The 71,444-nt window shown below is 33.6% G+C and overlaps 3 protein-coding genes across 5 annotated transcripts in view; all 3 read right to left on the minus strand.

Moving 5' to 3' along the window:
* The window catches only part of LOC128872191 (sodium- and chloride-dependent GABA transporter 1-like), a 17,984-nt gene extending 3,858 nt beyond the window's left edge, over window positions 1-14,126 (minus strand). The window contains exons 1-8 of the mRNA XM_054114634.1: window positions 13,789-14,126; window positions 7,674-7,979; window positions 6,726-6,860; window positions 6,104-6,232; window positions 5,888-6,002; window positions 3,680-4,051; window positions 1,521-1,737; window positions 786-938 (exon numbers count right to left, since the gene is read on the minus strand). Coding sequence (XP_053970609.1) covers window positions 786-938; window positions 1,521-1,737; window positions 3,680-4,051; window positions 5,888-6,002; window positions 6,104-6,232; window positions 6,726-6,860; window positions 7,674-7,974 — 1,422 coding nt within the window. The 5' untranslated portion in view covers window positions 7,975-7,979; window positions 13,789-14,126. The remainder of the gene's footprint in view (window positions 1-785; window positions 939-1,520; window positions 1,738-3,679; window positions 4,052-5,887; window positions 6,003-6,103; window positions 6,233-6,725; window positions 6,861-7,673; window positions 7,980-13,788) is intronic.
* A 6,958-nt stretch (window positions 14,127-21,084) lies between these two features.
* Window positions 21,085-23,087, minus strand: LOC128872192 (uncharacterized). Its single transcript, XM_054114636.1, has 2 exons — window positions 22,314-23,087; window positions 21,085-21,427 (listed from the first exon to the last, which is right to left on the minus strand). The coding sequence occupies exons 1-2, from the start codon at window positions 22,717-22,719 to the stop codon at window positions 21,420-21,422; spliced, it is 414 nt and encodes a 137-aa protein (XP_053970611.1). The 5' UTR covers window positions 22,720-23,087; the 3' UTR covers window positions 21,085-21,419.
* Window positions 23,088-25,286: 2,199 nt separating this feature from the next.
* LOC128884820 (uncharacterized) lies at window positions 25,287-57,150 on the minus strand. 3 transcript variants are annotated; one of them, XM_054138458.1, is made up of 10 exons: window positions 57,062-57,150; window positions 43,803-44,064; window positions 42,234-42,333; window positions 41,040-41,160; window positions 38,254-38,464; window positions 36,527-36,922; window positions 31,108-31,470; window positions 29,963-30,238; window positions 26,146-26,361; window positions 25,287-25,689 (listed from the first exon to the last, which is right to left on the minus strand). In XM_054138458.1, the coding sequence occupies exons 2-10, from the start codon at window positions 43,924-43,926 to the stop codon at window positions 25,538-25,540; spliced, it is 1,959 nt and encodes a 652-aa protein (XP_053994433.1). In that variant the 5' UTR covers window positions 43,927-44,064; window positions 57,062-57,150; the 3' UTR covers window positions 25,287-25,537. The 3 variants fall into 3 exon arrangements, with proteins under 3 accessions (XP_053994433.1, XP_053994434.1, XP_053994435.1); XM_054138459.1 differs by lacking the exon at window positions 57,062-57,150 and adding an exon at window positions 55,754-55,840; XM_054138460.1 differs by lacking the exon at window positions 57,062-57,150 and adding an exon at window positions 55,553-55,571.
* Window positions 57,151-71,444: the final 14,294 nt, after the last annotated feature.

Below are 71,444 nucleotides of genomic sequence, written 5' to 3' on the forward strand. Positions count from 1 at the left end.
AGACAAAAAACTGAAAGAGGAAAAAGTGATACTGTTTTTTATGTGCAATGTAACCAGGTAGATAAATCTTTCGTATTTATACTCTTTTCTGAGAAATGAAGGTAACTTTCAGTTTTTTAAATGGAGTGATATATTTTTTGTACAAAAATATGGTAGAATATCGAATTCTAAATAAAAAAATATTGATCTTTATTAGCCCTAAACCTCATAGGTAACGAGTAATTTCACTTTATTACTTGAAAATTTTCTTAACGTAATATCAAGATGGACTTTTTTATTTGGAATTTGATACTCTCTTCATTCCACTTCATTTCTCAGAAAATAGTACAAATACGAAAGATCTAGATATATAGCTGGTTACATTATTGCACACAAAAACAGTATAAATTTTTCGTCTTTCATTTTTTTGTCATATGTACCATTTACGAGAAAAACGCTGGTTAGTAATAGCCTGAACACCCTGTATAATTATAACGATATGTATTTATAATAAATATACTTTTTATTTATTTATGTTACATTATATTATATATTATTATGTTTTTTTCTTATTATATTATACTATTTCATATAATATACATAAGAAATGAAAGTTAATTATCATTGTTTATTCGTTACTCGTTAAATGGAAATTAGAATTTAAAATTCGTGAATAGATCCGTGATCATGAAAAAAAATGTGTACATACTTGAGAAGAGAGTATTTCATGTAATCGTTAAGAATGTTAGATGTACTGGAAATAAATTTAAATGAAACTGTTGTTTACTTGATATATTTATACTAACATTGGTCACCATAGGCAGTCCCAGAGCAAACATGAGGAGACAAATAGCGATGGTGAACTTCTTTCTGTGAGGACGAAGACTATCAGCCCAATTGTCGATTACACCCGTGATAAAGGACTCCACGATACAGAATTCACTGTCGATTCCGAGTATCTATTGCAAACACCAAAAGTATGTCATTGTACATATATTTATACAAATTGTTGCTTTAATTTGTACAGTTTATATTTTACTATCAACCTGTACTGTTGATTTCTAGCTACCTTTTATTGTAATTCTTGCTTTAAAAATAATCGAAAGATGATATCTTTTAAAGCATTTCATTTAATCGAATTGCTTAGGAACATCATCTTCCTAACACCTACTTATTTATACTTTTATTTGACACCTTTCCCCAAACATCTACTTATTGTCACCTGTACTATTCATTATCTAGCACATTTTTGTTGAATGCCTAACCATAGATCTGTTGCTAACACAATTTCAATAGAACCTACCTATTCCCTTATAATTCTACCACAAAACATTATTTGAACAACTGCATCATCAACCAAAAATGGTTCCTATGAAACAGAACAGCTCATAGGCCATAATGCACTATCATAAAAATTCATGAATAATTCATGTTATATAAATTCTAAATGATAAATAGAATTATGTCGTTACACATAAACAGACATGGATCGCAGAAGAAGCGGGCAGTACACTCCTCCGTTCGAGTTAATTGTTTCTTACGAGCAGCATAGTGAAGAAAATGGTGGCCCACATCGAGGCCCCAGGAAGCTTCAAGACGACCTCTGGATATGTGAGAAACACCAGACCTGGCCCACTCTTGACCACATCGGACACGTGGTTACCTTGCTCCGAGGCGATGTGACCCAGTATGGAGAACGTCACGCAGCCAGCCAGAAGGCAAGTTAGGGTGTTGACTATACAAGTGATTAGTGCATCTCTGGAAGACAAAGCTCACATTTTCAAAGACTTCGGGCGTTCACGTTGCATTTATAACATTTTAAATGATCTTGAGAAGCACTCTCTCCTCCTGTCTCACTATTTATATTTCTTTCAGCCACGAATTTAATTGTTGACGTTAATTTAAAGCGGAGGGAGAAAAGTTTAGTATCATTTATTTCTTATTACATCTTATTTCAATTGCTGTCGTGGATTATACTATTGAGAGTACAGGGTGCGGCTGAAATAACTCCCATATTTTAAAAAACGATTGAAAAAAAATGGTACGAGATAACACCAGATTCCTTTGATTTCTTAAATCTAGATATAAAAAAGTTTCTTTTACTTTATGTTTTAAAAATTATGTCGTCCAAATGATGGCCTTTACGAACCTGTATGGACCGTAGCTCGGCGGATTTAAGTGCATGTGACTTTTTTCTGTGGATATCTCAAGGCCGAGGTTTTCAAACATCGTCCTTGGTCCTTGAATTAAAGGAAGATATCCAAGAGGAAATTGAAAGAATTTCTCCCGAAATGCTAGCGAGTGATGGAAAACTTTCAAGAACGACTCCAAATGTGTATCGCCCGTAAAGGCCACCATTTGGACGACATAATTTTTAAAACATAAAGTAAAAAAAACTTTTTTATATCTAGATTTAAGAAATAAAAAGTGTCTGGTGGTACCTCGTACCACTTTTTTCAATCGTTTTTTAAAATGTGGGAGTTATTTCTGCCACATCCTGTATATCTAATTGTATTGAACTTCATTTTCAGCAAGATAAAAAGAAAGAAGTCAACAGCTTTTAACAGTTACCTTACTTTGAAGGATATTCTAACCGTTATATTCTGTAGGGGTCATTCAATGCTACCTCGGACACTTTTTGGAGAAACATATCAGATTTTGACGAAATTTGGATATGTTGTAGTCTTTAGTAATATTTGAACGTATTTCAAAGGATTTTGAATAATCTTTAATTAAATCTTTAATTTTTACTTGCATTAATTTCAAAATCATCGAAATGGAAACTACGATTTATTAAATTGTATTTATTTTTATATAAAAATATCGCTAATATCGAAGAAATTAATGTTCAATTCAGCTCAGTACAAGAATGTAAAGATCATTCAAAATTATTAACAAATTGACATGAACTTGCAGAAACCATTCATGGAACGAAAAATTTCATTCATTTGTACCGACAGACATAGTATCCCATTTATCAGATAAAATTTATTCCAATAGTAAAAAATCACAGATTGTTAAAATTATAAAATAAATAATAATATTATCAGTGATTCGTTCAATCAAATGATCGTTATGATATGATAAAATATTTCTCCAATAACCTAATCCTGTCAAATTCCATCCTAGCAAGATGTAAGAATACTTATCACCTTCTAGTGGTTTTCATTGAAAGAGGAAAAATGGGGCTATGAACTCATTTCTTTTCAGATTTTTAAATACATTTAAAATCAAGGCATTTGTTTGAAACAATTTGAAAAAAAAATGGTTCAGAAAACTCTTTTTTGTTGTGAAATAATTTGTATTTGATACTTCCATGTCTTCACTATAAGCACGTAAAAGGTCATTTTCATCCGTTGCCTAGTTCAATAGCTATATTTTTTTGAAGAAAAGGTAGCACAAAACTTTGAACAGCTTTAAAATCGACAATTTTCAAAATATTTCGAAATCCTTTGAGATACGTTCAAATATCACTAAAGACTACAACATATTCAAATTTCGTCAAAATCTGAGATGTACCTCTTAAACAGATTTTGTCGTGCAGTTGTAATTAATTTATTGTAATTTCAGTATCTACAGAAATGTTTTCCAAAGCAAGGCCTGTTAAAATCAATCTTGACTACATAAACAACGATAAGTAATTTTCTGGAAACATTGTACTGGTGAAAAATAAGTCGAGTTTAATACTATGATTGCTCACTTGTAGCAGTTGTGGTGAAACTTGTTGTACGACCCCAAAGCAGGCAAAGCACCGGTGCCGATACTGTAAGCGAAGAAAATTTGCGTGGCACCGTCGATCCATGGTCCAGGCGATAGCAACTCCTCCCATCTTGGGGTGACGTAGTATTTCAAACCGTCGGAGGCGCCATCCAATGTCACCGCTCTTCCCAAAAGAATGAAAAGCACCACGTAGGGGAACAAGGCTGAAAACCAGATGATCTTACCGCTCTGATGAAGACCACGCCTGATGATAAAGTAAACTAGCAGCCAGCCGAGTATCAGGCAGCCCAACAGCTCCCATTGGATCCCGCCGATCGTTTCGATGCCAGACGTGATCCCAAGAACTCGTCGTCTAGAATCAATCATGGTTATGGCTTAACAAATTCGTAGTTTTCATAGATTTTATAGAATTTACAGAATTTATAGAAGTTATTGAATGTATAGAATTGATAGAGTTTATAATGGGTGTCTACGTACAAGTCCGGACATACGCAGGGTGTCAATTCAACAACAAATTTCCAACAAAAAATTACTCTTAGACATTTTGTTTGTGTCGCTTTATTCTCGAGTATTTTAATTTTTTTTCTATGTTTTCGACTTGACGCTCCTTAAACAGCCATAACTCCACTAAATTACAGTGCAAACTTAAAAATCAGTACATCATTCGAAAGAGCGTTAAATTTTCCACCGCCCTGATGCAAAACCCAAATTTATTACGTAGATTTAACAAGTGAAAAATTAGATCAAACTTTACATTGTGACAATTTTAAAAAATTTGACTGTTTCTCTATCCGTATTTCGATTTTAAATACATAGTTGTTTGGCGGGCATTCCTCGGGAAAAACTTCCCCGAAGTCTCAGCTTTTGAATGGTATTGTCAAAAAAAATTCTACGGTGGTATTTTAAGGAGAAAATGACGTTTAAATGCAGAAAAGCGGACGTTTTTAGGTGATAATCGACATTTTTCAACAAAAATCGACTTGTTACTTTAAAATTAACTTGACATCGAGTTTGATGTATTTTTTAGTGTCACTCCCGGGCCTCCCCAATTAAGAAAAAAAAAACGATTTTTTGACACCTCAAGTGGTTTATGAACCATGTATCCACAGAATTATCGTTTTTAGGGACTATTTAGTCAAAATCAACCTCGGTGTACCGATAAATAATATGGAGATTGCAACACGATCGATTTCACAAAGCAAAAAATCGATGTTTTCGGCACAGGAGATCGGATAAAAGAGTCTAAATTTGAAAAAAATAATTTATTGGAAAAAAACAAAACCTTGAGGTGTCAATTTCTCCCTAAAATACCACCGAAAAACGAATACAGGTAAAGTCAAATTTTTAAAAATTGTCACAATGTAAAGTTTGACCTAATTTTTCACTTATTAAACCTACGTAATAAATTTTAGTTTTGCATCAGGGAGATGGAAATTTAACGCTCTTTCGAATGATGTAATGATTTTTAAGTTTGCACTGTAATTTAGTGGAGTTATGGCCGTTTAAAGATTGTCAAGTTGAAAGTTATAATTTAGAACTATCCATTAAACATATTTTGCTGGAATGTCCAATTGGTGAAAACACCAGAACCCAAGTAAAACTTCCTGTAGATATTAAACAATGTTTCAATGAAAGAAAACATGTAAAAGGAATAATAACTTATCTTGAGAAAATCAAAATAATGAAAGAAATGTAGTGTGTTATTAGTCTTAGGTAGTTTAATATCGTTAGACAGAAGAAAACCAAGTGATGTATGTGAAATACAATGTAATAAGACACAAAATATAACAATGTACTGCAATGCGGTCGCTAATGGCTAAAAAGCTGATGCGACATTAAATAAATAAATTAAAAAAAAAAACTTTCTGAAAATTTGAATTAGGAGGTACAGTTGAAGAAGGAGTCAATCTTCCTGTAAAATGATTAATCAGTATAAAATACAATGCTCCATTTTAGAATTAAAATTCAATATATAAATTCGTAGGTTCGACAAAATTACACATCTATAACTGAATATAACTCTTGAGTCTGACCATTGCTCGCGACTTCTACTTGTATTGATGCTTCTGATCGTTGCCAGTAAAGTATTATTTACCATGTCTTCCATATTTACCATATTTCCATATATTCCATATTTACCATATTTCCATATATTCCATATTTACCATATCACAGAACGTTTACTCACTCCCAATATTCTTCAACTGGCGTGGTGGCATTCGTGGTGTTTGAACTGTTAACCCCAGTGATGTGCTCAAGCTTTTCTGAAGCGTCGTAGCAGTGTTCAGTGTTCCACCAATTGCCTGAAAAATTACAACAATGAATGTTAACAAGAAAGAAGTTGGTGGAACATTCTGGTTGGAGAATTCCAAAACGGACTGTAATATTTAATTATTTAACTGACCACAACCACTCCAAGGAACACCAGGTATGTTGACGAAGGTACTAATTAGGTAGAAAAGTGTCCAAGCGATAATTATACAGTAGTAGATGTCAAGGAAGAATACTATCGTCATAGTTGCGTATCCAACTCCTAGGAAATATTGGTAAAATTAAAAGTTAGGTATTAAACAATACACATTCATTGCAATACTTATTGTTATGAATTTATAGGTATATAAATAGTTGAAAACAACTATACTTTGCATGGGGCCTTCACAACAATCGATCGGACTCATGCATCTAATTGAACTAACTTATTAAAAATTGGACTAACTTATTGGCTTGATAATGTATTTTTGTGAATTATTATATTGTAATAATGTCTCGACACATTATTTTTCTTGTATGAACGACATATTAACTTTCGATTCGACCACCAGTTATTTAAATTTCGACAATTGCTTCGCCCACTTATGTCTTTCTCTACATATTTACAATCGTATTAAAATGCCTTTTGGTTTTTAAAAGTAATGAATAATAGATAATAAATAGTTTTTTAAATTATTCTTGTTAATCTTGATCAAGATAATTATAAATTCATCGCGACATTCTTTTTTAAATGATTCAAATGAAAATTAAATTACCTTGCAACAAAGGACACAGTTGTCCCACCAGGGTCATCCCCCCAGCCCCAAGGTATTGGCCAATGGCTACTTCTTGAAAGAATATTGGAATCCCACAGAACACCATAGCAATTCCATACGTGATGAGAAACGCACCTGTAACAGATTATTTCAATACAGACACTAACGTATTCTGATCAAGTATGCATCGTGCAAACAGTTTTAATTAGTCAGCAGAGAGCACGACACGGAGCGAATGCATAATTATCGACGCAACCTCGCATATTCAACGTCAAAAATTAATTGTCCTTGTTGATTAGGAACATTGTCATGAACACCGCATGATCCTCGATACGTTTACGACCACGAGTAGCTCCATTTTCGAGTAATTATCCACGAACAGCAAATAATACTTCGATAATTGCCACGGAATCCCAAAAATTTGAGAAAGGACGAACGACTGATGCATTCAAATCGCCTTAGTCGAGGATGAAGGTAACTCAGGAATTTTGTATGTGTAATAAAATGTAGAATTAGGAATTTAAAATTGTGAATGTGAAATTCCAAATATCGTGTATCTTTGAATTTCATGGAGCATGTACTTTAGAATTCAAATGTCTTGTATCTTGGAATTCTAAGTGTCTATGTAGTACATCAAAATTCCAAGTGTCTCGTACTTAACAAATTCAAGTGTCATGTACCTTGGAATTCCAAGGATCTTCTATTCTAGATATCAAATGCCTTATATCTTAGAATTTCAAATGTCGTGAACTTTAGAATTCAAATGTCTTATATCCTGGAATTTTAAGTGTCTATGTAGTACATCAAAATTCCAAGGTCGTGTACTTTAGAATTCCAAGTGTCTCGTACTTAACAAATTCAAGTGTCGTGTACCTTGGAATTCCAATTGTCATATACCTAAGTATTCCAAACCACAGTCTATCAATCTAAGGCAATTGAGGAACTTACCTCCGCCATTTTTGTAACACAAATACGGAAAACGCCAAACGTTTCCCAGACCCACAGACACGCTAATGCAGGAGAACAGGAAGTCGAGTTTGTTATCCCAACCTCCACGTTCAGTGTCCTCCACTCTACTCCCAACTTCGGTTGCTCTGCCCTGAGGCGACGAGACAGTCGTCTTGGGAACTGCTCGAGATGATTCGCGCTTCTTTTCTGATGCGGATGACTTGACCTTGAACTCTATGAAGGTCTCTTCCGGGTCGACGTGATCCTTCTCCTCCCCCCAATAGTACATCTTCTCAGCCATGGCTCCTGAAATCACCAAGCAGCGTTCAAAAAATTGATACTTCTAGGGTTACGTAAGCTTACAAAATAAATTGAAGCCACACTATATTTTCATAGGGGAGGGTGGAGGAGTAGTATGGAGCCACAGTACAATCGTGTATAATTTGTTTAATCTATTGGACTCTAGTGTCTAATGGAATCTAGTAGAGTCTAGTGTCTATTGAACATTCTCAAAAAGATATTAGGATTTGTTTACGATAAAGCTGTTATATTTTCTTTAAAAATATTGTATACTAGTGGAGAAGGCAGTTTGTAAATAAATTAAGAAGAAGTAATAATTGAATAAATGTTAAAAGATAATTCGTCATTATTGGTAGTGTTCGTATCTGTTAAGACCACCGTTCATTTTCAGTCGACACAACTTTCACTTGCATTGTTTAGCCATAAGACTCCGTCGCGATTTTATAACGGTCGCATTCGAAGCGCTCTAGACCCCTGCGTAGCACCGAAAAACCCTTAAGGACGCTCGGCGCACTTTGGAATTTTGCTTTATTGTTTACACGTGCAAAACACGTTGAGCTTTCGCTTCGAAATATCGTTAAAAGTTGACAGTCACTCTGACTTCCCTCACCAAATTCCTCTTTGTTAATTTTAACCTATCAGCGCGTTTTTCACCCCGGCAAGACGACCACGTCAAGGCGTCTTCAGAATCAACTTGTAGATTGTTAGTCTAGAACTCTTGAGTGACACACTCGAACCTTAGAGATGCTCGTAGTCATTTAGACGTAGCAGTACCAAGTCGCATATTGTACTTCGCGACAAACTAATTATAGTAAATTTTGTGCACCACAATTTGTCTATTTTTCATTTGTAAGGCAATTAACCAATTCAAACTTTCGCGCCGCGAGCGTAATCAGCGCGCGCATATACTATCGCCCTCTGGCTAAGACAAGAGGAAGAGAACAATAGCGATTACAGAGTTACAGACGGATTACGATTACGATTACGAACACAATTACGATTACGATTATAAATGTCCGTGTAGCGTTTATTTTATGACGAATATATCAGCATTGTTCAACCGAACGAATTAAAGAATTTATTAAATACCCCGGAGCTTACACATTTCCCTCTAACGAGGGTGGTCCTTCGACAAACTCGTCGGCACACACGTGCAAACGCCAACAAAACTCGAACGGCATCCCGGCAACCGCGAGTAGTTAACAGTATCATAATTTGACAAATAAGAATTCCCGTGACCTTAGATGTTTAGTATACGCTTGGAATTGAAGGTGAATCGATTATGATTACGTTACAAGATCGGTTATGCAAAAGCATCCTGCTCGTGCAGGATAGGAGTCATCGAGGACAAACACGCGATAAGCCAGGAGCATGTAACAATCGTTGCGTAACGTGATGTATCATAACTGCCTGCTGTTCTTTTTAATTAATAAGATAAATTGTTTTAGAGCTTTTACGTGGATTATGTTTCATACATTATCTATTTATTTTAAAATCAAATTCTGTAATGATAATCATGATAGACAATGAATGACATGAAAACTGTTGTGGTCCAGAGAGACCATCGATCAAATTTTTGAAGTGTCATAAAAATTCTAATTACTATTCTATATATGGAGTAGCTGCTGGAAACTAGATAGAGGATGATCCAATGACGTCTACTTATTTTTTTTAATTTCCAGAGCGCTAATAACGTCTACTCAATTATTTCATTTCTGTAAAAGGGAAATAAAGTACGTTTATTTCCATTGCAGTGACCTGAACAAAGTGCAGTGAAAAATGTATCGTGACATCTTCACATACATACATACACAATAATAAACATCGATTCTATTCTCGCGAATCGCGCCACGAATGCTCATTAACTTCAATTTCTACGAAACGATACGGCGACGTAATATTCCACTTTGTTCATTCGTTGAAGAATCAAAATCGATTTCAACAGTGTGCAACGTGGCCGACGAATCATCATTGGAAATTTCATGACACATGTATCGTATTGTGCGGTGTTTGTACATTAACGAGGTAGCAAACGAGCGTTTTCAATTTCGAGAAAGACACGAGTTCGAGAAAATGAATTTCAGATGAAAATCTATAGTCACCTGGCGTAAATGAAATGTATTCGTCATAAGTAGACAGTGGATCTTTATACAAAATAAAATCTTCGCGAACGTGCCTACAAATATTTAACTTGAATAGGAATTTATTTTATTCTGCAAATATTATAACATGAACTTTACTTTCAATCTTTTTTATATTCTTGCATATTGTTTGCGTTTTGTGTTGATTTCCTATAAAGATCCACAGTCTAGTCATAAGAATGTTTCTCGATGACCTAGTTTGTCGTCGCCTTCGGAATATTGTTAGTTTTAATGATTGTGGAATTATTTTATTAAATATCTATCATGATTTCTATCATAGAATTTGATTTTCGAAGCATTCATTTTTTATCATGATTTATATCACAGAATTTGATTTTATAAGTATTAATTTTTTATCATAATTTGTATTACAATTTTATTTTGAATATATTCATTTTTTACGACGATTTCTATCACAAAATTTTAATTTCAATACATTCCTTTTTTTATGTCAAAGTATAGTAGTAGTATTGAATAGAGAAATATTGATTTAAACCCTTTTTATTGTTAGAATTAAACCACTGCAGGATTAAGCAATTATAATATTCAATACAAAAATATTTAATTAAACATCGTTTTGTTAAAATGAAATTACAAAATCCAGGAATTGTAACATCCAATACAGGAATATTCAGTTAAATATTCTTTTGTTAAAATTAATCTGCAAAATCGAGAAATTGTAATATTCGCTTGAGGAATATCGATTTATTCATTTTTGGTTCAATTAAACGTCTGCAAAATCAAGGAATTGCAATATTGAATAGAAAATATTGATTTTGAAAAGTTTCCATTGACAATACATGCGAGTAATACATTTGACTAACGATAACCGAATCACGCGCGACACGCGATCGTCTACCATAAATCGGCGCGCCACGTTTACAGATTACTTTTCCAATAAATTTTTCAATTCGCTTCCTCGTTACTGTCACACGTTTCATCGTGACCTCGATTCTCGTTAAATCGGATGCTTCGGGCTTCAATCGCTAAGCTCATGCTTGTACACGGAAAGAAATTGAATAAATTAACAAGGGTGATGCAATGCTGAAATAAATTTACTCGAGAGCTTACATCTATTAGAAGATGAGCAAGAGTCTTACCTAGACGAAAACTGTTCATCCCTTACTTGTTAAATAAAAATTTGAATTCAAATTGCAAGCTAACATTTTTTCATAATGGAGAAATTGAAATTTAACTGTTCATTGAAGTCACGGATATCTTGCAAAGGATTTGACTTTACTCGTTATCTATTATTCAAGTAAAATTTTGTCTTGGTCTTTAAACATTAATCTCTAAACTAATTAATTTTAATTAAGATTCACGAGTTTCACATATTGTGAAGTCACACAGTTTATGAATTTCATGTATTATAAATTCCACATACGAATTTAATCTATATACAATATATACATATATAAAAATGGATGTATATATATTTATATGTGATTTATAAACATCAAAACTGTTTGACCGATCAACATGCAACTTAGCACATATATTTATTTTTTCACGGAGAAGGTTTTTATGCTACTTAATTTGTTGTAACTAGAAAATTTCAGTTCGGAATCTCAATATTTGTATATGAAGAATCAGAAATATCGATTCAAACATCTCTGTTACAGAAAGCAAAAGACAGTCACTGACTGGTTCACGAAGGTTCACGTGGTTGAAATGTCAGTTGAACGCAAACGACATAAAATACATTCATATTGTTAAACTGTCAAATTCTTCAAATACAAATATTGAGATTTCGATCTGAAACCTTCTTTTTGTCAAAATAAAAAATTTGAAGAACTAGAATACAATACATAGAAGAATAAGATACATGATTCATCCTGTATACGAGACTACCCTTATTTAAAACAACAAATGCTTCCATTACCAAATTTAAATTCAAGAAAATTATATTTTTATTCAGCGGTTTAGGCGTGTAAAAGGGTAATAGATAGACAGAGTTACTTTCGCATTTATAATATCAGTATGGGCTCACCACCACTCAAATTATTGAAAATAAGAAAATATGTCTTTAATCACAAATGCCCTGATATTACCGGCAGGAAGAATCAGGTTGTTATTACGCGACTTAGAATCGACCACACAAATATGATCTATGCCTACAAAATTACTAAAAATCCACCTACGATCTGTAATCCTGCAATGTTAAAGTATCTATTGCACATGTATTACTTGACTGGCCAATGTTTCAATCTAAACGACTAGAATTCAAACTTTCGACACATTTCAGTGACTGCCTTAACAGTCTTAGAAATATCACTGCGACTCTTTCATTTTTTAAAAGTGTAGACTTATATAACAAAGTTTAACTATTATATATGTACGATTAATTTGTAATTAATTTGTAACTATGTGTTATACTATGGTCGCTAATGACCTTGCTGTTCACGCGACCATTATAAATAAATAATTTAAAAAGTATTAGTATGGATTTGAAGTTATTCAAACGACTACAGTTTCCTGTGCGTCTTGCTTTCGCGATGACAATTAACAAAGCTCAAGGACAGTCACTGCGCGTTGCCGGATTAAGTTTAGAAAATCCATGTTTTTCGCATGGTGAACTACTAACGACTATTATACATCATAAATATCTTGTATTAGGTATTTAGAGAAATGAATGAATTTAATATATTGGTTAAAAGAAAACACAAATAAAATGCACTCTCCTTTAATTTAACCTTTCATCTAATCTTTTCGCATTTCACTTTTAGCCAGAGATGCAATGGACCAATGACATTGACCCACAGTCACGTGGCTTGGTTTAACGGGGTCTCTCATTGCCTGGAGTGAAAACACAAGTCCCGACAAATGGTTACGAAACCAATGGGTCACGGTCAGATCTCGATTACATTTCGAGTAATTAAAAAATTATCAAATGACAATTACCGACAATTTCACTAACAATAAGTATAAATACTACATTCCTATAGTAAATACATATAATACAAGTACTACTAATATTAATCAATCCTGTTTACACTTTCACTGATGAAACGAGTAAATACACTCGAATATGTACATTGCCCGAGTACACGCTATGTCGAATATGTACATTGCCCAAATACACGCTCTGCCTGATACATATACACGTTGCGCGCGCTACGGATGCTGAACCCAAAATCAATAACAAGGTTTCTGTCACGTTACAGCATGCACGTGGACTGGTGCTTAATCGCGATATCTACGTAGCAAAGTTACAAACCTGTCGAAACTTATGAACCAATAACGGTGTCCACAATTAATTGAAGACTTATTTAAAACAGTTTATCAAAACAATTTGTCAGTTAACCAGTTAAAATTCTCTAAGACCCGTACTTAATCGCGAGAATTACGTAGCAAAACAAACCTGTCAAAACCTATGAATTAATCATTAACAGTGTCCGCTATTAACTAAAAATCTATTCAAAAGAATTTATCAAAAGAATTTCTGACATCATCCATCGGCATTTGTTGCATCAGTCAAAGTTCTAAAAGTATGACGCAAAATATATTAAAACCTTACTTAATCGAGATAACTACGTGGCAGTAAAAACCTATGAACCAACCATAAACAGTGTCCACCATTACCAAAACATTCATTCAAGAAAGTTTGTAAAAACAATCCCTCGCATCGGCATTTGTTGCAGTATTCTCTACGATATCAACTATATTACCCTTACCTGAGAAGCAGAGACCGCTAAAACTGATGTCGATTCTTCGTGTTCTTCTGGGAATGATCGTGTTTGATCTTTACATCCTCAGGAATCCTCAGCGTCAAGGGTCAACGAACGCGTTGGAAAACAATCCGTTCACGCACGTCTCGAGTGTCCAAGATCACCGACCCCTCTGTCCTTTCAAAATATCAATTGTTCCAACCCTTTTTTGATTCGCAAACGACTACACAAGTCGCGATAGCACCAACGAACCAAAACAAACCATCCAACGGGTGAGTTGTTTGAGCGAGTGTGTGTTGCCGAGAGTGTATCTCGCGTAGACCTACCCCACAAGGGATGTAGTTACAGAATAATACTCCACTGGAAAATGGGAAGTGCTACCCCTTTCGAACGCATGCGCATTGGGGAGCAACCCTCTCCACCGGGGGTCCTGTCTAACTCGCCCCGAGGGGGGGTCGAAGAAACCTCGGGACTCTCGCTTGGTGAATAATCAAAGGAGGTGACGTGGAATTTGTTCGTTAAATGACACTCCCTCCCCGTGAAGCGACGTTTAGCGACCCTGAGATTATGTGTAGGTGCCTGCATGAAAAATTATGCTTGACGTTCCCATTTCTGATCGCTGGTAAATAATTGGAAAATCATTGTGAAAAGGATTTTTGAATTTCAAGTACCCTGTATTTTGGAATTCCGAATGGTGTGTGCCTTATCCTGCATCGTGGAATTCTAGGTTTCGTATTCTTTGAATGTGTGGCTTGGAATTCAAATGTCTTGTACTTCGAAATTCTAAGTATCGTACGCGTTAGAATTCCAACTGCCCTGTACCTCAAAATTCCAAGTGATATGTGATTTGTAGACTGCGGATCTTTATGCAAATGCATATTTTTATAGAAAATAGGTAGACGAATGGGACCTGGACAGAAACTTATGTCATGATTAGATGATTCCAAAAATATATTTTTTATTTTGCATATTTTGCATATAGCATATGTTGCATATTTTTGGACTTGGTTGGAACCTGCGTTTTTTTATGCAACGCATTTAGAAGGAATGAAAGACGTCATAGAATCGTTGGATGAAAAGGAGGCTTGGTCAATTAAATCGACTAAAGAAGCATTACGACGCGAGTATTTTCAACTAAATTTGACATTTATTTAGAGCCATTTCCAATGTTACCTGAGGCCATAAAGAAATTGGAAACAATAGGATTACCTCAAACAGAATCTATAGATTCGGTAACTACAGTTACAGAAAATTTAAAAATTATACCCGGTGATTATGGAGAAAAAGTTATAGATAAAATGGAATCAGTATTAAAACGAAACGTACACTTTAATATATTACTCAAAATAAGCAAGATTTTAAAGGGTGAACACGTTGGAGAACCACGAGAGATTCTGGCACATCATTGGAGTAAATTTAAATATGCCTCTACAACATCATGTGATGTAGAACCCTCTTTTTCGGCGTATAAATTAATTTTAACAGATAAGAGGCATCAATTTACAATCGAAATGATTGAAAAAACTATTGTTGTATATTTTAATTTAAATTATAATGAATAAAACAATACAAAATAGTTATTAAATAATTATGTAGTAATAATAAGTAGTTATTATATAATTATTTTATAGATCCATACATACATTCCCTATACTTATATTTAGCATATACTTTGCATACATCTTGCATGTATCTTGCATATATTTTGCATATATTTTGCATATTTCGACATATTATAAATGCATAAAGATTCGCAGTTTAGTGATTTGGAATTCAAATGTTTTGTATTTTGAATTGTACCTGAATATATTCAGTAGTTCCAACCGTCTTGTACCTCAAAATTCTAAATGACGTGTGACTTGAAATTCTGGATATGCCTTGGACCTTGAAAATCTAAGTGTCATAAAACTTACTACACTGTATTTCAAGGTCCAGATTGAGAAATCAAGAAAACAATTAGAATGCTACTTGTTTTATAATTATTGAGTATTTATAAATCATTATGAAGACAATATAATTTTACAATCATTCATAACTTGTATTGAAATTTTGTAAATTTCTTGTATTTGTCATGTATAAAAATTACATTAATACAAATCTTACTTAAGTATTTACGATTACACAGGAATCAGCAACACAATAATCTCTACAATTTTCTATACATATAAGCTCGCGTATAAAACAAGAAATTTACGTCGCATTTTTCTTGAGAAATTCAAAGTAAAATGTGATTACTGTTGACATCGAGTAACACGCAATGAAAATTTGCAGTGTTCTTTATCTCTGATGGCTGGAAGAAACTGCCAACAGTAAACATATTATATTTCCTAATTTTTCAGGAAAATCGTACAGAACACGGTATACATATATGTAGTTAGCTTGTGACGTACAATCAGTTGTACAAGTGTATGTGTACGCATCAATTATAGTATGGGGAAACAATAATATATTTTATTGGATCAATAAAATTTTAACATACATAATATTAATGTATAAGATCAATATATATAGAAGATGTAGATTGTGTTCTCCTTTACATTGGTAATGGACAAGTCAGGTACATAGTTATTATTAAGATTCACATTAAGCTTCTTTTTTAACTGTCTTTTACACCATACGATGAGAATTATTGTGATATATGTGTATGTTGAAAAATACACAGACTCTTCTTTTACCATTACCAATTAAAAATTTGATATGCTAGTATTGAATTGTTTACAAAATTGAGCATCAACTATTACCATTAGTACAATATAATTTTTATAGATTTTAATTTGCACATTTCTGGACACTGTACATCTTCCATATGAATGTATTTTAAATTAACAATCCATGCTCACACATGTAAAATGTAAAATACATTATGATAAATTCTCATTGCTCCCCTTTTCAATTCAAAAATTTCAAAAAATGTTCAAAAAATACATTTTTTTCTAAATGCATGCTTGAGTACCCTCCTAGATACATTAATTTACAAGGTGTACACAGACTTCCGCAACCGTCCCACTTAAAAAGACCTAAACTCCTCCCTAACGTCCTTGACATCCCAACCCACTGACTGCACGCTACCCGAGCGCGGTACCCCCGTATACACTCGAACTTTCTCGATGCTACGAGCTTTCTAAAGACCCTTAAACCTGTTTATAAATTAAAATACGTCGTCCTGGGTATAGAATGGCACGCGTACGCGAATTCTAAACTGTGACTTGCCCTGACGTCGTCCACAGGACATTTCTTCTTATCGAGACGACTCAAACCTTGGAAACAGGGTGCTCCGCACGCGATACCGCCATTAATATTGCCAGGTGCACGCGTAGATTGCTTATTAGTCATTAGCACAGATTACTACGATGCCGCGGTAAAAATAAAATTCGATTTGGTCGTCCTTTTCCTCTACGATGAACCCAGAATTCCAAAATCTGTAAATGTTGTTAAAGTTGTAAGAGCTGTAATGTATTGTAATGTGAATGTTGGATGAATGTTTATATTTAAACCACTAGGTATGTTTGTATATTTTATAATTGTCAGTTATGTTTATCAATTTGTGTTAGTAATTTATTGATTAGTCATTCAATTTGTATTGCGATATGATTTTGACTTATATACAGGGTGTCTACGTATAAGTTCGAGACATACGCAGAGTGTAAATTGTACAACAAATTTCCAACAAAAAATTACTCTTAGACATTTTCTTTGTGTCGCCTTATTCTCGAGTATTTTAATTTTTTCCTTGTTTTCGACTTGACGCTCTTTAAACGGCCATAACTCCACTAAATTACAGTGCAAACTTAAAAATCAGTACATCATTCGAAAGAGCGTTAAATTTTCCACAGCCCTGATGCAAAACCCAAATTTATTACGTAGATTTAACAAGTGAAAAATTAGATCAAACTTTACATTGTGACAATTTTAAAAAATTTGACTTTTTCTCTATCCGTTTTTCGGTTTTAAATACATAGTTGTTTGGCGGTCGCACCTCGGGAAAAACTTCCTCAAAGTCTCAGCTGTTGAATGGTATAGTCAAAAATAACTCTACGGTGGTATTTTAAGGAGAAAATGACGTTTGAATGCAGAAAAGCGGACGTTTTTAGGTGATAATCGACATTTTTCAACAAAAATCGACTGGTCACTTTAAAATTATCTTGACATCGGGTTTGATGTATTTTTTTGCTGACACTCCCGAGTCTCCCCAATTAGGAAAAAAACTGTTTTTTTTTTCATATCAAGGTTTTGTCTTTTTCCAATAAATTATTTTTTTCAAATTTAGACTCCTTTATCCGATCTCCTGTGCCGAAAACATAGATCTTTTGCTTCGTGAAATCGATCGTGTTGCAATCTCCATATCATTTATCGGTACACCGAGGTAGATTTTGATTAAATAGTCTCTAAAAATGAAAATTCTATGGATACATGTTCAAAATCAATTATTATTGACCTCGCACTCAGGCTTTACACGCGGCTTGGAGAGGCTTGAGGTGTCAAAAAATCGTTTTTTTTCTTAATTGGGGAGACCCGGGAGTGACACTAAAAAATACATCAAACTCGATGTCAAGTTAATTTTAAAGTGACAAGTCGATTTTCGTTGAAAAATATCGATTTTCGCCTAAAAACTTACACTTTTCTGCATTTAAACATCATTTTCTCCCTAAAATACCACCGTAGAATTTTTTTTGACAATACCATTCAAAAGCTGAGACTTCGAGGAAGTTTTTCCCGAGGAGTGCCCGCCAAACAACTATGTATTTAAAACCGAATAACGGATAGAGGAAAAGTCAAATTTTTTAAAATTGTCACAATGTGAAGTTTGACTTAACTTTGACTTGTTAAACCTACGTAATAAATTTTGGTTTTGCATCAGGGAGATGGAAATTTAACGCTCTTTCGAATGGTGTACTGATTTTTAAGTTTGCACTGTAATTTAGTGGAGTTATGGTCGTTTAAAGAGCGTCAAATCAAAAACACAGAAAAAAAATTAAAAGTGAAAATACTCGAGAATAAGGCGACACAAAGAAAATGTCTAAGAGTAATTTTTTGTTGTAGAATTGATACCCTGCGTATGTCCGGACTTATACGTAGACACCCTGTATTGTGTGTTGTCTTGGAATTTTGACAGTTTTCGCCGAACCTCTAAATAAATATCCTTACAGAGCGGAGCTCTGTATCGTAGAAGATGGATCGCATTTCGAACATATTATATAACCTGATTTATTTTATAAGATATAATTTTTCTTTAACCTTTTGCACTCCGATATACCCCATGAGGGGATCGTAAGTCTAATAAATTTTGTTAGTGACACCACTGCAAACATAAAGGATTTAGTGGATTGGGAGTTACCGCTTCACGATAGCTATAAGAATTTATAATCAAATCTGCTAATACCAAAAAAGGCACGTTTCCAAATTTTCATTCCAAAATATTACATATTTTATGTAATACGATTCCTGTTCGCACATTTTGCAATGAGATTGTGCAGAGTGCAAAGGGTTAAAATTACGTTTTCATAAAATTTTCGAGTTCAAGATCATTTTAAGGTCATACTAACGCCGTTGAATTCGTCCCGACATCAGCAACGACTCTATGACGTACAAAACATATGATGCAATTTAAAAAAGTCAAGGTGACCTTTACATTTTTATGTAAAAAATAGTTATTCAGATTTAAAGATATGCGAACATCTAGCTCACCAAGAACTGATAAATTTTTGTTTAAAACATTCATAAATTGCACTACCGGAAATACCTAAAAAATGGTGGCATAACTTAACGGGTAGACCCTTTATACAGGGTGACCCCGAATTAGTGTAAGAATCGGATATAGGATCTAGCTGAGACGATTTTGAACCATAATTTCTTTTGCAAACATGTCGGATGGTGTTTCGTTTTTGAATTATTAACGAAAAACAAAGCACCATCCGAGATTTTTGCAACGGTTATTGCAATTGTGGTTCAGAATCGTCTCAGCTACCCCCCATTTCCAGTTCTTACACTAATTCTGGAACACTCTGTATAATACATATGCTTTGATCCTGGTAGTTTAAGTGTTGAATCGAAACAATAATTATTGTGTATTAATAAAATTTACCTAATGTTCACGATCCGAAGTGTCCATCCCCATCATAGAATACAACCTCCAACATAGAAACCGTCATCCAAGTACTTGTTCTCTCAAGCAACCACCACGAATGGCCTTTGATCAGTCATCCCCGGTTCTAGAAAAATTCTACCCATGTTTGCGTTAGCATCCACTGGATTTGTCGCTGGAGTTGCTAGGTATCACTGTGTGACATCCGCGTCTGTGCCGCAGCTGCTTTGGCGACAGCTTGTCAGAGTCCTCTATGTCGTTGACGACGGCGATCGTGTGCATCGACTTCATCGATGCCTTCCTCTGGGGCTCCTTGTATCCCGAGAAGTTCGGCTTGGGCGTCCAGTTCGTTCCATAGGATATGGGGTGTATCTCCCGTCGCGACAGGTTGATCACGTCGCTGGAAACCTCTGAGCGACACTCGTCGCAGACCGAGCTGGCCTCGCTTTCTTCCACTGGAACTGTACTCTTTGGTGTTGCTTCTTGTGTCAGAGGCTGTTGCAGGGAGAACGCTAGAATTCTAAATTTTGAGATAAGAGGAGTAGGTCTGGGTTAGATCTTTAGATCGAAATATTTTACATCAAATAAGTCCAGCCTGAGCTCATTGAGATTGGAGTTCAGAGGAATTTATTATTGCGTCGATCGGAAGGTACTTTCGTATTTTGTCTACCAAAATGATTAATTGTACTTTTAACCAGCCACATTTACTCTAAACCGTATTATCATTACTAGGAAACTTGTTAGGCAAACAAAGCATAGAAGTACTAAGCGGCAGAATTTATAAATTTAGATTTAGCTTTAGTTGTTTTGTTTCAGAGGCATATAATATGGGTTAAATTTTTGTTTTCTTTACTTTTTTATGATTTGTAAATGATATGATGTTAACAAAGTTCTTCCTTATGTCAAAATTACTAAAAATACATTATCTATCTATCTATCTATCTATCTATCTATGTAATATTCTTTACTCCATCTAAGGATTTTATTTTATTTTATTTTATTTTATTTTATTTTATTTTATTTTATTTTATTTTATTTTATTTTATTTTATTTTATTTTATTTTATTTTATTTTATTTTATTTTATTTTATTTTATTTTATTTTATTTTATTTTATTTTATTTTATTTTATTTTATTTTATTTTATTTTATTTTATTTTATTTTATTTTATTTTATTTTATTTTATTTTATTTTATTTTATTTTATTTTATTTTATTTTATTTTATTTTATTTTATTTTATTTTATTGAAAAATTATCAATTAATCAAAAGCAATGTTTCCTTCAATAATAATGAGTGTCAATGATAGTAACCTCTTCAAATATAATATCGAGGAACATTTGGCTAACACGAAGGTGTCCCTCAGTTCACCTGCAGAATCCACAATAAAATTCCACATTAGACTCGCAGATATTGCGCAACCAAGAGTCATCACTGCTATTGACATAGATATGATCCAACTGATAAACCCAGCTGACATCACCGGAGGTTCAAATGGTGGAGGATAATAGGAGGACCAAACTTGTTGCCACCATTGATAGGAGATATCTCTATACTCAGACCCCTGTGGGCAAGACGAAATTTAATTTGAGTAATCAGAGGTCGAGAAATTAAGTGTTTAAATTAAGTATTTAAATGAAAAGGTTGGAAGATGAAAATGTTACATTTGTTGGAAATTTTGAGCAGGGTCTGTTTATTGTAATAGTAACGAAAAACGATGTTTAAGTGTGTCATAGTTTCAGTTGTTTTTTATTTAATGCAATTAGAACCTCATTTAGAGATGATTTACTTACATGTTTACTTATTCTATATAGGGAATATTTTTGATTTACTTTTATATATTTTTATGAAAAGATACATGGTTTGTGAGTTGCAATCAATCAAGAAAATTGAGGTTTGTTGGAAATAATAATAAGATTATATGGAAACTGTTTAATCTGTGAAATATTTTTAACAGTGAGCATGTGCAATACCAAGCCAAACAAAAAACTTTAAACACTGTATGTCTATATTGTGCCTTTTTAAAAAAATAAGACCATCATTTATTAAGTTATTATTTATTCCTGGATAATAAACCATCCAGAACCTTTGCTCTATAGAAATCAAACTATTAAGAATAAATAAAAAGAGATCGAACATAGAAGCTCGTCTAAAACAACGACTATTGTCAACCTATACTTTAACCTTATTCTGAATTTATCTTACAAAAACCACGAAACAAATTAATAAATTGAACAAGTATTGGGCTATCCAAATATATCTAGAATTAGAATTCAATTTCAGAATCGTTTATTTTATCCAAAACATCATTCATGAGGCATCTCGAGTTTCCTTAACCTCCAATTCGAACTAAGCATTTCTCTACACATCCCTACCACTGCAAACCCTCAAATTTCACTCAAAAGACCACGTCGAGATATTCCAAATCACTCATCGAAGATTCTACTCACGTAACTCCAGTACGTCCAAACGCAGCAATAGAGGAGCCTTTGAAGGATCAGCCAGCCCCACATACCCGTGATGCCGACCACCCAGCTGACCATGACCTTCAACCACGAACGTACGATGCATTACCTCAAATACTATCTCGGTCGGTTTCGATCGCGATACCTGTAGAGCCTTGTACAGGGTCGTCGAGCCTACCGCTTTGGACACACTGTTCATGGAGGGGGGATTCCTCCAGAGGACGCACGCCATCGCCATCAGAATCAGGAAGGAGGGCAGGGTGTGTATGAAGTCAGGTCCCACGGCGATCTTGGCGTACTCGCGGAAGACTTTGTGCTGGAGGAAGAGTATCTCGTGGGGGACGAAGAACAGAGTCAGCGTTTGGGAGTAAAGGGCGGTCAGACAGGCCATCACTGCCGAGGCTGAACACCAGCCTTCTGGAGGTAACTTATTCACGGCAGCATCGATTTTCGCCCAATGATGGTTATGGTTGCTGGCGGCATGACGTTGGCGACGAAATGAATCACGGTGCCAACGTTGCTTTGTTTCCCTTTTTTTTTTTTTAAATTATTGGGTGCACTCAGAGAGACATCCCTCACTGAACCGCTCAGTAAGCCGCTCCGTCGCTTAACAATTTTTCGCTCCCAAATATGGTGACAGTTCTCTGCATCAATTGGTTGCTAACGGGGAATGAGCGGTGACCTTTCTGAAAGTACCTATTTTTACGTCTGCCTAGCTAGCCCCCCCCCCCCCCCAATTTAAATAATATTTAAGGAAAAAATTGCATAATAATGCACTATTTATGCGCTATTCAAATCCGTAAGAAAAAAATTTTGCGCTCGCTCCGTTTAATGCAAAATCATTTATTTAAATGTGATACCTGAGTAGGCTGCCAGTAAGCCCCTCCCCCCACATATTAATGATAAGCAATATTGACAGAAAAACATGCAGGATTAATGCGCTATCGTATAAGAGCAATTTCGATTTTTGCGCTTCATCCCCTAAGGGACTTCCCTCTTGGTGCAAATGCAAGTTATGTCTCGTAACTTGCTAATATTACTACCTAAACGGTTTATTATAAAAGATAACAGTGCTTTCATGTACTATATGATATACATTAATGTACAAATAATATATGCTAATAATAGTATGTACACACACGCGCACACATCGCGCGCACACATATACACTAGATGGATTGAGCAAACGTCGATGACTTGCAAAATTGAAATAAAGAAGCGCAAAAATTAAAATCATCCATAATTGAATAATGTCATTTTATTAATGTTAACAAGTCAGGAGACAAAATTTAGATTTGCACCAGAAAGAAAATCCTTTAAGGGATGGAGCGCAAAAATTGGAGTTACTTCAATATAATAGCACAGAAATCGAGTATTAATCGTGTACAGATGAATAATGAAATTTTAGTAATATTAGCAAGTTACGAGACAAAACTTGCATTTGCACCAAGAGGGAGGTCCCTTAGGGAATGAAGCGCAAAAATCGAAATTGCTCTTATACGATAACGCATTAATTCTACATGTTTTTCTGTCAATATTGCTTATCATCAATATGTGGAAGGGCTTATTGGGAGCCTACTCAGCCCCCCCATTTAAATCAATTTTTTTGCATTAAACGGAGCGAGTGCGAAATTTTTTTCTTACGGTTTTGAAGAGCGCATAAATAGTGCATTATTATGCAATTTTTTCCTTAAATTTTATTTAAGTGGGGGTAGGGGGCGGGGGATAGCTAATGAGATGTCCTATTTTTGATTGATTCAGGCACGAGACAGGAACTCTCGCTTCGGCGGGGGTTCGGGAAGCGGGGCCCCCGCCCCGCGCCGTACCCGTGTCATCACAGACAAACAGAAACACTCACACATATACATACATATTGCATTGCAACTGATCCAAATGAAGTTCATCGTGTAGTGTTTTCTATATTAACACGTTTTAAAAAATGCATCCAAGTTCAAGGTCATCATTTTAAACACTTACTGTAGCAATAAGTACGCGAATAAGAAAATTAATGGAATATTTGAAAAGTCCGCTGAAGCAATTTATTTTCTATTACAGTCAGCCTGTATAACCTTGAATGACTTTCAATTATAGGTCATTGTATTAATTTTGAAACGCTCTATCAGAATGTGCATTAGAAACTACATGTATTATTCTATTTAGAAAAACAGAGTTAGCCTACATATCTCCTCTACGCTTCCACTGATAAATAAGTTAAGAGCACCACGTTACGTGCCCTTCGAAATCAAATAACTTTTGTTCGACACTTTTTTTTCTATCGCTAAAAGTAAACGAATTATTCAGGTGACCTGTTTTAAATGTCTCATCTTGTATATCTCTACCAATTTCGATGATGTAACAAATATTTGATATCCAATTTAAATGATATGAAGAGGCCAATACACTAGAATACATTCTTTTTAATGTCTCCTTTTTAGGGGGCAATTTTTTAAGGTCATCGATATTCTTTTTGCATATAAGTGGATACTTTTTATGTTGAAGATAGAAAAAGTAGGTATACTATTATCTCGAAATATTTTTTGTATGATCGAAATTGGAAGAGATATTTAGGCATTTCGTAGCCCATATTGAAATACGTTCAAATATGTTTAATAGCTTGAGCTTGAAGTGGAATTTTATTCAAAAAATTGAGCCAACAATGATTAAAACGAGTAGAAATATATACTAAATGTACACTATCATACAAGAACATTCAAGGTTGAAGATTCCAAGAAAACACTGTGGGAATTAATGAAACCAATGTAAGCAAACAATAAATAATCTTGACAGCATTAATTAATTGAACATATAGAACTTTACTCGAAAAATTGTGCCCACAGTGATTATGACGAGTGGAAATATACACTAAATACATAGTATGATACATGGACATTCAAGGTTAAAAATTTAAGAAACGCCGCACCGTAGGAAATAATAGAACTAATATAAATAAACAACAGATAATCTTGATAGCATTTATTGATTGAACATACAAAGCATTGCCAAGGCTTGTACACTTCCCCGCTTCTATTATACTTGAATGAATTCTTCAAACAGGACCTGGGGATGCCTTGGACGATCGATGAAGAAGAATTACGACATACTAAATACAAATAAAAGATGAAATGATGCGTTTGCCAATGGTTAGACACATTCAGTCTCTATAAATCTATTTACAATTATATACACTTGAATCTTAAGTAATTAGCAGTCTATATAAGAAAATAGTCGGGTCCAACGAAGGAGCCACATCTTGGGAATTCCTCTGGTGCTGAAGCCATATCAGTCGTCTCCCCAACTTGAAGAATCACGTCCAAACCGCGAGTCCAATCAGCGGCGTGCTCGTCTCGCAGCATCCAATAGCCTGAAATTATTCATTTACGATTAGGGTTAGAGAATATCAAGGACTCGGATCGTAACCCTCTACTATGGTGAATTTTATTGTGGTTTTTAAAATAGAAATTATTTCTTATTATTTCTTCTTATTGTATATCCGTGAATTATTTAAAGGTTCGCTTCAAAAGTAGTCATCATATATTGTAAAAATATATTTAAGAGGAAATTGTAATTATGTTAATTCATTTTAATTTGCGAAGTTTTTAGAAATTATTATCCAATAATTAGAATTAAAATATATAATAATATAGAAAATCTGCAGAGTCATGAGATTAAAAGAATTCTTAATAAAAAAAAATTCAAAGCTTCTAAAGCTTCCTCAATGAAATGCACAAAAACTTCCCTTTGACCGAAGTTTATTCATCCATTGAAATTTACATTTTGCAAGTAACTTAATATTGAATTCTTTCTAGCTGAGTCTTACCTGGATTGTCAGCCTTAAATCTAATGGCAACGGCGCCGAATTTCGGCACAACGACGGTGTCCTTGGCCACAGTACATTCAAGGTTCCGTGTGAACAATTGCCCCTTGTTGTCAAGGTTCTTCAGTTCTTGTAGAGACACGCTGCGGCCAAATTTCCTCGCCCCCACCACATAGAAGCTGTAACCGTGCAGATGGTAAACCAGATCATCGATGCCACCTTCATGAAACAAAAAAAACACATGTTACCTTTAATTAGAACCAGCAAGAAAGCGTTCTTTCATTTAAGTGTGTTTCAAAGAGTTTGAAAGTGTTTAACTCTTTGGGGCACGGAAGGATTAAAAGTGCCCCACCTTTTTGATGGACTGTAATGCATGGTGGGACATTTTTAATCCCACCTCGAAATTTTGCAATAGCTGCATGTGTATAGGTTTATATTTTGTCTTATTTACGTAAAGCAGTTGGTAATATATTCATCCAATGTTACAAATGTATGCACTTATGGTGGCAACTTTCAACATGCTAATACCGGTTCAACAATTGTTGTAAGCGGAAGGTTTATTGCGATAATATTTCTTTCCTGGTTTTATGTGAAAAATCGTAGAGGTAAGTCAATTTATATAAAAGTTAGTTCTATATAAACAAGTGAAGTGTTTTATAATAAAAACTAAAGATTAAATTTGTTTGCAGATGATGAAAGTATGGTGGGATTTTATTCGTCCCACCATGCAACTTGGGGAGTAATACAAAAAACATATTTTTATTTATTGTTTATGTTTTAATATTCTTAAAACTATAAATGTGATTGGAATATAGTGTAGGTAATTTTTGACCCTTCAGCTTCAAAATGAACAAATCCAAAGAACAAATCCATAACAATTTTGTTTGATTTAAAACGCAATAAAATTCCTGTGCAGCATGAGTCTATTTTATGACCTAAATTCCTGTGCCGCAAAGAGTTAAAAGTGTTTGAACGATTTTAAAGCTCGAAAACTCATTTTCCCCCGAGCATTTTAGTTTATTGCTATCCATAAAGAACAAAATTAAACGTTCCGAAGCAGAATTGAACACATGTCACCTGCTTCTATACATTCCAAATCGAACGCTTGACATTTAATTTCCTGAGTGCGCGCGAAATGGTCATGATAAAGTTTTGACAAGGTTCTGAACGGAATTTGAAAGAGAAATTTGCGCGAAACGTGTGATAAATATTCGACGACTATATTAAATAAAGAGGCAGACTTGTGCGAGCTCAGAGTGACAGTTCTCCGAGATGGAATAAGACCGCGATCAATATTCTCAGCCTCTCGAGTAATAGAAATATGGATCAAGGTTCTTAATTCAAGGCCACGGTGGAAAAAGTTTACTCGATCGTTTCTTTTTTTTCCAAAACATTTCAGGAAGACGATCAATTTAATTTTTCCACCGTGTTATTTTAAACAGTATTTAATAATCCACTTGTTTGTTTTATTATGTTTGTAATTTTTTTTTCCACCTACATTATGCTTTATTTTATTTAACTATTTAATAATTTGCATTTCATTTTGTATTACATAATTAACTAAAACAAAGCATCATGAGGATGGAGAAAAATATTACATTGATTAAAATCGTTATTAAAATTGAAGATATTGATGAAATTTTTATAGAAACACAAATGAAGAAGACTATTGCAAACATAATTACGAAATAAACAGCAAACGCAAGGATGTATTTATGGCTAAAACAAAAGATAGTAAATCGATAAAATAATAGACTGACAAGTCATCGTCCATCTCTGGTCGTGCACGAAGCAAATGACATGTACGATTGAATCATCAGTCATGCTGTGCGTTCACTTTGCCAAGCGCTGGCGAACCACGAACGGTTGTTGCAAATTGCGCGAGCTTGTTTATCACCGTGGTAATTGGAAATCTAGTTTCTCGTTTCGCTTCATCACGAACGAAGCCGTAGGAACGTGACACATATGAGGTATCTCGAAGATGACACGTGACAATCGTGAGCAAACCTGATTCATGAAGACGTTTTTACGCGAAACTACGTAGCTTGCTGTTCGATAAAAGGGGATGCGTAGATTAATAGGTATGTGTTTTTAACTCCCAACTTTGTTCCGTTTTCTTATTATGAACAATTTTAATGCAAAAAATAGTGCTTTTTGTCGTCTTTTGCTTAGAAATTTTAAACTAATGCAACAATATCAATGCTCCAAGCAGATAAAATCTAGATGATGAAAATACCTACAGAATGAGACCTCGAACGGATAACGCGAAACAAAGAAAAATCAGGAAAATCGGAAAATTCAGCGAACGCTGGCCTTTTGAGGATAAATAGCGATTAATGTGTTCTTTATGTGTGCAAAAACAGAGGTTGTCAGATAATTAGTTTTCTCACAATTGCCATCTGAATTTTTCAGTACGCCTTTTTTCCGTAAGACTGACTTTTATTTTAAAAAAAGATACGAATAGTTGTCATCTACTACAAAACTTATATTCTGATTTTTCGATAAAATGTATGAGAAAAACCCTTCTAAAACTGACCAAAAACGGCTGAAGGTTCAATCGCGGCCGAGCGGTGAAGGACACAGCGGCAGCCGAGAAAAAATGTATATGTATGTATAGTTTCGTGAAGTTGGCACCCCTAATTGCAAATTTTGATAAAAATCAAATTGCATTCGTTTGTCCACGATTTGTCCACGTTTGTCCAACAAAAATTTTCATTTGTCCACCGCAATATAAATATTGTAGTAATAATGTTAGCGCAGCGCGTACCTATTACTATACTATACATATATACCTATACATACCTACCTGTACATGTATATTTATCCCCAAAAGACCAGCGCTTCAGCTCAAAAAATGGCGGAGTTATGAATTTTGAATTTCCGATTTTCCTGATTTTTGTTTGTTTATCATTATCCGATCGAGACGTTCGAGGTTTCATTCTGTAGGTATTTTCATCATTTACATTTTATCTGCTTGGAGCATTAATATTGCTGCATTAGTTTAAAATTTCTAAGCAAAAGACGACAAAAAGCACTACTTTTTGCATTAAAATTGTTCATAATAAGAAAACGGAACAGAGTTGGGAGTTAAAACATATACCTATTAATCTACGCATCCTCTTTTATGTACTTGCACAATCAATTTGCTGTTAGCATCTTTGTCACAAAAACTCTGATTTAATTCTCTACCGATTGGCCTACACTCTGACATTATCGATTTGAAACTCTTTTGTTTTAATTCTGGTGATTTCAACTATTCAGAATTGTAAAAATTGCATGATTGTGAAATATTCTATTGTAGAAGCTAAGAATATGATTGTCGATAGAAAAAATGAAGAATATATTAAACAGATTGCTGCTTTAGTTGAATACTTGATTACTCTGTGATTATTTGATGATTACTTGTGATATTATTTTGGAATGTTTTCTCACATTGAATTTCTTTTTAATATTATCTTGAATTCAATACCTAATTATAACACCTATATTTATAATATAATTTGTCTATAAATGATTAATATTACATACATATATATTATAATACGGACTAATAATATGTATATACATATATTGAATACATAAATTGTTAAACGTTTGCACAGCAACACTTATTTAATAATTTAATTAATATATTCCTAACAAAAATTGTTTACTTTAAATATTTATTTACTGTAGATTGTAACATATTCGTCTCCTCTGATTTAAAGATTTTCCAAAAATATATTTACCAACATTACCAGTAATGAATTCAGTATTATGTATTAAAATTTCTAATTTTCCACCAGCCACTAATTAAAATGTTCCGAAATACATTCATTACCTTGATCTAGAAGAATAATCTCAACGGTTGCTCCGAGCGGTATATATCTCACATGAACGCACTCGCATATATCAGTCGAGGTAGCGACGCTGTGACGGCAGCGTCGCGACGACGATGGCTCAGTTTCGTTGTTCTCGTTATGAGGATCGTCTTCGGAGGCAGACGAACACAGACTTTCTTCAGTAACGTCAGCACCCTGAGACAACAGAGGCGACGATGGATACGTAAAAGTCGCGTTGTTCACATTTAAAATCCTCGTTCCTACTCCGCCGTTAGCTGAAATAGAAAAGGATAATATTTCACTAAACAATATACATTTGACAAAAATATTCAGAGGCGTTGATTATAGATGTTCCACTGGTCAGATTCAATGAAGCTTCGTGTGAGACATTCTTAGAAATGTAGACTCGAGATCAGGGTGTTGTGTGCTGGTTCATTGAAAATCAAATTTGGAATTGAAAATTGAAAATCAAAGCTCAGAATTGATAGATGAAAATTCAAAGCTGAGGATTGATAGCTCCAAATTGATAGTTGAAAACTCACAACTGAGAATTGATAGCTCCGAATTGATAGTTGAAAACTCACAACTGAGAATTGATCATTGTTAAATGAAAATTCCAAAATTGAACTTTGAAAACTTATAATTGGAAGCTCTAAATTCAAAATTGATGGTTGAAAGCTGAGAATTAAAAATTGTTGAAAATTAAAAACTGAGAATTAAAGTACAATAGTGACTGTAGAATCACAGGTGATCCCAAGAAACTCCCCATTCCTCCCCACTTCAATTCCACTATCAAATAAATTCAAACACTAGAGCAAAGACTTATAATTAGACTGCGGATTTTATGCATTTATAATATAAACTGTTATAATAAACACATGCTAAACATAACCAAAAGGCATATCCATTTATGCAAAACGAAATAACAGTACTGTTATAATAATTGTAATATGTATTCAACATACATTATATGTATACAATTTATGTTTGTTTTCTATATGATTGTACGTCATAAATGCATAAAATCCGTAGTCTACTTATAATACAATACAATAAATATTCAAACAGTATTATATTTAACACAGCTCTCATATTTTTCGACGAATTCGATGATTTCATGCAGTTCAACTTATCGATCACCCACCTACGACGTCGTTCGCCTGGAGCTTAAAATTAATAGGTAAACGTATCGTGACGTCAGTGGTTGGTTCCGAAAGAGAATTGGGTATTTTCTTCAACGCCCTCATTTCCGTGACGCACAAACTATCGGGATTGCCGCATTTTTCCGCAGGATTGGTCGTCATAGCGAGACGATTCGACATCTCCTCTTCCTTCGCTTGATCGATGACGTCCGGCGTAGATAACGGATCTTCCGTTTGACTTCCCTTGTATTTAAGGATCGCTGCTCCGTTTATAGGACTTGTCCCACACTCCTTCGACGTGTGCACCTTCATCCAATAGGAAGCCACGGGTCTGTTCGCCTTCAGAATGAAGTCAGCCCTCTCACCTGCGACGAAAATACCGAAGATGTTAAAGATTCATTTTATTAGAAAACATATTCATTCTGACATTTTAATTAAATTCTTCGTTAAGAGGCTTGGAATGTCAAAAAATGAAAAAAAAATCGCTTTCTAAAAAATCTTGTTTTTATTCAAATTTAAACGATTCTAAAGAGTTCTGTGTAAACAGAAATGAATTTGAAGCACTGGAAGTGGTAAAAAAGTTTTTTTCTAATTTCGCTTTTTCTCACAAAACAAGTTCCACGTCACGAAAAAAGTAATACAACTGACAACTTTCTCAGAGAGAAAACAATGACAGTTAAGTCTGCGGAAGATCGGAGCCGAGGTTATCTTGATTACAGCCATAGACTATTGCTTTCTAGGGTAAAGAAGATAGTAAATTATCAAAAACGTTGTGTTTTTATCGATTTTGTTTTAAAAAATACGATTAGATAACATTTACATCGACAATCGAGCGAGAAATACAAATTTGTAGTTTTTTGTGTATCCTGAAAACCTAGGTTTTTGGTACAAAGGTACACATTTCTCAGAAACGGTAAGGCCGATATGAACCAAATTTTACACATTTGTTTTTTGATAGATGAGCTTAATTTACACCGAGATTTTTTTTGAAATTCCAAATGGATAATTTTTAAGAACTGTTCAAATATGAAAAAAAATGTATGGGTTTGCACGGTGGTAACTTTGTTTGGAATCAAAACATTGAAAACATCAGCGGTGTAAATTAGGCTCAACTGTCAAAAAACAAGTGTGCAAAATTTGGTTCATATCGGCCTAACCGTTTCTGAGAAATGTGTACCTTTGTAATAAAAACCTAGGTTTTCAAGAGACGCAAAAAACTAAAAATTTGTATTTCCCGCTCGATTATCGATGTAAATGTTATATAATCATATATTTTTAACAAAATCGATAAAAACACAGTGTTTTGAGAATTTACTATCTTCTTTACCCTAGAAAACAATACTCTATGGCTGTAACCAAGGTACCGGTACTCTCCGGTCTCCCGCAAATTTTTCCTTATATTCTTTTTACAATTATGTCGCTATTTTTTTTACCTTTTTCGTGTAATCGAATTTTGTTTACCGCTTCCAGTGCTCCAAATTGAATTCTGTTTGCACAGAACTGTTCAGAATCGCTTAAATGCTTAAATTACTCTTTTTCATTTTTTAATCTTCCAAGCCCCTTAAATATTTTGTTCAATTTTTCTTTGATTAAATTATCAAGCAATACTAAGCACAACTGATTGTGTCAGAAATATTCAATCATTTAACATGTAACAAAAATGTCTATGCATTGGTAAATACTTTACTTGAAGTATCTGGCACTGAACAATTCTTTAATGAAAAATGAGAGTTGCAAAAAGCGAATAAGTTTCAGATGTGCTAATAACGTCGTTGTTTCGATAAACGTGCTCTTTAATTTAATATGGTCCCAGAAGTCTCGAAATAATGATTGCATATTGGAAGAGAAAGAGAGAAAGGAAAGATGAATCGATAGGAACGATTATGGTATCTTCGTTAATCTGCGTGTATAAGGATATAATGGATTATTCGCGAGCGATTTCTAATTTATGGAGGCATTTGTTAATTTTTAGAGTCGCTGACTCGGAGAATTTCCGGATGGAAAATACCAGGGCTTGACCGTGGCTCTAAGTTAGAAGTCGTTCAAGAGTAGCAACCATTGACTACGTCTTACCAACATAATAACAATACACACTTCCAACTTATCAAAATAAATAGTACGAGGGTCATTCAAATAGAAACCGGAATTTTTGTGCACAACTTTATTGGTGCTAGATACAAATATAAATGGAGTGCCTTATTTTTCTACGTAATTTTCTTCGACAGAAATAGATTTTCTTCATCAGATAGGGATGAAGGTCCTCTTAAAAAAAAAATTGTTGACTGCTCCAATAACCAATTGTACAAGTATAGATGAAACGCTGCAGCTCGCTGTATCGTTTTTAAACCTTTCCCTTCTTAATGCCTCATTCAGTGGACTCAGGTCTGGATTATAAGGTGGTTATTCGAGAGGTATTCAGTGTATTTTAGTGAGTTTATCGTGAGTTAAAGCTGGTATATGAAAAAGGACACCACGAATCAATTGCTGGCGTCGTTTGTTGCGATAAACAGTCTTGACATCATCCACGAGCGGGAAGTAGTTGTCACTGTCCTTCGACGATGTACAGTGAGTAACTTTAATATTCGAACACTATGAGATTTTTACTTTGTTTCATCATAACTTTGTTTCTAATCAAACAAATAAACAACATAATTGTGAGTAATACTTTTATTCCTTTTGGGCGTGGTTGTTAAAGGAAGAACAGATTTAACGGTTTTACGTGGTTTATTTGTATGGTTGTTGACGGGTCGACTCGCAGAACGTTACTGCTATATCATATTCGGCATACCGTAGACACACGAGTGTCGCGAGCAAAAAAACGTAGAAGCCCGTGTCGTCGCGCTCTCGCACTTTCAGCGCGCAAATCAAATTATTACCGACTACATAATCAAGTATTATATTAACGTATATGTGTAGTAAACAGTAGTATAAGTTTTATTTACATAACTTACTGTAGTTGATAGATAATACGATTTAAGCAAAACATTGTCTGATTTTCGCGTTACTTTAATATTCGGACACTTGGTAGTGTAGCACCTTTTCTGAGTGTTTACGCAGAGTTACTTCGAGTTTAGAAGGAGTGTTTCTTTATAAACACAGTCGACTGTTCGGATGATACTAACAAGCCTTATTTCATCAGTTATTCTTCGATAATCGTTACGTGCACGTGTATAGTGCCACGCAAAAGCAATATCACGTATAATATACGACAACCTGTGATTTTTTTACAATGCAAAGGGGAAATCATGTAGACAAATTGCTGCCATACTCAACATGAGTAAGAGTACAGTAGCAGGTATCATCAAACGGTTTAAATACGAGGATCGTATAGACTCTATATCCCAAAAGGGCCAACCGAAGAAGTTGGATGCACGTGATAAGAGGAAATTAATAAGAAAGATAAAGAAGGCTCCTTCACTCAGTGCACCAAAATTAGAAACTGAGCTCTTAAACGAGACACCGAAGAAGGTACATCCCCAAACAATCCGCAGAGCCTTAAAAGTGGTTACAATGGAAGAGTAGCTAGGAAGAAACCGTATGTGAATGAATAGAATCGAAAGAAAAGATTAAATTTTGCTAAAGAATTTGTTTTCAAGGAAGGAACATGGTGGAACGATGTTATTTTTACTGGCGAAAGTAAATTTAACATTTTTGGATCACATGGACGAAGGATGGTGTGGCGTAAGAAAAATGAAGAATTTAAATTTAAAAATCTAAGGCCGACTGTAAAGCATGGAGGAGGCAGTGTGCTTGTCTGGGGCTGTATATCCACATTTGGGCTGGGTGAATTACTTTTTATTGACAATATTATGAGCAAAAATGTTTATTTGAAAATATTAAAAAATAATTTACACAAAAGTGCTACACAAATGGGAATTTTAAACACATTTAAGTTTTTCCAGGACAATGACCCGAAACATAAGGCACGCATCGTGCAAGAATATTTACTGTACAAAATTGTCCAAGAGTTTTACAACCATCACCTCAATCACCTGACCTCAATCCTATCGAAAATGTGTGGAACGGACTAGAGCGACGTATCAGGACAACAACATCTTCAAAAGAAATTTTGAAACATCGGTTAAAAGAAGAATGAGACAAAATAACTATTGAATGTTTAAAAAAAATCACTAGCAATATGCCACAAAGGTTTAAAAGAAGCAATACAACAGAATAGCTACGCAACAAGATATTAAAACACATATTATTATAAAAATTAGCCTCAATATAAATAGTTTCTAAAAGTATCCGAATATTAAAGTAACGCGAAAATCAGACAATGTTTTGTTTAAATCGTGTTATTTAAAAACTACAGTAGGTTATGTAAATAAAACTTATACTATTGTTTACTAAACATATACGTTAATATAATACTTGATTATGTTTTATGCTTGTTTTGTTAGAAACGAAGTTATGATGTAATAAAGTAAAAATCTCATAGTGTCCAAATATTAAAGTTACTCACTGTAGGTAGTCATTCAGCAATACACGTTTCGAGTCCCAAAACACAGTTGCCAGAACTTTTCTGACTGACAGTCGAGTCTTGGTCTTGACCAGTGCCCCTTCTTCAATCTTCCACCACCCCATACTCATTCTATTGTTTTCTGAAGTATAGTTACGGATCCATATTTCATTACAGATCGCGATATGGCTCAAAAATATCTTCCCTTCTCCTCCAAAGCGATTCACAGGTCTAATTATACGTGCACAATTGATCATTGAGGCATCGAAATTCTATTTTCTATGATGGCATCAGGAAGGTTCTTATGTTATGGAGAAAATGTATTTCTGTTGAAAGAACCTACGTACAAAAATAAGCTAAGCCATTTGCATTTTTATCTATCCTCAATAAGGCTGTGTACAAAAAATTCGGTTTATATAATGACCCTCGTAATTGCAATTGTAATCACAAAGGTCACTCTATTTTAAATGCACTCTTTTGAAACTTAATCTCAAATAATTTCACTGAAATTCTTAAAACATTCAACCTTTTCAGAAGTCGTGTCAAGAAAAGGAACTGTGTCAAATGTAAATTGTACCTCAACCCAGAACTAATAAAAAAATTATTCTATCCACCTTCAACGTTGTGTAATAAATTGTGTATCAGTTAACAATTTTTCCAAGGTCGTGTTCTTTTTGAAGAACTCATTTACTTCAGTTCAAGACATGCACAATGACCAATTTATTTTCTTTCTTTCCCTGTCTTGAATATAAATTATTATATAAATATAAATGAATATAATAATTAAATATACAGGGTGGTCCACGCAATTGTTTCAAGTCATAACTCCGTTATTATTGCATTTACGAAAAGTATGTATAAATATGTTTTCTTTCTCGTAATTCGACGAGTCTGATGGCATTGTAACAAAATACCTATGCAAATGATAAAAAACGTCTTTATCAGCCTACTATACATACCTCTGGCCAGAGTGATCGACGCTACCTGTCGCGGCTCTACCGGATGCCCATCCAGGGCTATCAGTAGCAGAGGATGGGCATCCACGGAGATGGTTATTGGACAGGACCCAGCGCCTCCAGCATTGGCTAATCGAAACCTGTGACGACGACCAGGAACAACCGTGAACGTTGTATAGGGAACTTTCGGCCCATTGGGCTGTCGCCCTCTTCCGTTGATGAGGAGGATTGCAGGCTTCGAGTGTCCTTCAGTGAACGTGATCTCGGGTATGTGCTGCCAGTGGGTCACCAAGACCATGTGGTTCACATCGTCGATGTCATACAGACGACGATGGGCGTCCTTGATGTCTGCTTGCTTTACGATTAATGCTCCAAAGATCCCATTGGCCACGTCAGCACCTGGAAATTTAAATTCACTTTACACCTGGATGTGAAGAGGGTCGTGGAGGACTTTTATTCCATTTTATTTAAATGTAGCTTTGCGTTGTATGAATGCGTTGTATGATTTGTTTGACTTTTCATTCATCTCTAAAGTTGAAATACATATGAAATTGTGTAGTCATTGAGCACTATTAAATATTGTAAATGTAATTGAGAACTGAAAATTGGAAATTAGGGATTAAGAGGTTAGTCGCAGTCAGGAAAATGAAAAAGGACACTTGTTTGTGTATTCCTTTTTGGGTATTAAATAATACTTTCTATTAATGAAATTTAAATATATTATAAAGTATGTCTTAGAGAACAATAAAGAATTGTTGTTCTAAAAAAAGGTTAATTCATTTCGTTATAACAGCCGATGGCGTGAGCGATCACTTGAAAATGTTGATTTGCGGTAAGCAAGATTTCTCTAAACTGGTTTACCTGAAAACAAAAATAAAGGTAGATTTAGAAAATATATTAGACTAACGGGTTCCTGATCGAAGGATTTTTTATTTTCTTATATACTTTTCTTTTTACTCACTATTTAATCAATTAATTTTATAGCTAAAATTAAACTTTAACTACAAATGTAAGCCATTTTGTTTTAAATTAATTTTTTCCAAAATCCTTTGATCGGAGACCCGTTAGACTAATATATTTTTTTTTTAAATCTCATTTTATTTTTGTTTTCACGTATACCAGTTTCACGAAATCTTCCTCACCGCGAACCAACATTTTCAAGTGACCGCCCACGCCATCGGCTGTTATAACGAAATTAATTAACCTTTTTTTAAAGCAAACTTTTTCACAGTTCTTTAAGACGTACTTTGTAATATATTTAATTTCATTAATCAAAATTATTATTTAATATCTAAAAAAGACAAGAAAGTGTCCTTTTTTATCTTCCTGACTGTGACTAACATAACTAAATAGCTAACCCTTACAGCCTTAGAATTGATAATTGAAAATTAAAATTGAAAATTCAGAGCTTAGAATTGAAAGCTCAGACTCGAAAATTGATAATCGAACATTGAAAACTGAAAATTCAAAGCTGAGAATTGAAAGCTCAGACTTGAAGATTGATCATTGAAAGTTAAAAATTGTGCTTATACTTAGTGAATAGAGAATCCATTTGATTGAAAAATTAGTTAAGTAACAATTTTCCTGACTTCTCTAGACAGGAATATTTCTTGATCTTTGTTGACGGAGTCAACTATTGATTGCACTTAGTTAAAGTTAATTGGTCTCGACCCTCAAAGTTCAAATATAATTGGACGTTCTCTTACGAGCCACTGTACAGTTATAATTACCAGCATGAGCATGCCAAAGGTGAGTTCCAGGCGCAGAAGCACGGAACTTGTACTGAAAAGTGGTGTAACTCGGTATAGGACATTGAGTGACCAATGGCGCGCCGTCCATATACGGCGATTCAATCTGAGTTTGTCCACGCCAATGTACCGCGGCTGCTTTACCCGGAAGTCGATTAATGACATCCACTACCAAGATGTCGTTTTCACAAACCTGGAAAGTGAAAAAACTTGTCCTCAGACGATGAAGTATCGTGGACACATCATGCTCACTAGCTACAACTTGTTTGGAAACATCTCCTATATACGACCTAGCCTTTTCTAATCTCGCTTAGTCACAAGACATTAACAACCTCATAGGTACGCTTATGATACGGAGGATTCATTCATGGCTATTTGATTTTTTAAATGATTATACTTAATGCTGACAAATGCAATTTATTTTTGAAAATTACATTGACAATTAAGGGAAAAATATACGTATGCGAATAACAAAAATTTATGAATGAATATTAATATTTAATATTAGAAAAATAATAAAGATGGTATTTTAAATAAAAAATATCTACCTATGTTTAAATACATTTTATTTTTAACCGACTTCGAAAAGGAGGAGGTTACTCAATTCGATATGTATATATGTATATATATATATATTTTTTTTTTAAATGTTCGTTGACCGATTACGTCGAGACGGCTTGACCAATCGAAATGAAACCTCTTACATCTGATAGAGTATGCTTCCCAGGTGGTCCCATTATCAAGACATTTTGCGATTTCTCATTTTTTCCCTATTTTTTTGCAAAAATCCGAAAAAATTTCTGTTGCTTCTTACTCCAAAACGGATGGACTATTCGAATTGAAACTTCTTGCATCTGGTAGAGCATCACTACCACTTGGTCCAATAATAATAATATTTGACCTTGGTTTATTTTTTATCACTTTATATCACTTTTATCGCAAAAAAGATTTCTTCAAGTATGTTCGGCATGAAATCGATTAAATCGATGAAATTGATGAAACCTCTTATATTTTGCTGCCGCACGTGTTTTTGCGATGATAACATTTGCAAAAATTTATGAATTTTTTTATTGTTTATAACTGTTGTTATTGCAAAATTCCTATTTTTGTATATAACTCGGCAGGTAGTTAACCGACCAAAGTTTTTCTTTAGCGAAAATGTTGTCCGAGACTTATTGTTAGTTGAGGAGATATTAATAGAAAACCCCGACCAATCAGAGCACGAGTATGCCGGTGGTGCGCCTGCGGCTGTCTAGCGCGTAGCCTACGCTACCGCGGGCGCTCCACCGGCATACTCGCTTTCTGATTGGTCGGGATTTTCTGTTAAAATCTTCAACTAAGTCTCGGATAACATTTTCGCTAAAGAAAAAGTTGGTTCAAATCACATCCAGAACCTCCCCTTTCAAGGACCTCTAACATTTTTGGGACACCCTGTATAGTGCTCATAATTATTGTTATTGCATGAAACCTATTAGTTATAAATTGCGACTAAAAAGCGTGAAATAAAATCATTTTTAGGTGAAAAATATTAAAATTGCACTAAAAAGTATGAAATAATTTCTAGTTAATTTATATGAATACTGACCAGTTCTAGATATACTTCCTTAAAAGTATGAAATAATTTCTATCTCCTTTATATTACGTAGAGTTAAATAACCTTTTCATAGTCGGCGGAAAATTAAAAATTACCAAACTCGATTTAACTTTCTGTCGATGGGACAAAACATATGCCTTAAACTGTTATTATACATTTACACTATTCAATATCGCCACCAAATACTATCCCAAACCTACTCAGACAGTATTTTTATAAAGAGAGTATATACATTAGAAGTAATCAATATTTCCACTCCCAGCCCCCGCAAAAAAGAATGCCCCAAATCTAGTCAGACAGTATTTTCGTGTAGATAGTATACAGGGTGGTCCACGCAATTGTTTCATGTCATACCTCCGTTATTATTGCATTTACGAAAAGATGCCAAACGAGAAAAATAAATGGTTCGAAGTGAACTTCATCTATAGGACTTTAAATTTTGTTTAGATGCAGCAGTGGATATGCAATTAACAATTGCATCATTTCTTTAAATAGAAATGCATATTGTGTTTTACACAGATCGATTCTTCTGTTCATTCTACGTAAAAAATGATTAGGGTACCATAGCAACAAAATTATTAGATCTCGAGATATTTTCAAAACAAGTCTTTATTGAAGAAGATGCTCAAAACGCTTAATGACTAGTAAGGTAAACACGCTTGTGAAGGTAAACGCCCTTTCGACATTGGTATCATAACAGAAACTGATTTGTACGAGTAAACATTTCATCACATATACCACGTATAGTATACATGTATAAATTAACAGCATTCAATTATAATATTACCGTCCTCACTAAAAACTCAATCAAGCAGGATTTAAAAATTGTTAATTTTGCACCGGCTACGAAAAGGTTATTTCACATTATCTAATATAAAGGAAATAGAAATTATTTCGTACTTTTAAGCAATTATAACTAGAAAATATTTCATTCTTTTTAGTGCAGTTTTAATATTTTTTTCGAAGTCGGTTATATTTTTTATCTAAAAATTATTTTATTGAAAATACAATTAAAATAATATGTGAATGTAATCAAATTCATTTAGAAGCATAATGAAATGTCAAGTATTGTACACATAAAAATGAAGAAAATTTTATTAGATCAACCCATCTTGAATATTTCTATTGTGCATTCGTTCAATTCTCTCATTTAATTCTCTTATTCTCTAATTACCTGAATAATAGGGCCAGGTAATTGCCTATTGGCCGTCAGTATGCCGCGTTTCTGTCCATCGGCGGACACGCAATGATTGGCCAGACACGCCGTCTCGTTCTTCAGACAATCGCCACAAGATCTGAGTAAAAATGAGACAAGGAATACATTAGAACGTATCGCGATTCGAAGTGTGAACATTCGACCTAATGAAGTTGCGGCTCGTTGAGTAGTCTTCCGCGTTTCGGCTCGTTGTGCAATTGCATAACGGTTGTTGCAACGGGTGCTCTCGACTGATGATTCCAACAGAAATTACTGAATATCTGACATGGTTATGCGATCGATCAACAGAACCCCTAGTTTTGCAAGTCACGGCGAAGAAAACGTTTCTCTTCTCGTTACGTAATACTTATTATTACTCAATTCGAGAGATTGACCTTTTACGCGTGTAAAATTCAATTCGAAGGAAAACGTGCTACTGTTTGTGAAAATTATACGGCAATGCGATGTGAAAGCAATAAACGTGTTGGGAAAAAAATTCCCTTGGACGAATTGATCGTCATTGCGTAATTATTATTATTTATTACGTTTGCGACGTTAGCCTTTCATATGCGGAAAAGAGAGTTTAATGTGAAATTTACAGCTGATGTTGGCAAATAACAGTATAGTGTAAAAGTGTCAGGAAGAACTAAAGAGACTTCGCGATAAATTGCTTGAAAACTATTAAGACATTAAACATGTCGAAATTTGTAATACTTCAAAAACAGAATTTTATATGAAACGCTACAACTGCAATTTCTTTGGTTTTCACTTTTATTGGAATTTTTATTGCATGATTTCTAATAACTCTTCTAAATTCCTGTAAATTTATTAAATTTATTAAATTTATTAAGTGTAGTCATTATTTATTTTATTCAATTTCTAAAATTTCCTCAATGTAAACTTGTAAACTATTAAGAAATCAAACATGCTAACGAAACTTACTTGAAAAACACAATTTAGTATTAAAGTTACAATTTCAATTTCTCTGGTTTTCATTTTCATTGGAATTTTTATGGCATAGACACATACCTAAATTCCAATTACTTTCAAAAATTCCTGCATAAATGTACACTCACATCAAAATTAGTACACTAAATTAAATTGAGATTGAATTCAAACTTTTAAGATTACAATTTTAATCAATATCAGTCCATATTAATTAGTTTGCCTTACTTGCTAAGAGATTGGAAGACCTCCAGGGTGAGTTTCACACGGCAAATCATGGGCCAGTCCAAATGATGACATGGTCGATCGCAAGACAGGAATATTTGCTCTATAAAAAAGCGGAACAGAAAAGGAAATCAATTAAATGAGGTCGATAGTGGTATCCAATTATTAGATAAGCATTGAACAAGATATTATCTGAAAAAAGAATCGAAATTCGACAAGTTCTCGTCTTTAACATTTTTCTATTCGTTTTGTATCAATAATTTTACTTGTTGCTCGTACAGTGTTTAATGAACCGTGCTTGCGAGAAAGCTACTTTTAGTCGGAATTAGCGGAAGGATGTAGAAAGTTGAAGCAAAAACTCTTCTTCGATAACATTGATTTAACCTTGTATTTACAAGTGAAACATACGAAGCATCTCTGTAATAAACATTTCTGTAGAAATACCAATCGTACGTGAAAATAAACAAAACGATGACACACGGATTGGCAGATTAATGGCGAGTAATTGATTCCTAACTAGAACAGGCTAATGTAAATGCAATTTTCACTTGCAACCGCGTGATGGTATATTAAACTTCCCGCGGAGTTTTGTTTTCTAAATTTCTCTAGTAACTTATCGACAGGAACGGCTTTCAGCTTTCGATTCTTTTTTCTCTCACTCCTGCACTGTACTGAATTTGGATATGTTGCCTCCTAATTAGAACTCCTAAAAAACAGTACTTCGTTACTTGATCAAGATTAGATTATTCTTTCACTCTTAGTACAAATTTTGTATGGAATAAAGGACAATTGGCATTGCTAAATAATAACAACAATAATCCTAATTAGTATATTAGTATATAATTGATTTTCCAAAAAGAACTTTAGGATAAACAAAACTTCTACAATATGCAATGTAATTGTTTCAACTATCGTTAATATTTATTCAACCAAATATTATCTTTATTCTTGGAATTTTTAATAGAACCACTGTAGTGAAAACTTGTCGTAAAGATCACTCATGGGACAATCTCCATAGCTCCGTGCAACAGAGATGGGCATAATTTGAATCGAACAATAGATAATTAACAAAACTAATCTATAATTTATTCGAAAGGTTTCATTAAATTAGCACTCAAATTTTTATTTTTTTATTCAGAAATACTTAACTGTATAATGAAAATTCGAATGTCCATGCGTCGACCACCGCATACAAAATTGTTTCTCCATGATTATTTATTCGAATTTCGTATCCGAATACAAATTTTGCCCATCTCTAGGAATATTTCAGTAATCACGATTTGCATAAATGTTTTTAATCCTTAAAGGTGATAGTCAAGCCTCAAAATCTTCGAAAAACCGTTCTCGAAATTTCTATATAGTTCAACAGCTGCAATTTTCATAAATCAATATTACATAATATCAACATACATAAGTGCACACAGATTTACTCAATTCAATGTAATTCACTTAATTATTATTTTTCAGACAAAATTAAACAAAAAATTAGCCAAACATCGAGCAATAATTTATTTGTTAGATTTTTAGAATTCTAAGGCTTGAATCCCTTTAAATGTCGCGCGCTGAACTTACTGGGTCTGTAATTGTTAACATGCAAAAAAGTCGCCGCAGCAGCGATCATAAAGACGACTATGAGAAATCGTAGACCGTAGGTGGCCGGCGTCATCGTACAATTTTCACGCTTAGAAGACTGCATCGCCTACCCAGCTTGTTATGCAACGATAACAGAAGGTGGCAGCATTCTTGGTACGACTGCTCGCAAGCAGTCCTCGGAAAATCTTAAGAGCAACGTTCTCCGTTGCCCAGACTTCCGAGAATTACAATTCAGTTCCCCCTGTTCCATGAACGAAACATAGTAATTGTATTTTCAGGGGGTTAGTCTATACGAGCAAATATGTGAAACATTTCAACCCTTTTGGTTGGGTCCCCTTCGTATACGAAAAGGTTTTCTAGAAAAAGTAGTTAGTACTATGCAAAGTGTTGGAATTAATGCGGCATCTTTACTCAGGTTCGATTTTTCGCTCAAAAAGAAATCTAAACGTTCTTTAGTTTAGTAGTTCAGTATCTCCATATTGATATTCCGTTAAGAAAATTTTCAAGTAATAAAGTGAAATTACTCGTTACCTATTAGGTTTAGGGCTAATAAAGATCAATACTTTTTTATTTAGAATTCGATATTCTACCATATTTTTGTACAAAAAATATATCACTCCATTTAAAAAACTGAAGGCCACCTTCATTTCTCAGAAAAGAGTATAAATACTAAAGGTTTATCTACCTGGTTACATTGCACATAAAAAAAAGTATCACTCTTTCCTCTTTCAGTTTTTTGTCATATGTACCATTTACGAGAAAAACCCTGGCTAGTAATAGCCTGAACACCCTGTATACAATTAATTTCTCGTACAGTACTAAATGTATTTCTCTAGATAATCCCCAAGTATATGACCAGATTCCTAAGGGTTGAAAACGTTCTATATATTTGCTTGTATCGCCCGACAATTGAAATTATTCAATTAACCAGTATGAAACCACATGATTGTGAAACGCAACTACACGTTACGATGAGAAGAGTGCACGAAAAATCGTGCGACAGAAGCCATGATTGAGATGTCGAGGACGCGCGAGTCCAAATATATTATAATAATAAAAATTAGTATTCAATCGAACTCAGTATTTATCCTAGAAGTCCTAAAGTTGACAAGTTGGATAATATTCAAAAGGTCTTAGCTAGTTGTTGTGCCTTTTCGAGATTCTAAGTCTTCCCCCTCCCCTCATAGTTTAGAAATGATGTGTGACATAAGTGTTGATCCAAATCGAAAACCAAGAAAGTAACTCGATGAAAAGTCTATTTCTTAACGTTTCCGTCTTCAGGGTTCTCGTTAGGATGTCAACGCGTATAACAGATGTCAATAATTAAAAGAAATGAAAAGATTATTACTGTTTACACGCGTATTTCTTCAGAATTCTATAATAGAGAACTCTAAGAGCACAATCATGCTTTCAGCAAATTACAGGTTTTGCAAGTACCCAGGTTTGCTGTTTATTTATGTAAAGCTCTTGTACATTGAAATTCTAGACCCGGAACAAGTTATGTAATTCATTAGAGACACGATTCAGTTCTGTAATAGAATATTACAGACTTAGACGTGTCACCAGTAACGATACTTATCAAAATCACTTCTTTCAACGCTTGATCTACTCGTTAAAACAGTAATGTAATAGTTACAGTAACAGTACGTTGTTCATATTGAATAATGAATCATTAGATCGGTCGAGTTTTTTGTCATTTATTTTTTTATTATATTTATGTATTTATTAGATCACGTATTGCAATAAGTATTTAATGCATAAATATTAAATATGAATACAATATAATTTAATATAAAAATGGATATCATAAGTAGATGTTCTCTTATTGTTCTGTGATTTATATTTACTTAAACATCACTAAAATGTAATTGTAAAATGCATAGAGTGATTGTACAACCTACTGCAGAATATGGACGCGTAGGATGACAGTGAACTATTATGTAACAATCGTTACATAACGTATCGTATTATAAATTGTTTATGGTTCCTATCAGACACGTACAAGTTGCCAAGTGTGAAGAAAATAGAAATATAAAATCAATGTGGACCCGTCTTCAAAGAAATAATTAATACATTTATCGAAATAGAGAAATGCAATGAAAAAGAAATATATTTGCCTTAAAAAAAGATGAAAGGTTCGAGGAAGATATATAAACATATTCCTTAACAAATACCAAAGTTTCAACTTGATTCTAGTTTTCGTTCAGAATTTTGTTAATGTGCTTCCAGTCGAAATACTCTTTAAAATTCAATGAATAATCCTATTCGCTTAATTAATTTTATAATTCTCTAATTGCCTCTAACTAATAAAATCTGTTTAAAAATATACATAGTATATACAATAATGTGCTTGCAGTCAGAATAGACTTTAAATTTCAATCAATTTCAATAAATAATTTTGTTTAAAACAAAATATATATACACTATTAAAGTCGATGAAAAAACTTGTATTACTGTGAAGTTATTTATAGAATGCTACGTATTCGAGGTTTGTTGACATTATTTATTATTGCTCGACGGTGGGCTTGAATGAAAGTAATCTTTTATTGCACAGCTACCGAAAACATCATGTTAATGGTACCTAAACACTCGACTACAAACAGAATCCAAATTAGTTAGGCATTCATCGACCGAAATACTTTCTTAAATTTATATTGCCTTCGGTTTCAAGCATCTGCACCTCTGACGTCGGCATTGGTGAAAGTTAGTCCCGAAAAAAAGCGAAAGGAATTGCAGAGGTGAAGAGGAAAGTCGCGGCTCATCGATTTAAACTACCTATATGTGAAAAATGGTATAAATATCAATTTTTGAGCCATTGTTTTCTTTCTAAACAATTTAAAGATACATTCTAGTATAAGGGTCTTGAAAAAGAGGCTTCTTTGGAAATTAAAAAAAGAAAGACCATCAGTTATGTAATAATAAGTGATTTTTTATTTAACAATGCATATCTTGGAAAGTAAAAAGAAAATTTGTTTTTATGTCTCTTCTATCTATCTGTTTGAATGATTAAAAAGCAATGATATTTGAAACGTTGGCATATATTTTTTTTAAATATTGCAGAAAAACATGTTCTTTTTGTTAGAAAATGTTAAATGTAAAATGTGTTTATTAATCATAGACACTGTTTATTCTAGTAGCCACGATGACTATATGAATAGACGCTAAGAAAAAATTTGGTTTACTTTTTAAGATATCTATATATATTATTAAATACAAAATCATTTATTATTACTACACTGCTTACCTTTATGTAAAATGAAATCTTTGCAGACGTACCTACAAAAATTGGACCTAAATAGGAATTTATTTTACTCTGCAAATATTATAATATAAAATTTACTTTAAATATTTTTTTTATATTATTGCATTCTGTGTGCATTTTATAGTTTTTTGCAGATTCAAATTTCCTGTAAATGCATACAAATCCACAGTCTAATTATTACACTATAAATTTTCTTTTTTTAATTACTATAGAAGCCTACCTGAAATGTATGCTTAAAAAGCGAAGAAAAACTCATTTAAAGCATGAAACGAATCCTGAAGTACCCTTCTCTATCGAGTGGACAATGACAGCATTCATGATGCAACGTCTTAACGTAACGTTGGTAATTGTGACTGTAACCACTAAACCACATCCACACAGGCCAGTGACACTGACCAGGAAGTTTATTCATGCGATAATGAAATCGCATCGATGCTCTTACGTGAATTGAAAGAGTGCGTGTACAAGTCTTGCAAGAATACAATTTAAATATCAATAACATGGTTGCCTTTCGTGTTTGACAGATAAAAATCAGTTTTGTTGGTGAAAATGAATATGCTGTAGTACTTATAGGAATTGCACCACTCCGCTTATTAATACAAATGAGTTTTTAAAGTGAATAGAAACGTAATGAAAATTCTTTGAAATAATACAATTAAAAATTGTTGATCAACAGAAATATAGAAACTATAAATAGGGTCATGAATACTGAATAAAATATACTTAAGTATGTAAATTTTAAATAGAATTGAAATTGATTTGTGGAATATTATACTTTCATTGATAAACATTTTTCGTAATGAGAATTCTCTTAATTTCTTGTTTTCGAGAAAATAGAGTTTGAAAATTCTATCCAGTATGCGTGTATCGGACTGTCTCCTCAAAGCATTATTCGCTACAAGTTTCCTTTTGCTTACATATTGTAATGTTGACTTGTCTAATGTTTACATTTTTTCTTCAAACATACGACTTTCTTCTACTTTTAGTCTGTTTCAATCAGTCAAGCTGTGAAAATGTCTGCTTATAGTTAACTATACTAGGGTTAGCAACGGCGGAAATGCAACAGCAGCAGCTGAATATTGTAGGCAACAACTTCTAACTCCCAGAAATAAGTGAGAATTCTCTTCAGCTTAAGGAAAAAATAATAAATGCTTTTAATCAAATAAAGTGTCGAAGTTCATTGGGCTCAATTCATAACTCACTAATAAGACGAGCAATGATATGTACTCGTCAACAAGAACAGCACTTTGAACAGTTTATTCAATAATGCTATTTAACTAACGTTAAAAATGTCAATAAAATTAATAAGTCCATACATTGCCATTTCTTATTTGTAATACATATCTAAACCACGTGTACTGGATGGAATTTTCAAACTCGATTTTCTCGAAAACGAAGCATCAAACGAAAAAATGTTATCCCTTTTTTCGATTTAATTTTACATGTAGTATCACCCCCTGCTCAGTTGTACCACCCGTCCAGCCACACCCTGTATATAGTATCTCATCATCAATTGAATAATCTACATTATGCAATTGTGCAGCAATGTGCAAATTACCGAATGGATTCAACATTTTCTATCCTTCTTTGAAGTAATCTGATTATAATCATCGTCCAGTCAAGTCAGTGATTAACGACCATGGCTACTGAGTAATTAGTATATAGTAACACATTAATCATCAAAGCAAATGTAATCGCCAGTCTTGAGCAACTCGCTGAAAGTTAACCTTGAAATAAGTACTCTTTTATTTACGATTGAATCAAGAAGTTACATAACCTAACCTAACCCAGATACGGTTAAACCATTAATCAACTCATCGCAAATTAATTACGCTATTGATTATGATTGAATAAATTATCTGATAGCAAAGAAGTCAAAGAGGGTAACAAAATTTAATATTATTTTTCATCAAATAACCAGAAATCACTGATTTATAATTGATTGACTGACGAGTATTATTATGATTACTAAACTGCGGATATTTTTGCATTTATAGGAAATCGAAATGTTCAAGAACCTACAAAATGCAAACAATATGCAAGAATATAAAAAAGATTGAAAGTAAAGTTCGTATTATAATATTTGCAGAATAAAATAAATTCCTATTTAGGTTCAATTTTTGTATGGACGTTCGCGAAGATTTTATTTTGCATAAAGATCCGCAGTCTAATGATTAGTTTTATTGATCAATTGCGAATTTCTTTCTTAAAATTTCTACATTCTTAAAACTTATTTCAATAAATATAGGTCTGCAAAGTAATCATATTCGAGATGTACACTTTCTTAGTCGATAAAATAATAATTGACATGATTATATATTACAATGATTGATAAATTAATATGTAATAAATAATTAATAATTACCAAACACAAGCATAGAATATTTTACGAAACATTCACTTACTTGAAAAATATAACAACATTAATTCCACAATTGTAAACAATATCAATGTTATGTCGAAAATAGATTCTTTTATAAACACAAGGAAGCTCCTGATAAAAAACAACCTGTACGAGGAAGAGAGGTATCTTAGCAACTAACATAATTACCTTTAAAATCTCAGAATTAGATAGATTTTATCAAATTTTTGTGTAACTTCCGTAACACAAGATTTACGGAGATTTGTTATTAATAGACTGCGAATTTTAACCAATTATAGGAAATTTGAATGTGCAAGAAACTACAAACAGTATGTAATATTATAAAAAAATATTGAAAGTAAAGTTCATATTATAATATTTGGAAAGTAAAAGAAATTCCTATTTAAGTTCAATCTTTATAAGCACGTCTGCAAGGATGTTATTTTGCATAAAAATCTGCAGTTTACTTACCAAATTTCTATTAGTGAAGTAATGCTTTAATAAGCGTAGTCGATTTACTAAAATTAATTAGAAGACTTAGGCAAAAATGAATTTAGATATATTCCTGTCTCTTTATATGGATAAAAGTGTAAATGTTTCTGTAGAACCTTGAAAATTTTAGAATATGTCAAAATAACCGTGTTCTGTAAATCTAACGTTAACACAGAAAAATTTACTCTTTTCCTCAGTGCCTCTAATAAATTATTCAAACGGCTACAGACACAACTGTGAATTAGTATTATTTAATATCACGTGTGAAAGTACCACTAATGATAATCGAAACGATAGATTCAAACGACCATTTTCTAATGAAGAGACATCACCGTGGTCCAAGCTATTAGTCAACCTGAACACCATAGTTTCTTCTACCTGCGATGATTCGCGTTTAGAATTCCTTAGAACTAATGATAATTTGTAGCCTTACGCCTATTCAAATGTAGAAATGAGAAACACGCGATGCTTATGTCGTTTTTACTATGTGTCAATCATGCACCACAACTAGACACGCGAACTAAAAAATTTACCTCGAATACGATTAGCATGCAAACGTATGAATGGTTATTCAAATTGGTTGCTTTTTGGCTCCTTTGATGGATTTCGTGCTTTTCTTCGGGTTGAATGAAAAGATAACGAAACGGAAAGACGTAGACTCGTTGGGTCGTTGGAAATTATATGGACAGTTTATTTAAAAAACTGACTCTTTAAAAGGTAGCATATACAGGGTGTCTACGTGTAAGTTCGGACATACGGAGGGTGTCAATTCTACAACAAATTTCCAACAAAAAATTACTCTTAGACATTTTCTTTGTGTCGCCTTATTCTCGAGAATTTTCACTTTTAATATGTTTTTTGCGTTTTCGACTTGACACTCTTCAAACGGCTATAAGTCCACCAAAGTACAGTGCAAACTTAAAACTAAGTATACCATTCGAAAGAGCGGTAAATTTTTCATCAGTCTGGTGCAAAACCCAAATATATTATGTAAATTTAACAAGTGAAAAATTAGGTCAAACTTTACATTGTGCAAATTTTTAAAAATTTGACTTTATCTGTATTCGTTTTTCGGTTTCAACGACATAGTCGTTTGGCGGGTACTCTTCGGGAAGAACTCCCTCGAAGTCTCAGGTTTTAAACCGTATTGTCAAAAAAAATTGTACGATGGTATTTTAGGGAGAAAATGACGTTTAAATGCAGAAAAGCGTGTTTTTCGATAAAAATCGATATTTTTCAACAGAAATCGTCTTGTTACTTTAAAATTAGCTTGGCATCGGATTTGATGTATTTTTGATAAATATTACTACCTTGTAAAGAGACATGTTTATAAATGAATTGCTCATGTAACTTCTATAAAATCAAGAGCTGTGTACATTTTTATTGTATATATGGATATTATAAGTTGATATCAATTTTTATATATGCCTGTACACATACGTAAGTTCACAATTTCTTGTAATAATAAAAAGAATCTCGAAGTGGATAGAGGCATGGTGAATTATTTTACTAATTGGAATGTAGGCAACTTTAACTAATTTAATCTTAATGTAGTCTGCTCTTATTTAGTTTAAGCTTCGTTTGTGTTTTCAAGAGAGTAATAGAATAAATTCATCACGTTGTAAGCAACCAATCATATTAGTTCTATTTTGAATATATATTAATATACATCATATACATACATCAATAATCCTTAAACAAATAATTTAAAGAAAACTATCAACTTCTTTTCTTAAACGTTAGTGGAAAAGCTATTTGAACAAATTGCATTCCTTTCACTAATATTGGTTATCTAGTTAAACTTATTTAATTACGAATACTTCGATTGTATTTCTTATTAACAACCATATACTTTTAGAGAAATTCCAAATAGAATGTACTTCAAACCTGTCCTAACATGTCTCCATCTACTTAAAGCTTCTAAACAATTATCCAGCACAGAATAATTATATCTGAATCTTCCAAATCTTTCAAAGAAACTATTCCATATCCATAATTAAAAATTCTATATTCCTCTATCTCCTATTCCCCCTTCTAAAATTGTCAATGATTCCACAAAAGCAAAACTCATTCCAATCGCAGCAGGACGTGTACTATCTATTCGCCACGCTTTCACGTCATCAATCTGCCCACGATTAATAGGCCACATGACTAAACTGAAAATTGACCAGATTGTTTCTCATCAAACAAGAACTCGAATTTTTCCCCTGATATCCGTCACGTCATTTCGATTTCGTTGCTTCGTGATATTAATGATTCCCGCATGACGAACATGACATTCCGTTCGAAGAAAAAAGAAAAAAGGACATTTGGCCTCAAAAAGAAACTGGTTTCCCTTCGAACTGTCGCGATGACGCAAGTACGCGAGTTTTCATCGACGCTCTTTTCGAGTTATGGCGGTAGAAAGAAAGCAAGGTTGAGGAATGGCTCCGTGGGATCCACGGAGGCCACTTATTGTTAGTCTCGCTCTTCTGCTCCCGATTTTGAACGTGGTCGTTATCGTTATGTAAAATTTTGCGCAATCCTCGCATCATGTATTCCCTGCTGACATGGTTGGGAACCTAACGCTGCGTGCCTAACGCTGAATTACGACCTGGGGTCACGGTATATCCAACGTAGCGCTTCTAATTACTGCAGAGTGGTAACTTGATTATTACACTGTTCACACGTTCGCGCCATGATCGCGAGAGCTATGACATTTTAATTCGTCGAGGGAAACCGGTGTCACGAACCATAAGCACGCGAAGCGATCCGCAATCGGAGTTGTTGCGAGCAAACCGTGAAATCGGATCGTAGCGACGGGGAAAGGGACTTCGATGCTTGGACGAACGTGACATTTTGATTAACCGACGTTTCTTCTCGAGAAAAAGACGCGAAGGACGAGCAATGGATGCAATTGCCTATGGAGACGACCTATATAATTGGAGAGAGAGCCTTTCGAAAGGAGGTTCTCAACGGTGGAGATTTTGTGAGGCAGCGTTTCCCAACCTTTTTTTAGTTATTAGAATAGTTTTTGTTTGAGGACAGATAGTGTGTGTGATATACATGAGTTAGGGATACTTCAGTGGTGGATTGGAGATATGGGGAGGTTGGATAGAGTTGGGGAAAAGTGTGTGCTTACTTTGACTTTGTTTCTAAGTTATAACCACTTGTGTACTGGGCTAATTATGGACCAGAAAGTGAAATGATTCGACTAGGTTGAATTGTTATATGTCATACTTTAGTAATAATGATACAGTGTTATTACTTCAAAAATATTGAAGCAATGTTATTACTTTAGTAATATAGAGACAACGTTAATACTTCAGTAATAATGATAATATATAATAATGTGTTATTACTAGCCTGCGAAAGTTTATGCACGAAAAATATGCAAAATATGTACGAAAAATTTGAATAAAATGTAGTATAATAAGTAATATATTGGTATGTTACAGAATTTTCGTAATGTACACATATATAAAATACTTTTCATAATTATTCTGGTATATTATAATTCGCGTGACAATAAATTTAATGGTGTTAGTTGGTGGCGTTTGCCTATCAAAATTAATTTATAGGCGGAGAACGATCGCTCTACGTCACACGAAGTAATCGGTGCGTATTTAGAACAACATTGTTCCGGCACACTTATTGGTCCTTGGATAATGTCGAAAATCCTACATTCTTTTCTAAAGTTCTTTTACATTTCTTTCTAATCTTTTCACCACAATCACCAGGAATACTTTTTAAATGTATTATACTATTCACATGTTCCTCTGCTTCACATGAATTACCAGTTTCTTCGATTTTCCTCTTATGTGTGCCGGTATTTATGTGTTGGTCTAAATGCGATTTCCTTTCACACATCACATTTTTATTCCAAATTTTGCAATAAATGCTTCTGTCATCGCTATCATTATTGTCGCTATCATTAATAACAAAATTGGAATCGTTTTTGATCCAACTTAGCATTAATGCTTTTCTATTTTTTCTAACTTTGGGCATTTGTAGAGAATTAAGAGTCACCTAAATATATTCACTTTTTCATAGAGTTCACATTAACCGCGATAATTAAACTGAAGTATTCGAATTCGAAATACAAACTGTCACACCTAATGGTTGATTAGTAACACAAGGTTACAGAAATATGGTATCATATGGCCTGTATTTGTGTAAACACTACACAATTATGATACGAAAGTATAATGATAGACGAAACTAATTTGTCGAGATAGATATTTCACATAAGCACGATAAAGTATCTTGTATAAGTATCAATTCCTTTTTCAAAAATTGTAACTTACACATTTAGTGTTGACGGACCTTGTTATTTTCCTTACTTGTATTATATTGTATCCTTATGGTATTACTAACGTATTATATACTAGTATATATACTGGTATTCAATTATATTATTCTTGTAAAGTAAAATAAACCCAGAAGGGTTTAAATGCTTAAAATAAATAAAAAAAAAGCCCGATAAATAACATCTACTATGCAATATATTATTGCATATGTTTTTAAAAATAAATATGCAAAATATGCAAAATATGCAAAATATGCAAAATAAAAAATGTATTTTAATAGTACTCTAATTTCAAAACAAATTTCTGTCTAGTCCCATTCTTTTAACTATTTCCTTTAAAAATATGCATTCGCATAAACTTCCGCAGTCTAGTTATTACTGTAATATTATTAAGAAACTGTTATTACTTCAGTAATATCGAACCTTCCCTCACGCCAGATAACCTACCCAACAAAGTTTGCTTTCATACTTGCTTTCTGCCGATATCTGCTCCCGTTGATCTACGATTTCTAATCGCGTTTTCATCAGTGAAAACAGGTCCAATTGCATCGGCAATAATTATCCCTGCTCACGGTTTCATACTGAACACGTATTCATGACTCGACCAAACCAAGTGGAGGTTCTTCGAACCAGTGACAAGTATTACAAAAAATTGCATGCTTCATATCTAGCGAGCATACTTGCATTCGATGCACTTTCCGAGCACTTTCTACGAGGATACAAAAATTACTGTAACTTGGAAACAAGGTTTATTTACTCGAAGCACACCTTTTTCATTATAAGTGGCTGTAGCATCCGCGTACACACTGCGTATACGCAGCTACAGTACGGGTTTAGCAACCGTGAGGTACCCGAACTATAGCGGGCTAGCAGGTTCTGACAGATATGAGAGTTAAGGGATACTGCAAACAGTCTTAAAACAATGTAGGAGTCATGTAAAACAAAGTCATGGTCAGAAGAATGGAAATAAGTAAGAAGTATATATTAGTGTAATAAGCACGTCAGTATAGTTAATTACTCTAAATAAATACAAGACACAAGATATATTCTAGATATGTTTGAATTGTAAAATATAGAAAGAGAGCTATCCAACGTGGTTCACCTTGAATAGACTGTAATTTATGTGATGCATGAGGAAACGTTACATGGAAGAATTACATGATTTCCAGGTAGGTCATTACGCGTATGACTTCTCTTAGATCTGTACGAAAGTGCTTAAGAGATTCGAAGGTCAACTTCAGTTTTTCGAGCGAACTCATCGCATTTTTATGTCACATTTTAGTAGGCTAATTTTAAAATATGAAAGTAAAATTGTTAGAATATACCTATTAGAATTTGATCTTGAATACTAGATCGTTGATCCTCGTCTGAACTAATTATTTTTAATTATATCTTAATACTTTTGTTTTTAGATTGCATTACTCTATCGAATTCTCTTACACAAACTTGATCACTTCTTTACAAAAATCGTAATTGATCTTTAAATCTCTCAAACGTTTCCACTTAGAAAAACAAATCATACATACCCACTGAATCCCTAATCTAATTTTTTATTCGTATTAAAAGCAAAATTATAATCAAAGTGTACGTATAGAAATTATCATCAGGTAAATCTTTGCAAACATTTTCTGTGATACTTCGACCAATTTATGTTTCGATCTTCTTCAGAAACAGACTATAATGTTAGTTAGACTGACGCTGATAGTATAGAAACATATAACATGAATAAAATCGAAATAATGAAACATGTACTCGAAAGAAATCTTAAAGGGAGAGGAGAATTTATGTATAAAGATTTACTGAATGTATAGAGGATATAGAATATCTACTCTGTGGTTATGTAGATACATATCTATTTGAAAGTTGAACGACAGCTTACAATACATTTAAATATATGAAAGTATTATTGTGTTATTACTGATACAGATAGTTTCTTATAGAATCTTAACAGTGGATGTCAAGCTTTTCAATATTCTACGTCTCTGAAACCAACTTTTTTAAATAGTACCCTTTTACAGTTTATAATTCCTATATTGATAACATCGAAATTATCTTTTGTTATTTATCAGTGTATAATATTTCTACTGCATTGGCATTCTTTTCATTTAAAATTCCTGTAATTGTATTTAAACACTTATAAAGTAACTTTATTAAAAATAATGTAGTTGAAAGGTATTACTATTGCAAGTGATATTGTTATAAAGTCCTGCTACTGTGAATAATTTTAATTAAAAAATAATATTACTATAAATATATATTATTTATATATTATAATTGTAATGGTATGAATAAAAAATATTATTATTATAAATATATATTATTGTACAGTTAATAAATTCTCCTATATTCTTGTAAGTATCTCGATAATAATCAGTCAGTTATGCCAACATATGTAGTATCACATCTGTCACAGTTATTCAAATAACATCATAACACTGTTTCCAAAGGAAGCCAAAATAAATTGGTCTGATCAATCAAAGAAACTGCTTGAAAAGTATAATATATATTTTCACCCAAAATACGAACTCAATGATAAAATCAGTCTTAAAACTTAAAGCTGTATATTCCCCATAGATAAACCTCTATAGCGTCTACTATACAATACCCCTAACTTCAAGGATTCAAATTAATATTTCTGGTATAATTAATTGCTCGTAACGATTAATTTTTTCACACATCACTCGTTCACATAGCACAGTAGCCCGTGTTTGGGAAACGCTGCTCATTTTCAGAGAACACGAAGAAACTGCGAATATTTCAACGGAATATTCCGAAGACAGAGAACGTAAGAAAATGGCAAAGACAGAGGATGCTGGTTATCCCATCGTGATTACCCCAACTTGAACCCAGCACACGAAACTCGAAAACACTGTTTCGCTTTCCCGTGAACAACTGAGCCACGCTTCTGCATTTCGTTGCCAGAAACGTACGTGTAACTCTCTCCCTTTCCCTTTCTCCTTAGCGCGCGTTTCTCACGTCATACGAGCGACCTCGCGATTAATTGGCACCGATCATCGACGGTCATTCGATCACTTTTTACGCGAACGCAATCTGATCATGAACGGAAACGAGTTTCCATTCTCGATTTTTCACCGCAGGAATTTTCCTACGGCGATCAACCCCTCCATTTTGGGAATGTAAATGATTTTGAAACGATTTCTCGTCGGAGGATATGTGCCTTGCTTGTGGGGGACGACAGTTAAGTATTCTCAGTGGATAATGTCTGCAGAGTTTTCTATATGATATTTAATTATATAATTTTGTCTTGCAAGCAAAGAAAATATGAAGGGTTATTAGGATATAGTATTGTAAAAGATGGATGTATATTGTTTTTCTTATTGAGGGAGGATTTTTCAGATATACAGGGTGTCCCAGCCTAAGTGATACGGAGTTCCAACTCCAAAACTATCGGCCGAATGCAAAATTTCAAATATGAAAATTGCATGGTAAAATGAGGCTCACGTTTCAGCGAGAAGGAATTTTTGTTAACTTTGTCAAGTTTTGTTTTTCAAATGGAGCTATATATTTTTTTTTAGACCATGCGATAGTACTTTTCAAGGCGAATTCATTAAGGTTTAATGTATTTACCCGATTTTTATTAGTTTTCAACCTATAACGCTTCAAAGTTTGCTAATTTTCAAGGAAAACACTCGGTTCGGCCCCGGGCGGTCCCATTGATGCAGTATGCACCATGCGGTTCTTGAAATCGATACAGAGGGTCTCCTTTTTTCCTTGAAAATTAGCAAACTTTGAAGCGTTATAGCTTGAAAACTAATAAAAATCGGGTAAATACATTAAGGGGGGAGTCTGGTCCAGCTAATGTATTTTTCTAATGCATATAATTTCCAAATATAATTAATTTTTGTTATTGAAACTTTTTTTACGTATAAAGGCACGTTCAAAGAAGAAAATTTTACAGTGTACATTTAATTTGAATGTATACATATATGTATAGATATAGTAGTCTCTACGTCATCGGCTGTTATGACGATATAAATTAACGTTTCTTAAAACAAAAAATGTTTTTTAGTTCTTTAAAACATGCTTTACAGTATACTTAATTGTTACTTATGCAAATTATTATTTAATAACTAATACAAAATCACAAAAAACTCTCTCAAACACTCTCGCTCTATCTTATTCGCGGCCTTCGTCACGCGGTAGCTTTGTAGATGTGCCTGATTCGGCCAATACCGAAAATGCGTATGAGTAGAGGTGTCGCCGTTAAGCTACAGCCAATTGAGCTGCATCGCCAACTCTTGAACAACGGACAATACATGTCTCGATTCTACAATCACTCTTATTGTTAGTGGCTACAGTCTACAAGTTTCTATACGATATGTAACTATCGAACTATACTCCAATTATTCTAAAAAATTTCTGTATCAAGGACTTGTGTAATTCACTAAGTATTTTATATATTTCTATTAAAATTTCTCGAGAAATGAGTATTATAGACTCAATTAAAAGTATAATTTTTCTGTTCGAGTAATTAATTTTCCGAAAGAATTATACTTGAGTCTATAATTCTCGTTCCTCGTGATATTTTAATATATTGGTATCATATACTCGGTCAATTATCTAATATAGTATATAGTACAGTAAATTAAAATAGCAATGAAGTATGATGTAACCAGTGATGATCCTCCACTAGGCTACCATTTTATGAATAATGGTAAAGGATTCATAGAAACTATAGAAACAAAATAAGGTATACATGAATTGTGTAAAATGACAAATTTACAAAATAATTGGATTGTTATTTTATATTTTGTTTCTATCGATATAACCAAAGTGACTTAATAATTTTTGCCGATAATGTACGTCAAATTGACTATTTTGATCTACACTTATTTTTCACCTCACCTCATACATTTACCTCGAATAAAAACTAGATTCCAATCTACCATAATTAAGCCATTGGTTACAAAATCACGAAAAATTCGTTTCCCGTGAACCACTGTACTTGAAACTTGCACAATATCCGCAACGTGCAAGTTAATGGCGCACAACATAAAAAGAAAATGTAATCCAAAGTAGATTAATGTAATCAGTCTCGAGTAGCGATTTCAAAACACTTCGATTCCCGCACGGATCTATTAAAAGGCCACTCAAGTTTTCCACACTTAAAAAAAATCACAGAAAAACCTGTGTTAGGTAACTATTTTTTAATAATTGCTTCTAACTTGTCACATTCCAAAACATATTAATTTATTTCATAGAATTCTTTCTGAAGAAGGTCTCCGTTTTGACGGAAAATATTTAAGGAAAATAGTAACGAATACTCACAGTTTATCCAGTACTAAATACCTTTCCTCTAGAAATTAAGATTGAGCACGAAAAAAAAAAGAATTGATCGCAAAAGTGGAGTATGCTCAGAACCTTCTAAAGTGAACGTAAGCGTCTAGAACATGCATGGAAATTGACTTCCGTGTTTCTTAAGTTCCATGAATGACCTACTGTTGTTAATTATATGCAAGATTGTAGCTAACTCAAGTGTCGACTCATAAAGTGTTTGTTAACGTAGTGATTAAGTGATTGCTTCAACAAGTTTCCTTATTGCAATATTAGCTGCTCCTTATTACAGCACCACATCTGCATGATGTAAATTCTTCCTAACTAAATCTTTTTAAATTCTAAGTTATAAATCCTCCCAAAAATAAATGTGTTCTATGACTAACATCGGCAAAGGTCTCGAAACTATTCAAAACCAAGCTACCTCGATAGAGTATTGTGTGTCCATAATATTAATTCTTGGTAACTGAATCTTTTTAAATTCTAAAATGTAAATACGCCCAAAAATAAATGTGTTGCATCACTAACATCGACAAAGGTCTCAAAACTACTCAAAACCAAGCTACTTTGATAGAATATTGCGTCTCCATAGTATTAATTCTTGCTAACTGTATCTTTTTAAATTCTAAAATGTAATCCCTCTTAAAAATAAATATATTCCATCACTAACATCGACAAAGGCTTCAAAACTACTTAAAACCAAACTACTTTGATAAAGTATTGCGTCTCCACAATATTAGTTCTTGGTAACTGTATCTTTTTAAATTTTAAGTTGTAAATCCTCCCAACAATATATATGTTCCGTCACTGACATCGACAAAGATTTCAAAACTGTTCAAAATCAATCTACTTTGTTAGAGCACCACATCTTCCTGATATTAATTCTTGGTAACTGTATCTTTTTAATTTCTAAGTTGTAAATCCTTCCAAAAATAAATGTTTTCTACCATTAACTTCGACAAAATTCTCTAAACTACTCAAAATCACGCTAATCTACTTGAGCACCACATCAACACATAATTATTATCCTTGTTCACCCTTTCTTTTTAAGTTCTAGCCACATAAACCTTCTCACAAATATACGAGCTCATAATACACATCTTTACGTCTTCTAAATAAAAATAAACGTGTGCCATCACTAATATCATCAAAATCACGCGTCGTAAAGAGACAATCAACCGATTAACACAAATAAATGTGACAGATGAAAACAAGAATAATTTTCTCGGAAGCAAATGAGGATGACAGTTGAGAATGATTCTCGATGATAGCAAGAAGTAAATATAATATGCCACTGCACCGACGTGATCAATGCACGAACACCCGAGGTCAGAGTGAAGATCACTGTCGCAGTTCCCGTAAACGACTGACGAGCAGTTTTGGCCCAAATTTCGTTGCCAAAACTGGAGGTTAGACCTTTCCCTCTCTATACGACCCTCTCTCTTGCTCTATCCTTCTCTCTTAGCGCAATTTTTACCGGCGACACCCTCTCTGTGAGTACAGGTAAAACAACATTAAAAATATGTGTCAGAGGCAACGGCGAGTGAAAGTTGCCTGGAGGGATTCGTAGACATCGAGTACCTCCCAGCAGATGTGTTAGTGGCCAGGTGGTGCGTGTGTGTCTGCTGCAAATAAATTTTTGATGAATTAATGGAAGGATTTTGTTCGCAGAAGAATTTCTACCTGAAGACACTACAAGAGAATGTTCTTGAGTTCGTTTCCTGGAAGAGACTTTTAAAAATTGATTAATATGCTTTTTAGAGGCACCCAATGTATTAAACAAAAATTATTTTACTGTCTAAATTTTATTCTTGATCCTAATTATCTTTAAAATAATTTTTAAGTACTCTTGTCTTTCATGAATTGGTTTCCATAATTTTCATTTAATACATATTACCATAAAGATCCTTAATGACGAAATTCTAAATCCAAATATAAAAATAAAAATTTACTATACTCCTCGTAGAAATGGTATAACTAAATAAATGAGTTGATATATGGTGCATCATAAAATATAGATAGATGTATACCAGGAATTAACAATTATAAAAATAACTTACTTTACATGAATTTTACTGAGCCCAAAATTAAAATAGTAACTGCTGATATCAACATTCTGTATAATACATGCTCCTATTCTTTAATATTTTAATTATTCTGCTCCCTAAAATTCACCATGCAGATGTTTCATCTTTGTAATTTAACATCTAGCACCTTCCACCCTACCATTGACTAAATACTTCATCTATTATACTCAAGAAAACTTAAAAATTCAACATCAAAAAATGTACTTTTGTTTAATATGCTCCAAAGAACAATCCTCAAATTTCTTCATAAAATTAACAACAATCTCCATCATCCAAAAAATGGGGCCCTACGCAAATGTCAACCTCCCCTAACTATGCCTTATATTGCCGGAAAGGTTGGGAAGCACTGTCCTAGACAACTTCCACGCCCGTGTGCGTTTAAACTCCAAGTTACGTCTGAAGGCCTAGACGGATACTTTCATCTCCTGGCAATTCTGTTCCCCTCTGCTCCGTCTCAGTCTGACCTCACCTTTCCATTGGTCTTTCGACGTTCGCCAGCGTCCACCGTTGTTCGACGATTGGAAAACGGGTGCCATTTCTGGCGGATGTCGAGGTCCGTCACTTTCTACTTGTTGCGGAGATTTTACAAGTTGGCGACTTCGTAATTGGCAATTACAATATTTGCTGTCACGGTTGTCAATGGCTGGATACTCTCTTCCAGGTAGTGTTCTAGTGTAAATAGTCAAACTCACTTTCTATCGATAGGCTGATCCATTGGTTGAGCATTGTAGTCCTTGCGTTGATTAGTGGGGACGATGGCACTCTTTTCTGTTCATTTATTAGGTGTAGAAAGTAGTTCTGGAGCTTTTTATTCGATCATTTATAACTCTAGTCTAAAAGGATATTATTAGTCGTCATTTTGGCACCATAAAGTATCAGTAAATCCTCAATCTGATCACTATTGTAATGTATTTATATACATAACCTAAGTTTCAACCTGGTGGCCTTTACAATGCATCTGTAGGAACTTTAGTAGTTATCAAATTTTTCTTATTATTATATTCATCAAATCTATAAAGAACTTCAAACATGCACATATATTCTAATGGCCATCAAGTTGAGACTCAGATTATCTGTATATATATACATAGATTCATTGTAAAGATGGATTTATAGAGATTGAGTTGGAAGACTTGGAATATTAGTATTATAATGTAACAAAATGACAAGTGAGTATTTCTAATTAACATAGAGTTACGAATATATGAATGTAAATGTCGAATTAATTTCTACATCTAATATATATGTTTCACTCTGTTTACTCTTTAGACTGGTGTCTCATTTAAGTTATTGTATTACTCTGTGAAGTAGAGTCTAAAGTGTGTATTTTACTAGTTAAGGTCGTCGAAAGAAGCTAAACGTCTTCGGACTAGTTAGAACGAAACGGTGATCGTAACTCGAACCATAAAAAGTTAAGGACTCTCCTGGCAGTCTGACTGAAGAAGCTCGTCGATAATGTTCGTTAAACGTCGCTGAAGAGTTATACGCATCTGTCGAAATAAATCACGAGCCCATAAACATAGTCCATGCTAAACACTTTCATTTTAAATGACACTTTCCCAAAGATATTACCTAACTTTTTTTTATCATTTAATTAAAAAAGGAAATTTGTTGCGACAGTTATGGTACTGACTACAACGGAAGCGATCTATTGTGTGATCTGTTTGAGGTGTTCTTAATTCACAGCAAAAACATTTTCCTCGTGTCTGAATTCTTGTTTCTTTGGCAGAACACCTGTCATTTCAAAGTGTTGCATAAAATTATTTAAGATTGAAGATTCTAAGAGAAGTGTCTTATAACACTTCTCACACAAAGCTGGCATTTATAAAAGTTAGAAAAGAAGTGAACGACGCAGAGTGGCATTAATTATTAGGTTGTATTTACACGTTGTTTCACTTGATAAAAAATATTATATTGTATATTTTATTTAATGATATAAGAATATAAGTAAGGAATTGCCACTCATCTAATAGAGAAACCTTTTCTCAAACTTCAGCGCCATTTATAAAAAGCACACTCGATAAGATTCGTTATACAAATTTTTATATCAATTTTTATATCTCTATGTATTGTGAATGTGTTTTAAATATAATTACTTTATTCAGTGATTTTACAATATCTAGTCTAGTTAGGTACAAAAGCATGTCTGCCTCTTATACGTCATCTATCCACACACATAGCATTACACTCTATGTTCTTTACTTTTTTCAAAATAAAATCTTGAAAAAGGCCATCGTCATCTATTCACGAACTTTGATGGGAAGACAACCTTAAGGTTGTCTTGTGTGCTCTCTTGTGCGCTCTTTTCTGCTATTCAAGGGATCTAGCTTACATAATCGATCGATAGCCATCCAGCATGGGGAGAATGTGTGGAATAAGTTACGTTATTAGAAAAATTGAACAAACTATAATCAACGATTTCCTTGTCGGTGGCAAGGTGTCTCATTTCCATTTCGTTAGAAAGCTGATCGATGAAACCCGAAGCGTAAGGCGTCCTCGTTCACACGTATTAAGTTTCAGACCGGGTACTTAGAGTCTCTAATGAATTCCTGTTGAATACAGGCGTTGCAACAAGTTAAATACAGGGAGACGTGATTATGCGTAGATTGAATCGTGTACACGTCGATTGTGGATGCTGTAGCTTTCACCTCCATCTGGAGGGGTGGCGACCATTTCTTTGTTCCTGCAACTCCTTTTATCTATAGGGCCCTTTACTTCAGTGGTACATCTTTGAGTATGCAACTAATAGTACAGGTTCTTATTTCACCATTCACTCTAGTTTAATTCTAAGTTTTATTTTGAAACATGCAAAACTTTAAAATTTACACAACAGTTTGGGTAAAGTAAATAAAGTAAAATGAACTGAAACACTAATGCAACCGTAAAATAAAATATAGTTATATAGTCCAACTGCAAAGAAGAAGGATTAAAAAAAAACAGTAAAATTATTAATCTTCAAAGTTCATTCGTGACATTCAAACAACCATAACACATACTAATGATAAATAATCCACGTAGTTCCGATCCTTTTCTGAACGTAATCTTTCAATTCCAAGTCGACGTATTCGTGTTAGCAAGAACAAGTTTTTCCTGAAGCCATTGTAACTGTTGAATAGCTTTTTCCTGCTCGAAGCAACGAGCGAAACACTGCTCGTCGGGTGCGAGACTTTACAATTTACACTTCAGATAAACGCAGCATAATCGGCGAACAACGCTTCAACTATGGAAAAACGTCGACAATGGAAAGGATACTTTCGTTTTCGCCGAATTGCGTAACCGTTCACGAATTACTTTCCCTCGAAACTGGTTTCGACCAGGTCGACTTCTATACTACCGCCCAATTGTCTCAGTCAAAAGCAAAAGTGGACCCCCCATCCTTTACATTTTGTGAATAATTTATCGCCCAATTTGATGAATCAGGGGACCTACTATGAGTAACTTTTACCTCGCACTTTTCACTCTGTCGCTTGTTTAATGGAGTCTCTTGGAAAACAAATTGATCGAGATTTTTTTATTTCCGTATTTTGAATTGAACTTTAGAATGTTATACCGAAACAATGTTTGCAATTAAACAGTGCATACCGGAAAATGTCACTGATAAAAAAAGTTTACTACAGCTCCTGAAATTTCTTATGAACACTAATCTTCTCCAAAAGCTTTAAAATCTCACAGTAGTCGCTAATAACCCAAGTAGTGGTTGATGGGACTTTAAAAAACTAATCAAAAATAATGTTTGCAATTTTAATTGTGCTCTGTCTTTAATTTTGTGAAACTGATCTGCTTACTTTTCGAGAGATTCATATATTGCATTGAAATATCCAGTATAGTTGACAAAGGTATGGAATTTATTTATATAATTTATAATGTTTCTAAAACTCCTATATAGTGTATATATCATACATTCTTTAAATAAATCATACCTCAATTTATCAAAAAACACACGACAAAGTTTGCCCTTCATCTACATCTGTTTTATCTAAAATTCTATCATCAACTTATTTTATTTTACTTTCTCCATTATTGCTTATCCCGATTATCTTAAATATCGACCTAATTTTGAGCCTCTCTCAAGCTTTGAATAGAATTAAAATTGCAGCATATTAAGGGGGTCCACCTGTGTAAGATTTTCAAAAAATCAAAAATTGTTTTTCTACATATATATCATCTAGGAGATATTGCAATGACTGGCACAGAAGCATTTTATAAAATTCTGCGTAGTTCATTATTTTTCGAACCCCAAACGTGCCCGGCTCAGCGTCGTACTACTTTCGTACGAAACTTTAAACGCGTTTTTCTCGAAACCACGTTTTTGGAAATGGCGAGCAGGATCGCGCAAAATCCATTACATGAATCGGGATGAAATTTTTTTTCTATAATTTTCGAACGTAATTGGTGGTACTGGCGGTGAGATTCATGTTAACAAAATTTGTTTCCAACGTCTATTAGCCATTAGATAGGGGAAAAGATTTCTTAAAATATCATTTTTTAGTTTATACGTCACCCTATTAACAATTTTCAAAATTTTGTGAATATCTTATTGCCAGTACCTTCAAAATGTAATTATAAAGAAGGTGATATTTTACTTTTTTGTTACAGATGATCAAGTACGATCAAATCCTACTCGCCGAATGACTTCTCTACTTTTAAGTGGTCTTGTTAAAGCGCCGTCTAGAAATATCCACATATCGAAACATTGTGATAAAGTCAAAAATTAATATTAAAGCGTCCATCTACCAAATAAAAAGAAATTCTTGAAAATTGCGTTGAAAAAAACGTTACACAGGTGGACCCCCTTAAACAAAAATTATATTGACGTAGTAAAATGTATTCGATTAAATAATAAGTGTTTGTAACTAATTAATTACACTCTATGATATAATATGCATTACAATTCAATTGAAATTCTATTTATAGTAATATAAAATCAACGAAATAAATAAATCAAAATTAAATTGTCATTATTTATACATTTTCTTAAGGGGTTAGTCGCAGTCAGGAAGAGGAAAAACATTTCTTTGTGATTTTTGTTTAGTTATTAAATAATAATTTGCATAAGTAACAATTAAGTATATCATAAAGCATCTTTTAACGAACTAGAAAACATTTTTTATTTTAAAAAAGGTTTAATTTATATCGTCATAACAGCCGATGACGTGGACGATGATTTAAAAACGTAGGTTTGCGGTGAGCAAGATTTCTCTACACTGGTTTACCTGAAAACAAAAACAAAGGTAGATTTCAAAAATAGCTTAGTCTAGCGGGTCCCTGAACGAACGATTTTGGAAAAAATTAATTTAAAACAAGATGGCGTACATTTGAAGTTGATTTTCAATTTTTCACTAAAATTTAGCGATTCAATACAGGATAAAAAAAAAAGGATAAAAGAACATAAAAAATCTTTCGATTAGGGACCCGTTAGTCTAATATATTTTCTAAATCTACCTTTAATTTTGTTTTCAGGTGCACCAGTTTGAAGAAATCTTGCTCACCGCAAACCAAGTGGCCACCCACGCCATCGCCTGTTATGACGAAATGAATTAACTTTTTCTTAAAACAAAAATTCTTGTATAATTCTTTAAGACATACTTTGTAATATATTTACATTTCATTAATAAAAATTATTATTTAATACCTTAAAAAAAAACACACAAGAAACTGTCCGCTTCCATTTTCCTGACTGCGACAAGGGGACTTTCAATGTTCAAATATGGCAATATTCAATGATTCTGGCAACATACACTGAATTAATAAAATAAACAATTCAAAATTTAAATTATAATTATCCACACACTTTCACAAATAAAAAAGCACTTTCAGTTTTCATAAAATTCTCCATGAATTTTCTTAGCCTTCCAAAATTAAAAGAAATTCTGAATCTAGAAACAATGAATTTTTATATACCTGTGAAAATAGAAATTGGCAAGTGTCCAAATATTAACACCCCTCGCCGCGTTACGCAACGGGTATGGTTGTTTACGAGAAACGCACGAAAGACTTGCCCAGGTACTACATAGATGCAGTCAAGCAAGTTTACGGCTCTCCTCGATTTTCGAGTGATGCTCGACATCGTTGCCCGAGGAGAAAGCGCGACATTACAGAATCGCGATTTCGCGAAGCAGTGAATACGGCCACGGGGAAAACACCTAAACTCGTATATATTAATTAATAAACGTGAAACACGAAACTGAAAAAACGTTGCGGAAACGAGCCGCACTGTCAAAAACGAAAGAAAGTGTCCTGTAGTTGAAGAAGAAGGTTGAAGACACGTTACATGTACACTACACTTTCACACGCAACTTTCGTCCATGGCTAATTGTTCTGACGAATTCCTCAGGCTTTAAACTTGTCGACAGAGGTTGACAGAATTTCTTTAGAATGACAGATGACGTATAAAAAGTTTGCCTAATTATTTATTCGCGAGGTTCACTCGATAGGACACACTTGAAGGAGATGGAACTTCTTATGATCTAGGGAAACATATTGACTTGATAACGATAATAAAGAGTTTTCCGAAAAAGGCTTCAGGATTTTGTTTTTTAATTAAACATCAGTAGGATGGAGTATAGTCGATTATTTCATTTTTATTGAGATTTTGATTTAATTTGGGTGTTTATTATAACTAGACTGGCAGGTGTATTTTGTTATTAAAAAACAAAATGATGAATTTTTGCCTTTAGTAACATTTCTAACCTTTGTTAATCTTCCTTGAGTATAGAATGAATAATTAATGATAATATTTAGATAAACTTTGTTCAATGAGAAGCACAATTTGATTTTATTGTGGGGACCACGATTATTATAGGAAATCGAAATTGATCACTATGCAATAATCGAGGTAAACACGTCGAGTAAGTAGTAGAACCATTACAATTTAACTTATTCTACTTCAATCTAAATTCCTAACACACAAATTTTTAAATTTATTTGAAATCGATTAAAATTTTGCAAATACTGTGAGAACAAGAGATGAAAGCAACTGGACGCCAATGGAAGAAGCAATCACGGGTGAATCATATCGCGGATTCTTAACGGTTGTGGCATTTTCTGTGATAATAGCGCGGCTCACAGATGAACATCATCGCGCAGAGATAGCCACTAGATGCGGAAATCTTGATTCGAGGCCATTCACCTCAATAAGTTCAACACAAAATCTTTGTATTCACAATTTCTCTCTGCACTAGCTGGCTTGAAGGCAAAGTCCGCTAGAATATATTAGAGAATCCAGCCCTAGAATTAAGTTTCGTTAAATTCGTTAAAATGAATTTCATTAAAATCAATAAATTAATTTTTACTAAATTCGTTAAATTATATTTCATTAAATTCGTAAATTTGTAAATTATGTTCAATGTAATATAAACAATAATAGTAGAATACAATTTTGGTCAGAATAACTGACCTAACAAAACCATGATTACAAAATTTAGATTCGTAGTACATGACAGCACACGAACATTCAAAAACAGAACCATTGTTAATTAATATTAATGAATTGCGTTCAGTTCGATGCAAACACAAATAGGTGCTTATATCAATAAATTCTTTAGGAAACTGACCTAACCCAAATCATGAAATACGAAATTCAAATTCGTAGAACGTGGTAATAATTAATAAATTACATTCAAAGTAATACAAACGCCAATAAATGCCTATGACAATAAATTCCTCGTTGCAGTCTGCAATCCATGCATTTTAATCGGCACAACTGACCTAACCCAGACCATGATACACAACATTTAGATTCCATAGTATATGACAGTACAGCAACATTCAAAAATAGAACCATTGTTATTAATAATTGATGGATTGCATTCAGTTCGATGCAAACACAAATAGGTGCTTATATCAATAAATTCTTTAGGAAACCGATCTAATCCAAACCATGAAATACAAAATTTAAATCAAATACCAATAAGTGCTTATGATGCCAATAAATGTCTAGATTAGTAAAAGATGACAGTAGATTGACGTATAGAATGAAAACTGACCTGGTATGGGCGTCAGATAGATTATGGTCGCGACAACGGAACTCAGGCCGACGAAAATCGCCAATCGGAAGAACATTGCTGAAATATCTCGAGGGTGGCCTGTGCTCCAATAACGTTATTCCAGCTTCTATTGCTGGAGCGAAACGATCAAGAGCCCGAACTGGCCAGTTTCGTGGTCGCGGCTACACTAACACGATACCAGCAAGTTCATTGCCAGGGAGAGAGTTGTTTCCTGATTAAAAAGAAAGATCTTTCAACTGCGGAAATGTTCGCGCGCCTTCCACTTGCCTTTCAAACCTCGCGAATTATGGCCACGAGTTACAGTCTGCGGATATATTCGAATTTTATTATCTAAAAATTTCGAACAAGTGGCGTTAATACACGATTCAAACGCAGAAAGAAGTGTTTTATAAAAAATTCATTCCATCATTTTGGCCTTCCCATATTTTTTATTTTTCATTTTATTACACCAACTACAAGTAAGCTATAGTGTGACCACGAATCATAATCTGCGGCTGTGTTCGAATTTTATCTTCTAAAAATGGATTTCAAACAATTAGCGTTAATAGACAATTTAAATACAGGCAGAAGTTTTAAAAAGAATTATATTAAAAATTCATTGTATATTCTTGGCTTTCCCTTATTTTTTATTTTTCATTTTATTATAGGAACTAAAAGTAGGCTACAATTTTATCTCCTACAGATGGATATCGAACAAGTGGCATTCATAAATAATTTAAATATAGGAGGAAGTGTTAGAAAATATTATATAAAATATTAATTCCATCTCTTTAGTCTTTTTTTATTTTCTACTTTTCATTTTATTACAGTGTTGATCATTATTTATTAAAAAACCTTTCAGGTGGGAAACTGTCAAATTATACATACGTGAGCTTTTTTTTCTTAAATTATTTATATTATTAGAGTAAAATGTATCGTTTTAGGTAACTCGTAGAGGGCCAAGGTAGTTGTGGTCGAAACATTGCCAGTGTTCATGCCAATAAATTGTTTAATTGATCACTCAATATTTTTCTTTCCAATATTTTTCTTTCACTTAAGGTAGGTGTCTAGTCTAGAGAGCGAAAACCAAGCTTATTTTCGAAAACGTTTTTTCCCGGCTTCTGTATTAGATATTACAATTAAAAATTTGTCTAGAACATAATGCTATCCTTATAGAATGGGGAAAAAATGGATTACATCGTCCAGCGTTTTTTTTTTCAATTTTCAGAGGACACCAAAGTCGAGTCCTCAATAAAGAGGTGTTCCCATGGCGGACAAACAATCTCCGGATTGGCACGTCTGAAACAAAAATAAGAAAGAACTTTTTAAAGAGGAATGTTTACCACGTGGTATTTACCACCGTTTGCCAATCATCGATAATAGAAAAAAGATGGCGGCTATTTGAAAAACACTGTACGAGAGTCAACCTATTTTTGCACCGTATGCGTCCTGTGAATTTTTGTATTATCAATTTTTTTCCAAAAATCTGGTAAATTACTACGTGGCAAATCGTTTTCTTTAAAAAGTTCTTTCCTATTTTTGTTTCAAACGTGCCAATTCGGAGATTGTTTGTCCGCCATAGAAACACCTTTTTTTTTAGGACTCGACTTTTTTTAAATCATTTTTTTTTCCATTCGAAAAAAACATTTTCGGAAATAAGCTTGTTTTTCGCTTTCTAGACTAGACACCCACCTTAAGAAATGAATAAATATAGTTTTTAATTTGCTCTGAAAAGTTCATCAACTATACTCGTTTTCAGCAATTTTCTCAATCATACCAAATAGAACCAGAAAATATTTCATTGCAGCTAAAACAATCTAACTAATACTATTTTCTTCTACTTCATTTTT

The sequence above is a fragment of the Hylaeus volcanicus genome, chromosome 2 (assembly GCF_026283585.1).
Source record: "Hylaeus volcanicus isolate JK05 chromosome 2, UHH_iyHylVolc1.0_haploid, whole genome shotgun sequence".
Classification (NCBI taxonomy): domain Eukaryota; kingdom Metazoa; phylum Arthropoda; class Insecta; order Hymenoptera; family Colletidae; genus Hylaeus; species Hylaeus volcanicus.

Excerpts from the sequence above, each read along its gene's own strand:
- LOC128872192 (XM_054114636.1), bottom strand. The coding sequence starts at position 22,719 with ATGGCCTGTCTGACCGCCCTTTACTCCCAAACGCTGACTCTGTTCTTC.
- LOC128884820 (XM_054138458.1), bottom strand. The coding sequence starts at position 43,926 with ATGCAGTCTTCTAAGCGTGAAAATTGTACGATGACGCCGGCCACCTAC. Across the intron at positions 41,161-42,233 it reads GTCTTCCAATCTCTTAGCAA|ATCTTGTGGCGATTGTCTGA; the intron begins GTAAGGCAAACT and ends ATTTTTACTCAG. Across the intron at positions 36,923-38,253 it reads CCTTTGGCATGCTCATGCTG|GTGCTGACGTGGCCAATGGG; the intron begins GTAATTATAACT and ends TTAAATTTCCAG.